The following is a 72,089-nucleotide window of genomic DNA, read 5'->3' as shown; positions in this document are numbered from 1 at the left end:
TCAAAATTTATCTCATTTAGCACGGTGGTAGTGCCACACAACACGATGGAGGGTATCCTCAATGTGAAGCCAGGACTTCGTCTCCACAACGACTGTGTGGTAGTCGCTCCTACTGATACTGTCATGGACAGATGCATCTGTGGCAGGTAGGTTGGTGAGGATGAGGTCAAGTATGTTTTTCCCTCTTGTTGGTATCCTCACCACTTGCCGCAGACCCAGTCGAGCAGTTATACCTTTAGGACTCAGCCAGCTTGGTCAGTAGTGGTGCTACCAAGCCACTCCTGGTGGTGGACATTGAAGTCCCCCACCCAGAGTACACTCTGCGTCCTTACCACCCTCAGTGCTTCCTCCAAGCAGTGTTTAACGTGAAAGAGCACTGATTCATCAGCTGAAGGAGGGCGGTATGTGGTAATCAGCAGGTTTCCTTGCCCATGTTTGGCCTGATGCCATGAGACTTCATGGGGTCCAGAGTCAATCGAGGACTCCCAGAGCAACTCCCACCCGACTATATACCACTGTGCCGCCACCTCTGCTGCGCCTGTCCTGCCGGTGGGACAGGACATACTCAGGGATGGTGATGGTGGTGTCTTATCTGTAAGATATGATTCTGTGAGGATGACTATGTCAGGCTGTTGCTTAACTGGTCTGTGAGACAACTCTCCCAATTTTGGCACTAGCCCCCAGGTGTTAGTAAGCAGGGTCAACAGGACTAAGATTGCCATTGTGGTTTCTGGTGCCTAGGTCGATGCCAGGTGGTCTGTCCAGTTTCATTTCTCTTTTGTTACAACTAAGTGGCTTTTAGAGGGCCTTTATGAGTCAACCACATTGCTGTGGGTCTGCAGTCACATCGACAATGGTTTCATGGTCATCATTAGACTTTTAATTCCAGATTTTTATTGAATTCAAATTCAATTTTTTTTAAATCTGCCATGGCAGGTCCCCAGAGCATTACCCTGGGTCTCTGGTCCAGCAACAAAACCACTACATCATTGCCTCCCCTTATTCGAAAACCACTGTTAGATATTCCTACATCTTGCAGATAATGAAACCCCTTGAACTTACCTTTGCATTTAATGGATTAATAATGAACATGATACACTAATCCATTTCAATGGGTTGTCTTACTTAAACAAATAACGCCTCTCCATTCTGTCCTTCGTCCAAGGAGAACATCCCCTTCCAACAGTCTCCAATTTCACAAGATCACAAGCTAGTTACAGTTAAAGAGCACCATAAGGTCATCTTAATCCACCAATCCATAAAGATTCAAAATGTTTTCCCAATGTTACATCTAATTGTTTTCTAAATTAATCTAGGGTTGCTGCCTCTACTGCTCTTAGCAGGATGTTTATTCCACATATTTATCATTCTTTGTGTGAAGAACCATTTCTAGATATAAGTCCTAAAATTACCTTTTACTAATTTGAACCTGCGTCTCCTGTTCTACTGCTACAGATTAATTTAGAATGATATTCTGAATTAACTTTTTCTATACCCTTAATCCAACATACAATTGTAAGATCACATTTCCAATGCTGCTTTTCCAAGCTGAAAAGCTCTAGGCTATCCTAATGACTCAGAGCCCTGACTCTGGCTCAAACTTGTGGCTCTACTCTGCACTGCCTCCAAGGCTTATCTGTCTTCGCACTATGTCTCCCTTGTTCCTTTGGTAATTAGAACTGGAATCAATATTCAAGGTGCTGTCTCACTACACACTTTGTTGTTTTCATTTACTAATTTATATTCTACAATTTCTCAGTTCAATATCTCAATTGGTTTGTTAATTGTTGGTCTGCATTGGCTGGAAATATTTAGCATCAAGGTCTACCACGACTCTCCATTCCATCAACTTTATTCTTATCTATTTTTCATTACTATGTGTAACACTGTAATCTTGTCAGCATTAAACTTTATCTTATAGATTATAAGATGTTATAGATAACTACAGTCCTGTTAGTGGTACTTCCATTCTATGCAAATAATAAAATACATTGGAAGCAAGTTTGAGTGTTTTCTGTACAACAATAATTAACAGCAGCTGGATTAGCCTCTTCAACATCTTTGAGGAAGTGACAATGTGATGTATCTTAGCTTTCAGAACGTTTGTGATAAAGTTCCACATGAAAGATTAGTAGTAAAACTGAAACTCTTGGAATATATAAGAAACTAGCTAATGGAAGAAAACAACGAAGTTTGTGTTAGGAGAGTTGTAGCAGAGTGGGTGAAGAATTGAGTGGGATATGTCAGTGTTTGGTGCTGGGACCCATGACTAATTCTTTACATAAGTGACCTAGATTTAGGAAGTTAAAGCAATGTGCTTAGATTTGGAGATGTTATCAAACCAGTGGTTGCAGTTGAGGCAGCTTAAAGTATATAATGAGCCTGACAGAATATGCCTAGGCAGATAAAGTTTAAAACAAAAACAGAATTACCTGGAAAAACTCAGCAGGTCTGGCAGCATCGGCGGAGAAGAAAAGAGTTGACGTTTCGAGTCCTCATGACCCTTCAACAGAACTTCCAGAGGACCCGAAGCGTCAACTCTTTTCTTCTCCGCCGATGCTGCCAGACCTGTTGAGTTTTTCCAGGTAATTCTGTTTTTGTTTTGGATTTCCAGCATCCTCAGTTTTTTGTTTTTATTTGTAGTTATCTATGGCTATTTTGCCATCTATTTTGAATATGGGCATCGTATTTTCCCACTTCCATTCTACTATAATCTCTCCAGAGTCCATTGGCTTCCTCATAAAAATGCCTTTAAAAAATCCTCCCCAGTCTCTCTCACTCTGAGTTAAACGCAACCTAAATTCATGAGGGTTTATTTGTTTTGAGCACATTTAGTCTTCCTAGAACCTCCAACTCTATAGTGAAACCACTTTGGTAATACTTGGGATATGTTTTACAGCAATTTAGCATATTAACCACTTTTCCTCGGTGAACATACACATTGCCTTTAGAAACGCAGCATTAAAAATACCGTTAAATGCCAACAAAATTACTGCTCTGAAGAGTCATATGGACTCGAAACATTAACTCTGTTTCTCTGTCTAGAGATGCTGCCAGACCTGCTGAGTTTTTCCAACACTTTCTGTTTTTATTTCAGATGCTCAGTATCTGCAGTATTTTGCTTTTATTAAAAATACCTTTCTTCAAATCCTTTCAGGGGAAAATGATTTTAAAAAATGCTCCATAAAAGTATGGGAAGGGAAATTAGTACTGCTGCTGAAGATAAATGATAAAGTGTGCAAGTGCATTCCTAAAATTTCGATAAGGAGTTTTTGATCCCATTTTGTAATAATTGACACAAGTACGTCCAGATATATTTGACCAAGTTTCCTAACATCTCCACTCTCAGCTTTTTCTTTGGCTCCACATGTCCATATTTTGCTCAAGTTCTGTGAGGCAACCAGGGATGTTTTCAGCATTGAAAGTAAAATAGACTATTCACAACTCCTCAGATACTGGATCAATCCATGTCCAAATGCAGCAAGACCTGGACAATATCCAGGCTTGGACCGACATGTGGCAAGTAACATTTGTGCCATACAAGTGTCAGGCAATAACCATCTCCAACAAGAGAGAATCCAGCCATCACCCCTTGATGTTCAATGGCATTATCATCAATGAATCCACCACTATCAACATTCTGGGGGTTACCATTGTCCAGAAACTGAACTGGACCAGCCATATAAATACTGTGGCTACAAGAGCAGGTCAGAGGCTAGGAATTGTGCGATGAGTAACTCACCTCCTGACTCTGCAAAGCCCGACCACCATCTACAAGGCACAAATCAGGAGTATGATGGAATACTCCCCACTGACTGTATCGGTGCCTGTTATGACACAGCCGATGGTAAATGCTGAGTTGTTCAAATCCCAAAGGGAAACTTGAATATTTAAATTCTTCCAAAAGAATTGGAGCTGGTTGGTTAGTCTAGGGGTATGATTTTTGCTTTGGGATTGTCATCAAATTAATATGTGGGAGATCCTGGGTTCAATTCCCAGATAAGCCCATCAAGCATTTCAATTTAGCGCATGGGGGAAAGAGGAACTTTAGGTAAGGTTTACTGCAATAAGTGCAACTTAGAATCGAGTGCTGGGAGTTGGGTAATTAAGGGAGATAGGAAAGAGATGCTTGTTTTATTCCTGTATTCTAACTTTCTCAGCCTTTAGGAAGTGGTCATACTCTGCTACAGGAGAAGAAGCTAGTTATTTGGTGAGCATCTGTTTAAAACAGCAAGAGGAGAGCCGGGACTTTTACAGTTTAAAACAGCAAGAGGACAGCCGGGAGTTTTACTGTTTAAAACAGCGAGAGGAGAGCTGCGATTTTTACAGTTTAAAAGAGTGGGAGAGCTGGGATTTTCACAATTTAAAGCAGTGAGAGGAAAGCCAGGATTTTCACAGTTTACAACAGTGAGAAAGGAGCTGCGATTTTTACAGTTTAAAACAGCAAAGGGAGAGCCGGGATTTTTACTGCTTAAAACAGCGGGAGAAGTGCCGGAATTTTTGCTGTTTAAAACAGCGAGAGAAGTGCCGGGATTTTCACAGTTTAAAACGGCGAGAGGAGTGCTGGGGTTTTCACAGATTAAAACAGCAAGAGGAGAGCCAGGAGTTTTACCGTTTAAAACAGCGAGAGGAGAGCGGGGATTTTCACTGATTCAAACAGCGAGAGGAAAGCCAGGAGATTTATAGTTTAAAAACTGGAATTCGGACATGGAGTGCGTGAGAAGGGCAGCGGTGGTGGGAGATAAAAACCGGCGGCAGAGAGAGAGGCCCAGCACACGGGGAGCAGACCTGTGTGAGAAGCACACCAGCAGCAGGAGATAAAAACCAGCAGCAGAGAACCCCTTCAACCTGTTTCTACCTGTCAGAGCCAGAGTATGATGTCACAGGAAAACAGGTAGTTGATTGGTGGACATCTCTTCCCTGTCTCGATTGGCCAAGTGGTTTAAATCTACAACTGTACAGTACAGTTAAGAAATTCACTTTTAAAATATTTAACATCTAAATTAATTAATTAAATGGAATAGAGATGGCTGGGCAGGCGATGTGTTGCAGCTGTGGTATACGGGAGCTGGTGGACGCCGGTGCGATCCACGGTGACCACAGCTGCAGCAAGTGTTGGCTGCTCGAGGAACTTCGGCTCAGAGTTGATGAGCTGGAGTCCGAGCTGCAGACACTGCGACCAATCAGGGAGGGGGAGAGTTACCGGGACACTGGTTCTCGGGAGGCTGTCACAACCCTTAGATTAATTGCATCAAATTTGGTCTGTGGTCAGGAAAAAGAGCGTGTGACTGTGAGTAAGGCAGGTATGGGGATCCGAATTTAGCTTTGGAGGAGCCTTGTCCAATAGGTACGAGGTTCTTGCACCCGGTGTGGATGAGGGCACTGACTGCAGGGAGGAAGAGCGAACAGATGACAGTGCTATTCAAGTGGGGGAAGAAAAGAGAAATGTAGTAGTACTAGGGGATAGCATAGTTAGGGGAATAGATACTGTTCTCTGCAGCAAAGGCAGAGTCCTGAAGACTGTGTTGCCTACCTGGTGCCAAGGTTAAGGACGTTTCTTCTGGGCTGAATGGGAACTTGGAGTGTGAGGGGAAGGATCCAGTTGTCGTGGTCCAGGTAGGTACCAACAGCATAGGTAGGACTAGGGAAGAGGTTCTGCTGAGGGACTACGAGCAGCTCTGAGCTAAATTAAAAAGCAGAACCACAAAGGTAATACTCTCTGGATCACTATCTGAGCCATGAGCAAATTGGTAGACAGTAAATAAGATTAGAGAGTTAAATGCGTAGCTCAAAGACTGGGTGTGGGAGAAATGGTTCCGATTCATGAGGCACTGGCACCAGTACTGGGGAAGGAGAGAGCTGTTCTGTTGGGACGGGCTTCATTTGAACCATGCTGGGACCAGTGTCCTGGTGAATTGTACAACTAGGGTCGTAGATAGGGCTTTAAACCAATAAGTGGGGAGGGGTTCAATTGAAGGGAAGTTTAGAAAACCAAAAATAAACGGGAGAGCAGAAGTGCAGGGTAGTGAAGCAGCGAACGATAATCAAAGTGTGAGAGGAAGGGGCAGAAAATATTAGCAGAAGGGTGCAGCAGAAATTAGAGCCAGAATGTGTAATAATGGTAAAAAGTGAAAGCTTAAGACTCTATCTGAATGCACGCAGCATTTGTAACAAGGTAGGTGAGTTGACGGCACAAATAGAAATAAATGGATATGACTTGATAGCTATTACAGAGAGGTGATTGCAGGGTGACCAAGACTGGGCACTCAATATTCAATGTTCTGGAAAAATAGACAAAAAGGAAAAGGAGGTGGGGTAGCTTTGTTAATAAAGGAAGGTATCATTGCGGAGGTGAGTAGTGATATATGTGCAAAAGATCGTGATATGGAATCAGTTTGGGTGGAAATAAGGAATAACAAGCAAAAGAAATTATGGGTGGGAGTTGTCTATAGGCCCCCGAAGAGTTGCCTCACTGTAGGATAAAGTATAAATCGGGAAATAATGGAGGCGTGTAAGAAGGGCGCTACAATTGTCATGGGTGGTTTTAATCTGCATACTGACTGGACAAATCAGATTGGCAGGGGTAACATGGAAGACGAATTTGTAGACCGCATCAAGGATTGTTTCTTAAGAGCAATACGTTGCAGAACCTAGCCGGGAACAGGCTATTTTAGATCTAGTAATGTGTAATGAGGTAGAAGTAATAACAGATCTTGTAGTTAAGGATCCTCTTGGGGGTAGCGATCACAACATGGTAAAATTTGAAATTCAGTTTGAGGGCGATCAACTTGGATTTCAAACCAGTGTCCTCAACTTAAACAAGGGCAATTACAGAGGTACGAAGAAAGAATTGTCTAAAGCGGGCTGGCAAAATAGACTAAGGGGAAGGTCAGTGAATGAGCAGTGGCAGACAGTTAAGCAGATATTTCATAATGTTCAACAAAAATTTATCCCGGTCAAAAAGAAGAACTCAGTGAGAAGGATGAACCACCCATGGTTAACAATGGCGGTCAAGGAGATTTCCAATCAAAAACTAAGGCATACAAAGCGGCAAAAACTAGTGGTAGGTCAGAGGATTGGGAATTTTTTAGGAACCAGCAGTGGACAACTAAAAAGTTAATAAAGAGGGAAAAAATTGATTCTGAAAGTAAATTGGCAAGAAATATAAAAACAAACAGTAAGAGCTTCTACGGGTATACAAAAAGAGAGTAGCTGAAGTGAGTGTGGGACCCTTGGAGCTTGCGACTGGAGAATTGATAATGGGCAACAGGGAAATGGCAGATAATTTAAGCCAATATCTTGCATCAGTCTTCACGGTGGAGGACACGATAAACATTCCAAAGATATCAGATAAGAAGCTAATGGGAGGAAAGATCATGTAACAGTCTCTATCACGAGGGACAAAGTAATTTGAGAAGCTAATGGGACTAAAGGCAGACAAGTCACCAGGGCCTCTGGCCTGCATCCAAGGGTTTTAAAGGAAGTGGCTGCAGAGATAGTGGAGGCATTGATCGAAATATTCCAGAACTCACTGGGTTCCAGAGGGTCTCAGCGGATTGGAAAACTGCTAATGTGATGCCCCTGGTTCAAGAAGGGAGGGAGACAAAAAGCAGGAAACTATAGGCCAGTCAGGCTATTATCTGCTGTTGGGAAAATGCTAGAGTCCATCATTAAGGAAAAAATAGCAGGGCATTTAGAAAAGCTTCATGCAATCAAACAGGGTCAGCATGGTTTTGTGAAAGGGAAATCATGTTTGACAAATTTGCTAGAGTTCTTTGAGGATATAACAAGCAGAGTTGATAAAGGGGAACCGGGAGATGTAGTGTTTTGGATTTCCAGAAGGCATTCAGTAAGGTGCCACATAAAAGATTATTGCACAAGCTAAGAGCTCACGGTATCGGGGCTAATATATTAGCACGGATTGAGGATTGGTTAACACACAGAAGGCAGAGTCGGGATTAATGGGTCTTTTTCAGGTTGGAAAGACGTAGCTAGTGGAATGCCACAAGGATCAGTCCGAGGGCCTCAATTATTTGCTATATATATTGTCTTGGAGGAGGGGGCAGAGTGTAATGTATCTAAATTTGCTGACAATAAAAAAATATGTGGGAGGGCATGTTGTGATGAGGAAATAAGGAATCTGGACAGGTAGGGTGAGTGGGCAAAAAATTGGCAGATGAAGTTTAATGTAGGAAAGTGTGAGGTCATGCACTTTGTTCGGAAAAATCAAAAAGGCAGACTATTAGTTAAATGGAGAGAGACTACAAACAAGTGCAGCACAAAAGGATCTGGGTGTTGTTGTGCATGAAACACAAAAAGTTTGCATGCAGATGCAGCAAGTAATTAAGGAGGCAAATGTAATTTTGTCCTGTATTGCAAGGGGTTTGGAGTTTGAAAATAGGGACGTCTTGTTACAACTGTACAGGGTATTGGTGAGGCCGCACCTGGAGTGCTGTGTACAGTTTTGGTCCCCGTATTTAAGAAAGGATATACTGGCATTGGAGGCAATTCAAAAGAGATTCACTCAGCTGATTCCTGGGATGAAGAGGTTGACTTATCAAGAACAGCTAAACAGGTTAGGCTTCTATCCATTAGAGTTTAGAAGAATGAGGGGTGATCTTATTGAAACGTACAAGATTCTGAGGGGGCTTGACAGGGTAGGTGTTGAGATGTTTCCACTACTGGGGAAATCTCGAACTAGGAGACATAGTTACAGAATAAGGGGACACTCATTTAAAACTGAGATGTGAAGGAATTTCTTCTCCCAGAGGGTAGTGAATGTCTGGAATTCTCTACCTCAGATATTTATGGAGGCTAGATCACTGAAAGTATTTAAAGAGGAGGTAGATAGATTTTTGAAATATCATGGAGTTGAGAGCTATGAGGAACTAGCACGAAAGAGGAGTTGAGGCCTGGGGCAGATCAGCCATGATCTTATTGAATGGCGAGGCAGGCTGGAGGGGCCGAATGGCCTACTCTTGCTCCTACTTCTTATGTTCATTACCTCTCTAAGAGCTGCATATGTCATCCCTATCTTTAATGCCTTTATCCACTGGTCAAAATTACTGTTTTATTCTTTCAAACTCAAAATAAGTTTGCCCTTGCTATTTTCTCATATTCCTAAATTTCTGCCTGTATGCCTCATGAGCCAACTCATATGCACTCAAAATAGCCTTTTTTACCACAGCATAGTTCACTTCTTCTGACAGCGAAGCATAAACCTCATGTGCTCTACCCAACAATCTGGATTATAACAACAATGTCCAGTTTTCCTGTAGCCATTTCATCTGTTTAGCTATCTTCTCAAATGAAATAAAGAATGCTTCAACGTCTCTTTACTTAAACTTTGGAAGAGCTTGTACAAATTTAAACATCTCCCCACTGGGTTCTGATCTGGAAATAAGTCCTTCCTCACCTACTGGCATCTCTTTTTTAACTGCTTGCATTTTAAGCTAGAATTCTCTTTTTTTCTTTCCTCCTTTTCTAACCTTGCCATTTCTAATTCCCTTTCTTGTTTTCTTTTTCTCTTCTGCCTTTCCCCTTTGAAATGGCCGTTCTTTTTCTGCTGCTTCTAGTTCCATTTTTTGCATTTACAACTGAATTTGAGTCCATTCCAATGAACCACCCCTTGGAGAACTCGGTCTCTCAGTTCTGTTGAAGGGTCATGAGGACTCGAAACGTCAACTCTTTTCTTCTCCGCTGACGCTGCAAGACCTGCTGAGTTTTTCCAGGTAATTCTGTTTTTGTCAAGTGAATATCTAAATGTTTCTTAAATGTTATGAGAGTTTTTGACCCAACCACCCTTTCAGGCAGTGAGTTCTAGACTCCCACCACCCTCTGGGTGAAAACATTTCTCCTCAACTCCCCTCTTAGCCTTCTACCTCTTACCTTAAACTTACGCCCCCTGGTTATTGACCCCTAATGAAAAAGGTGCCTTCCTATCCACCCTATCTATGCCCCTCATAATCTTATACACCTCTATCAGGTCCCCTCTCAACCTTTGTTGATCCAAGGAAAACAACCCCAGATGTGTGTCTTGAATTCAGTAGTAATAAGACCGCCAAGTCTTATAGGTTTTACAAAACTAGATTAAACATTTATTAATAACAGAAATTATTTTTAAATACATAACTGTATCTACAAATTACTATAACTTCCAAATTCCCTAATCAATCTAACTCCCAGTTATACTTCCGTTAAGGCAACAGTAAAACAGATATTAAAAGACCCAGGCAAAGAAACACTGACCAAGTTGAATTCAAAGTGAGTTTTCTTAACTTCAGTCCTTTGAAGGCAGCAGATTGAGGCATAGATGCTGAAGGCTTTTTCATATTTGGAAGATCTTAAAAAATGCCTACCCTTACACACAGCTTTCACACCTATATACATAATTTCTCCTTTGAATGCAAATACCTATTGTTTCACTTTGTCTTTGGATTTTATCTTCCTGATAATAAAGCCCTCTTATAGCACTAAGTTTTACCAGTATTCTTTGGGGAAAAATAAACACAGTTTCTAAACTTCACCTGACTGGGTGACACATTTCACCCCCTCCTTTGAAAATAATCTAGTTTATTTAAAAATGCAAATGTTCCCTTGACACCTGTTTCTAAATTTCCCCATGTTTTCTTAATTAACAATTCAAACCTAACTTATCTTCTTATATCAAAGCGTCCAGACTAGCTGCCTCTAATTCAATTAAGTCTTACACACACAAACACATATGGACACATCCCACTATTACTCTATTTTACAATATATTCCAATAATATTATGAGAATTATTATATCTTCCTGACAGTGCCGCTTCATGCTCTTATCTGGATCTGGAAAAATTTAACAATTTTGCTTCCTATTTCCACCGCTCTCTCATTCACATGGCCCATCTCCAACACTTCCCTTCATTGCCCTGTCTCCATTTCTGGTAATAGACCGTCTACCAATATTCATTGCAAGCCCAGTGACTCCCACAGCTACAGGTCTTCACACCCTGCTTCCTGTAAGGATTCCATGTCATTCTCCCAGTTCCTCCACCTCATCTGTTCAGATGATGCTACCTTCCAAAATGGCACTTCTGACATGTCTTCCTTTTTTGTTAAACGAGGGTACTTACCCAACTGTGGTTGACAGGGACCTCAACTGTGTCTGGCTCATGTCCCCGCACCTCTGCCCTCACCCCATCCCCTCCCTCCAGAACCATAATAGAGTCTCCCTTGTCCTCACTTTTCACCCCACCAGCCTCTGCATTCGAAGGATCATCTTCTGCCATTTCTGCCAACACCAACATGATACCACCACCAAACACATGTTCCCCTCAACCTCAACCACCACCACCCCCCCCCCCCCCGCCTCCCCAAACCCCCCATCAGCATTCCAAAGGGACTGTTCCCTACATGACACCCTGGTCCAATCTTCCATCATCCCCAACTCCTCATCCCCTTCCCATGCAATCGCAGAAGATGCAACACCTGCCCCTTTACCTCCTACCTTCTCACAGTCCAAGGCCCCAAACACTCCTTTCAGGTGAAGCAGTGCTTCACTTGCACCTCCTTCAATTTTGTCTACTGTATTTGAAGGTCTCCTCTTCACTGGGGAGACCGCTTTGAGGAACACCTTCGCTCAGTCCGCAAGCATGACCCAGACCTTCCTGTCGCTTGCCATTTCAGCTCACCATCTTCCTCTCATTCCCATGTGTCTGCGCTTGGCCAGCTGCAACGTTCTAGCGAAGCCCAATGCAAACAGGAAGTCGTCTTCCGGTTAGGCACTTGACAGCCTTCCGGGCTTAACATGGAGTTCAACAACTTCAGACCATGAGCTCTCTCCACCATCTTTTACTCCTTTTTTAATCCAATATTTTTATTTTTATTATTTGCTTGTTATTTTTAAAAAAATGTTTTTATCCTTTTCCCCTCCAATCCGTCCCCTGACCCCAACGGGGCCATCTATCGCTTGTTTCTATGTCATGCCTTCACAGAGTGCTGACCTTTGTTCTATTAACACATGCTACTATCTTACCTGGATGCCACCATCAGCACCTTCTTTAGTCTTTAACACTACCACGAACACACCCCCTTTGTCTTACGTCCATGACATCTCTGTCAAATTCCCCTGAGCTCCCACCTATCCCTGGCCCACTACTTTGCTCCACCCTCCCCTTAAACGGGAACAAATCCTTTACGTTTCCACAGAAAATGCTGGAAAAACTCAGCAGGTCTGGCGGTCACTCTGGAGCATCTCCACAGACGCTGCTGAGCTGGTCCAGCGTTTTCTGTTTTTCTGTTTTGATTTCTGGCTTTCTAAAGGCCCGGGCGGCTCGAAGGGCAGCTTTGTTATGTCAGATCATCTCATCGCACCCTGTCGGCCTGGCATAAATGACTCTCCCAACGTCGAGGCCTATTTTGCCTGCAACGGTTAAGTCGGAGCGACCGTTGACAACCGTGCCAAGGCCGGGCTTTCCACCTGCGCAGGCGCCATGCCGACGACGGGTTTGCACCTGCGCAGTTCCCCACCCCCGTTGCGGTGCGGCGTCGGCGCAGGGGCTGGGTTCGCATCTGCGCAGTCCCCCCACCCCCCCGCCCGCATATGCAGCCGGCGCAGGCGCATTTCTGTTCCTGACTCCATCCCGCATCAGAGGCGCTGCATAATAACCGCTTCTTTTATTCTGCTGAATACTTCCCAAACTTTCATAAACGGTAACAGAGCGCCCCCGATTTGCGTGGTGCTGGTCTTGTTTTGTTGTATTCGAGGACGAAATGCCGCCATTAGGTAATTTAGCGAGATGTGAAGGGCTCCATTTTATTAAAGCTGCGCGTGCCCCCAGTTTCATTTTATCCTTCGGCTCATCCGACGCCTCAACAAGAAACTTTTTCTCTTTCTTTCAAGTGCTAAGGAACGCAAGCTCCAACAACATCCATCTAGGACCCTCCACCCCTGCCTGTCCCTCCGTCCCCACCCTTTCTTCCAGTCCCAACCCCAGCCGTGTATTCACTATACCCCCTGACCTTCCCCACTCCGATGCTGAACGTTCAGTGCTCAGCAAAGGACTTAGTTTCATACCCTTACGCCCTCACCTCAATGAATTTTGGGCTCGGCGTGATACTGAACTCTTCTTCCGCCGTCTTCGTCTCCGGGCTCACTTCTTTGGGCAGGAGTCCTCTCCCAGTTCAACGGATCCTTTTACCCATCTCCAATATTCTCCCTCCACCTGGACCCCTCCCTCTGGATTCTTACCTTCTCTCGATCTTTTCATTGAGAACTGTCGGCGCGACATTAGTCGTCTCAATTTCTCTGCTCCTCCCACCCATTCTAACCTGTCTCTCTCTGAACTTACTGCACTCCATTCTCTCAGGTCCAACCCTGACATTTTCATCAAACCCGCTGACAAGGGTGGTGCTGTTGTTGTCTGGCGCACTGACCTCTACCTCGCGGAGGCTGAGCGTCAACTCGCAGACACTTCCTCCATCTCTCCCTGGACCATGACCCCACCACTGAACATCAAGCCATTGTTTCCAGGACTGTCACTGACCTCATCTCCTCTGGGGATCTCCCTCCCACAGCTTCCAACCTGATAGTCGCCCAACCTCGGACGGCCCGCTTCTATCTCCTACCCAAAATCCACAAACAGAACTGCCCCGGTAGACCGATCGTCTCAGCTTGCTCCAGCCCCACAGAACTCATTTCTCGTTATCTTGACTCCCTTCTCTCTCCCCTTGTCCAGTCCCTTCCCACCTACATCCGTGATTCCTCTGACACCTTACGTCACATCAACAATTTCCAATTCCCTGGCCCCTACCGCTTCCTCTTCACCATGGACGTCCAATCCCTCTACACCTCCATCCCCCACCAGGATGGTCTGAGGGCCCTTAGCTTCTTCCTCGAACAGAGGCCTGAACAATCCCCATCCACAACTACTCTCCTCCGTCTGGCTGAACTTGTTCTCACGCTGAACAATTTCTCCTTCAACTCCTCTCACTTCCTCCAAATTAAAGGTATGGCTATGGGTACCCGCATGGGCCCCAGCTATGCCTGTCTCTTTATGGGATATGTGGAACATTCCTTGTTGCAGTCCTACTCCGGCCCCCTTCCAGAACTCTTTCTCCGGTACATCGATGATTACTTCGGTGCCGCTTCCTGCTCTCGTCAGGACTTGGAAAAATTTATTAATTTTGCTTCCAATCTCCACCCTTCCATCATTTTCACGTGGTCCATCTCTGACACTTCCCTTCCCTTCCTTGACCTCTCTGTCTCAATCTCTGGTGATAGACTGTCCACCAATATCCATTACAAACCCACCGATTCCCACAGCTATCTCGACTACAGCTCCTCACACCCCGCTTCCTGTAAGGACTCCATCCCATTCTCTCAGTTCCTTCGCCTCCGTCGCATCTGTTCCGATGATGCTACATTCAAAAACAGTTCCTCTGACATGTCCTCCTTCCTTAACCGAGGTTTTCCACCCACGGTCGTTGACAGGGCCCTCAACCGTGTCCGGCCCATCTCCCGCGCATCCGCCCTCACGCCTTCTCCTCCCTCCCAGAAACATGATAGGGTCCCCCTTGTCCTCACTTATCACCCCACCAGCCTCCGCATTCAAAGGATCATCCTCCGCCATTTCCGCCAACTCCAGCATGATGCCACCACCAAACACATCTTCCCTTCACCCCCCATATCGGCATTCCGTAGGGATCGCTCCCTCCGGGACACCCTGGTCCACTCCTCCATCACCCCCTACTCCTCAACCCCCTCCTATGGCACAACCCCATGCCCACGCAAAAGATGCAACACCTGCCCCTTCACTTCCTCTCTCCTCACCATCCAAGGACCCAAACACTCCTTTCAAGTGAAGCAGCATTTCACTTGCATTTCCCCCAACTTAGTCTACTGCATTCGTTGCTCCCAATGTGGTCTCCTCTACATTGGAGAGACCAAACGTAAACTGGGCGACCGCTTTGCAGAACACCTGCGGTCTGTCCGCAAGAATGACCCAAACCTCCCTGTCGCTTGCCATTTTAACACTCCACCCTGCTCTCTTGCCCACATGTCTGTCCTTGGCTTGCTGCATTGTTCCAGTGAAGCCCAACGCAAACTGGAGGAACAACACCTCATCTTCCGACTAGGGACTTTACAGCCTTCCGGACTGAATATTGAATTCAACAACTTTAGGTCGTGAGCTCCCTCCCCCATCCCCACCCCCTTTCTGTTTCCCCCTTCCTTTTTTTTCCAATAAATTATAAAGATTTTCCTTTTCCCACCTATTTCCATTATAAAAAAAACCCCACTAGAGCTATACCTTGAGTGCCCTACCATCCATTCTTAATTAGCACATTCGTTTAGATAATATCACCAACTTTAACACCAATGTGTTCTATTGTACTATTGTCGTTGACATCTTTTGGTGATCTGCTTCTATCACTGCTTGTTTGTCCCTACAACCACACCAACCCCCTCCACCTCTCTGTCTCTCTATCTCTCCGCCCCCCACACACACACCGTAAACCAGCTTATATTTCAGCTCTTTCCTGGACTCGAACTCAAGTTCTGTTGAAGGGTCATGAGGACTCGAAACGTCAACTCTTTTCTTCTCCGCCGATGCTGCCAGACCTGCTGAGTTTTTCCAGGTAATTGTTTTTGTTTTCCATTTTATTATCTCACTAAGATAAAAGCAAAATACTGCAGCTGCTGGAAATCTGAAACAAAAACAGGAACAGAAATACCTGGAAAAACTCAGCAGGTCTGGCAGCATCGGCGGAGAAGAGCACAGTTAACATTTCGAGTCCTCATGACCCTTCAACAGAACTAAGTACAAATAGCAGAGGGGTGGTGAAATATAAGCTGGTTATATTTCACCCCTCTCCTATTTATACTTAGTTCTGTTGAAGGGTCATGAGGACTCAAAATGTCAACTATGTTCCTCTCCGCCGATGCTGCCAGACCTGCTGAGTTTATCCGGGTATTTTTTTATTTTTTGTTTTGAAATTTAAGCTGGTTGAGGGGGAGTGGGACAGCTGGAGCTGGATAGAGGGCCAGAGATAGGTGGAGGCAAAGAGATTGCCAAAGACGTCATAGACAAAAGGACAAAGGAGCGTTGGTGGTGGTGATACTAGCTAAAGGCATGTGCTAATGGTGGCATTAGGAGTAGAAAGCAGGACGAGTAAGTGACAGATGGCCCTAGTGGGGGTGGGGATCAAAATAGGCTAAAAGGAGATAAGACAATGGATAGAAATAAATTAAAAATAATAGAAATAGATGGGAAAAGAAAATATTTAAAAATATAAATTATTAGAAAAATGGGGGATCGGAAAGGGGGTGGGGCTGGAGGAGAGTTCATGATCTGAAGTTGTTTAACTAATTGTTAAGTCCAGAAGGCTGTAAAGTGCCTAATCGGAAGATGAGGTGCTGTTCCTCCAATTTGCGTTGAGCTTCACTGGAACATTGCAACAGGCCAAGGACGGACATGTGGGCATGAGAGCAGGGTGGTGTGTTAAAATGGCAAGCGACAGGGAAGTCTGGGTCAGGTTTGTTAATGGCTGCCAAACTCAACAGCAGTCACCCCAGCAGTGGACAGCCTCGAGTTTCCTACCACCTAAAACCTCACTCTTAACAATATCACTATATTAAAACAAAGACAAAGATTATTTCCCCCCATCCACCCCATTGCTAAATTATCAAACTACTTATCCAAGATCCCTTGTTTATGTCCCACTTAAAACTCCATCCCTCTCCCTGGCTATAGTTTATCTGCTCCCAACGTCGCTGTCATTTAGCCCAGAGATGAGATACCAACCATAGATGCACCATCACTAAGACCACTTGTTTCTAACTCCGTAACATTACCCAACTTCGTCCCGTCTCAGGTCATCTGCTGAAACCTGCATTCATGCAATACACTCCTGGCTGGTCGCCTATATTCCACCCTCTATATTCAGATTATCCCAAACTCTGCTCCCTGTGGCTCATCTCCTCTCCACCTATCATTCTGCGCTTGCTGACCTACATAGATTCCCCATGAAGCAATGTACTGATTTTGAAAATCTCAATTTTATTTCAAATCCCTCCGTGACCTCACCGCTCCTTCTCTCAGAATTGCCTGCAAGATGTCTGTAGTAATCTAATTCTGGCCTATTGAGCATCCCCAATTTTAACCACTTCAAAATTGGTGGTTGTGCCTTCAGTTACCTCAATACAACTCGGAAATTCCCTGCTACTTCACTTTCTTCCTTTAAGACACACCTTTAAACCTGCCTCTTTGACCAAGCTTTTAGTGGTTTGACCTAATATCTCATGTATCTGTCACTTTGTTTTATAATCCTGTGAAGCATCTTGAACGGTTTTATGTTAAGGTAATATAAACAAGGTGTTCCACTGTAGTATACTTCTCTAGGCAGTAACTGCCCCCCATCACCCAATATCATCACAAAAACAAGATCAAAGAAACATTTACATGTGGAGTACCATTGGTCTCCTACACACACACAAACCATTTCCCTGCCAAAATCCGAAACATAAGCTCAAATAAGGCATGATCCAGAACCTTACAGACAGCTTGTGTAATACTTTAAAATATTAAATCAGTACTTTGTTTTAATTTTCCATGTTGCAGTTAAGCATATTTTAGTGTTTTTAAATAATTGTGCCCAGATAATGTTTTAATTAGGAGATAGCAAAATTAAGTCCAAGTGAGAATACAGAACAGGGAAAGCAGCTTGTTTACAAGAATCTACCTAATTTGGTTTGCCACAAGATACCCTTCTACACAGCTACATGAACATATTGTTCATAATTGGCTATGGTCATGTGACTTGACCCATCAGCAGAAAAAGCCTTTTAGACATTTAGCACATTAAATCAATAATCAGACCAGCACCCACCTGGTGCAGTAGCAGCATAGGCACCAGTTTCCTATGCCACTTTTAGATTCCAAGTGAAAATATACATTTGTTGTTGCATCTCCATCTCCCAAGTTCACTTTCCACACTACCATTTTAAAAAGCCATTAAAATCCTACATTGTTGTACACAATACAAATGATCAGATCTGTCCCTCAACATCAGAAATAGCTTTAACAGTTATTTTATCTGCAAAAGTTGACATTGAAAATTCCTTTCTTCAAAAACAGAAAAAAATTTGTAACATTAAACACCTCCATATCCAATTGTTTCTTCACAAAACATGTCGCAATAGGATCTCCATTACTGATTAAATAAACCCATTACTGCCTTGGTAACTCCAATGCATATCCTCTGTATAATGATCAAACCACAGCACCTGAAAGTTTTTGTTCATAAGTAAAATAGAAAGGGACTTCCATTTATATAGTGTCTTTCACAAACACAGGAAGTCCCACTGAGCTTTATTTTTTAAAAGTAGTCACTATTGTAATTTAAGAGATGCGGCAGCAAAGCTGCACACAACAAGCTCTCATAAACAGCAATGAATAACAAAGCCAGATCATGTTTTAGGCGTTGGCTGCAGGATAATTGTTGGCCAGGACACCAGGAGAACTGAAAACACTTTATATAAGAAATGTTACAGTCACGAGCAGTAGCTTATGTCTCAACTGAGCTCCTACCAGAACTTTTCATGTAAGACTGCATATATCCCTGACCAATTAACCACCACACTAAGCTCCATACATTGGGCAGGATATAAAAAGTGTGTGTAACTTCAAAGTCTAGATTCAAAGAAATAGTATTGTGCACCAGCTCCTGAGAGTGTGTACTCTGGACTAACTACACAAGACTGGCAAGTCTCAAATTATATAAAATACACTACAATTTATGTTCACCGTAAAGACTGAAACAGTTTACACAAAATAAAACTACTCCTGTCTCAGCTGCTGCATCACATCATCTCTATAAATTCTAGGTTTCCATTTTTAATGGATTACTTATGTGGTAAGAGATTCCTTGACCTCATGTTCTGAAAATTATATCCTTGTAAAGAGCAAGCTGACTACAAAGAAAAATGCTTAGATTCTTTTCAAAATTTATTCTGCAAAAGAAAACAGTAGATACATTATTATACACTTGATGGACAATACAAAATGTACATTGTACATTTAACATAAATAAGATTTAACCAAAGCATCAAAAAAATTACATTTCCTACAGACAAATTGCACTGTTTACTCAAGTACATATCCAGTAGCAAAAATTAGGAAAAAGTATTTACATATTTACAATCACTCTCAAATTACTCCAATTCATTAAATCTTGTAAACATAGCTTTTTTAACAGCATCTTTATAGGAATCTGAAGTAGTAACACCATATGAACTTCCTCGTGCTCCCAAACCAGCACCCTTCATCCTTGTTTGAGCCTGAAATTAAAAATCAGTTGTTACCACATTGATCTGTGTACATTGAATTGTCACCATATTGAAATGTGTAGAAGTCATGCTTAAATGCTCCCTAAAATAAGAGTACAAGCTCCAAACACTCAGATTGTTATGGAATTAATGATCAGTGCAGCTCTGGGTTCATTCATCCAGTGACAGTTCATTGTAATAGGAAGAACTACTGCCTCTCATAACTCCCCAATTAGAATGGATGAGTGCTGCTCATAGAAAAGTCGACCTGTTAAGACTGCTTTCCGCTTATACCAGACCATATAGCCAGAGGATTCGAGTACAGGAACATGGATGTCTTGCTGCAATTGTACAGGGCCTTGGTGAGCCCACACCTGGAATAGTGTGTGCAGTTTTGGTCTCCTTTTCTGAGGAAGGGTGTACTTGCTATAAAGGTTTACCCAGCTGATTCTTGGGATGGCGGGACTGACATATGAGGAGAGATTGAGTCGATCAGGATTATATTCGCTGGAGTTCAGAAGAATGAGGGGGGGGAATCTCATAGAAGCGTATAAAATTCTAACAGGACTAGACAGGGTAGATGCAGGAAGGATGGAAGGATGTTCCCGATGGTGGGAGAGTCCAGAATCAGGGGTCGCAGTCTGAGGATATGGGGTAGACCATTTAGGACTGAAATAAGGAGAAATTTCTTCACCCAGAGAGTGGTGAGCCTGTGGAATTTGTTACCACAGAAAGTAATTGAGACCAAAACATTGTATGCTTTCAAGGAGGAGTTAAATATAGCTCTTGGGGCGAAAGGGATCAAAGGGTATGGGGAGAAAGCAGGAGCAGGCTATTGAGTTGGATGATCAGCCATGATCATAATGAATGGCAGAGCAGGCTTGAAGGGCCGAATGGCTTACTCCTGATCCTCGTTCCTATATCTTGATTACAATTTTATACTTGCACCATGGAAACAAGTTTAAACAAACATCCACTGAAACTACTTGCAGAATCCTTCCTCGTTGTGAACCAAACTGAATTGATACAGGTCTGTCAGGTCCCGAATTACATTCAAAATGAATTAAATAAACTGTTATAAATAAAAAGGGATGAAACTACTTGATGTTTGATAAAATTCAGAATGCTGTTGTGATAAGTAACCCCCTTTTGTGAAATTGTACATTTGATTTTACTTCACAATGTTAGAGTAGGAAGTCAAGAGTAACATTTCCAGAATATACTTCAAAATTGGCTGAACAAACCCATTCACTTGTACCCATGGATTAACATTTTTTAAGTATTTAAAAAAAATCTTAGTTCTTTTTCTATTCCCCTCCCACCCCCCTGCTCCAATCTTGAAAGTTTTTTTTGTAAGTTATGCTCAGAACATCTTGGGTTACCCAGGCTGATTGGGCATTCAGACTACTGATCTCTTCAAATGATGCTTTAATTGGCAATCACACACCACCAGAGTAATCCTGCCTAACATTTTCCCTAAGTAAATATGGTGAGTCTCCACTAAACACCTCTCCTCAATAAGGGTCCCAAGTACACCCATTCCATAACACAGTATATTTTGGAGTGTCAGTTCAGCAAGATGCAGGAGAAACCATAAATAAGTACTAGTATTTAAGTTATGGTCAGATAATCCCATGCTCAATGCCTAACTCTACACAAAAAGTAACAATTAATGTTCATTTTACTTTGAAGTGGGACTTTGGTTCTGGCAACAGCACCATGGTGGGAGGAAACTTTACGCCTATTCTCAAATCACGACAATTCCAATAAACAAAATCTTTTCAAATTTCCCCCTTTACTCCTTTCTTGATGGTGGTGATTTACAGGTGACACCATACCCATTTTGCGCTGCCCCGTGCTGAACAATGATCCACCTAGTGACTCAATAGCGAGGGTATCACAATTAACCTCTACCCTACCCTCTTCAGAATAAGTTTCAAAGCATGTAGCATCCCAAAATCCTCCCTCGATTCTAGAACTTTGTTGGCTTCCATTGCTTAAAATGGTGAATCTATTCTATGAGGAATTGACGAAACATTTCATTGACAACGAGGCATTAAAACCCTGAGCAAAAAATCCCACATAAAAGCATGAATGCATCAACAAATAACAGTTGAAAATGGAAAATATAAATCATACCTGTATAGGCGCTGTAATACCTTGCTGATTTCGACCTAACCCAGAGCCTTCTTTCCAACCCATAGCCTGTAGCATCCTGCTCCCAATGTTGTCACTGTTAATACCATTTTTTGTTGGCTGCTCAAAGTCACTGTCGTAACAAAAACATCTATTTTGATTTCTGATTGTCGTAAGCATTCAAAGAACTCAATGACAACGAAAGTAAGTTCAATATGCCAATAAGAAAATGTTCATCATGTATTTGGATTTCCACTCCAATTTTTATATCCTTTTTAAGAAAGGCAATTTGATCCACATGTCACCATAAAACTCCGTTATTTGAAATGCTTCAAGCACCAAATCCAGAGAATTCCACAGAAATAAATCAACTTCATCTTAACCTGATCTAGTCTGGTGCCAGTCTGAAGTGAGTCATAAGAACATAAGAAAAAAGAGCAGGGCAATTTTGCCCCTCAAGCTTCCTCTACCATTTAATAGGATCATGGTCAATTCCTAACCTGATCATCGCTTTCTCACCCAATCCACATATCCATCAATTCCATTAGAAACCAAGAATCTGATCAACTTCAGCCTTGAATATACCTAATGGGCATGCACAACTCCTCGCCCCCTCCCCAGATAGAGAATTCCGAGATTTGCAATCCTTCAAGTGGAGAAATTTGTCCTCAACTCCATCTTAATGGCTGATCTCTTAATTTGAGACCACATCCCCTAGTTCTAGACTCTCCAGGCTAGGAACACAAGGCTCAAAAGCAAAGAGTCAGCAGGCACAATGAGAAAATTCACACTGCTAACTTTTGTCAAGAAGCAAACACCTATAGAAAAGCAGAAAACTGGCAACATAAAAAATGGGAAGCGTGATGTGTAGGTCAGGGACCAAGTTATTAATTTTACAGGTATTTAACCATTGAGTGCATTCCTCCATGAACATGATAACTTCCCTTGTTGCATCAGCAAGAGTGAGAATCACATCCATTGAGTTAAAAAATTAAGTACACTTAGCTTCAGCTATATGATCTGGAGAAATCTGCTGTCATGAATATGGTTCCCCTCCAGGTTTATCCTCATATTAAAAGTGAGCTTTTGGCCTATTTTTTTTTAATGAAAACTTACTCCTGATAATTTTCTTTTCTAGCAATAAAAGATTCAAATGGGCAACTAGAACAAAACTAGGCTTTTTCTTAATTAGAATTACAGGATAGTTTGAATTTTGTTTCAGTAACTCAATTATAAAGAAGCACATAAACATGGTTTTCCCTTCCAATACGATTCACAGATTTGGTGACTGCATGTGGCTCCTCACTTAATTCTGCCTTACTGCATTTTTTTCATGCCACAGTACATTCAAAGCAGACTTACAACATATCAGATGTTTGGACATGAAGCTAGGAAGAATTCAGTTCACAAAAGAGAAACTGACAGCAGCAATTTGGAATTAAAATCCCAATGTCAGAAAATGTTCTAAAACATAACAGCTAGAAGAGCAAATGAGGGAAACATAGTTCAGACTCAGATCAGAAGTTCTTTTCTAGCTTTGATCAGGATCTCTATCAGTTTATTTATTTTAAGACAACTGACACAGCTCTTTTGAGGATACTAACTAAACTTACATTATGGCAGCATTATTAAACCTCTTCCTCTTGGGCTCTGGAGGCTCTGGGATTCCATACTTTTCTCTTCTTTCTGCTGCCCTGTCTCTGTACTTCATCTGTGACGGGAATTAATGTAAAACAAAATGGTTAAAATCCCTCATGCATTTGCAGTATTCTCTCACAAAAAATGGATTCTATCCTTTTCAGCTTCAAGATGTTTCAAATAACATGCAACATCGATCCAGTTACTGCAAATGACAACTTGTATTCATATAACATCTTTGCAGGAACATAGCAAATAACTGAGCCAGAGATATTGTTACCAGCTGGTCAGAGAGACAGGTTTTAAGTAGCACCTTAAAAGCACGGAGAGGGGGGGGGTGGTGTTTCAAGGAGGCACTTCCAGAGCTTAGGGCCTAGGCAGCTGAAGGCATGATCACTGATGAAAATTAGAGATACGCAAGAGACCTGGATATGAGAACTGCATGGATTTAAGTGGTGTAGGGCTGGAAGAGGTTACAGGAGGTTAAGGGGCCAGCCAAAGGATCACTGGAATAGGCAAATTTGGAGGTAAAAAAAGGCACAGATGAGAATTTCAGCAGCCAATGGGCTGAGGCAGGGGCTGAGACAGCCACATTGAGTGGGTGGTAACTGAAGTTCAGTTCAATTCAATCAAAAATGACAGAGGATGCAAAGATTTTTGGTTCAACTTCAAGTCACCAAGGAGGGTCTGTAGCCAGGAAATGAAGCATGTGGCAGGGACTAAAGACAAAATAACTTTGTTCTTCCATATATTTAATCTGATGAAATTTCCTCCTCACTCAATACTGGATGTCAGAAAACCAGCATGACAATCAAGAGGTAGTGTAGGGACGAGACATGATGGTGAGGTAGAGCTGTGTGAGGGACTAAGACCTTACATTGTATATTTTTATAAAACATAAAGGAGCTGCCTAGTAGTATGGGGGAAACTCGCACATTGTTATCTCTGGGGAGCTGCATAGGCCAAATTCAAAGGGGGCTATACAAGGGCCATCTGCATTTCATAATCCAGGCTAGCCAACAGTAGTCTGCCTGTCTGCTAAGACAAGTCCCACGACTTTCCTTTCAATTCTTAATGGCTGAGACATTTATTCTTGGGGACCCAGACGAGGGATACACATCCTTGTCAAAAACAGTGTGGAGAGGTGGAAGTCATGTGACATGGACCTCTAGCTTATGGGACCAGTAATATTGCCTTGCTGAACTACAAAGCTCAGTCTATTTACCGTGTAACTGGCAGCTTCGCAGAAAAGGGAGTTCTGCCCAGGTTAACAGCTGGCCCCATCTACACTGCTTCTGCTGGAAATTCTGTACCATCACCGACAAGACTCATCTCTGCATGCCTATCTCGTCGTGTGACGTCAACACCACCGGAAAAAGTGAATTATACAGCATCAGTTTTCAACCCACTGACCACAATGAAGGAATATCTCATTGGACTTTGATTCTGGACTCTGGAACCCATATAAAACAATATTTATTTTCTGTGGTCTCTGCACTGTAAATCTTTTTCTCTATCCCTCTCTTTAGTGTCTGAGTGTGACTGCAACTCTCCTTTTGTGTTTTGAGTGTATGCAAATAAACTAACCCTTTGAGTTCATCCTATCTTTAGTTTGCTGTGGGGCTATTAAAAGAAAATTGGATCACGCCAAAACCGATGGACTGGGAAATAAACTGCAGCTTACAAAGAGGTAAACAAATTAAAAACACCTTTCTGTTTACACTGGGTGGTGAGAGGAAAAAGTGTTGTTTAAATTATCACCCTTCCTGCTCACGTCATTTAGATTTTCACGTCGAACCTAACGTGTCGCTGAAGAGGACCGTAGATGAGAAATAGAAGGCACCTGCATCATCTATCACAAGCTCTTTGCACTTGTTGCTTTGATTACAGGTGAACTTACTTCGTTTTCTGTTTTTTCTAATGCTTCGAGTTCTCGATCAGACATTCTTGACCTTCGACGGATCTCTAAATTTTGCTGTAAATATAAAAAGCATAGTTATGGCTAAGCCATTTAATAATTGGCTGCAATATGAAGACCATTGTTCTCCTTTAAGACCTTACACACCATTCTCACCAGATGTGACAAGCAAGTCTAAAGTCAATTATATTTGCTAGAACTAGCAGCAAAAAACAGACCTCCCAGCAGCGTGAACTGGATTTGATTTCAAAAGCTTTGTAAATTTACTAATGGCTGCAGGGTACATACAGGAGCAAGTGGTTTCGTCAGCAGCTGTCATTCTATGTAGAGTTTAAGTCTATGGGTTTGTACCATTGCAAAATTTAAAATTGAAGACAAACTATTCATTCCAGGATTCTCTCAAAAAATATAATAGTTTTCCTTTACCCTTTGGTCTCAGATTCATTTTGGTGCATCTTTTCACATATGTGTCAGAGTGGTGCATGTTTTCTCATCATAGACCAAAGGGCCATAACAGGCTAACTCTCATGTAAAATTATTGTAATAGACTCAATATCAAGGTGGCACAACATAGACTGAGATGACAATTCAGCCAACTGAAGTATTATTGCTTTATGTTTTGTAGCATGGACACACATTTACACATGATTTTACAAATATTATGGGCAGGATCTTTCCCCCGTCTGAGGGGGTTGTGCAGGAGCAGGTGGGTTCCCGATCGGCGCCCCCGATTGGGGGTGTGTTGCCATTTTACATGGGCAGGCCTTAGACATCTGCCAGGAAGTGCTGTGCTCCCTGTGAAGGTGGGGGCGGGATTCCCTGAGCCGGGAGTGCACTCTTTCGCGTGAAAGAGCCCACAGATCTCCCTGAGGCAAAGGCTGCCTCAGGGAGATCGGCTCAGGTTTGAAAATTTCAATAAAGACGGGGGAAAAAATTACCGACATGTTCGCTCATGTGTCACTGTCAGATGAGCTGGGACATGTCAATTTCTTTTACTTAAACATTTTATAAAACTTTTAATACCTTCATCCCACCCGTGGATGAGGTTTTAAGCCCGCCTGGGCTCCCGGCCTGCCCGCCAACCTTAAGGTTGGATGGGCAGGTCAATTAATCATGTTAATTACTTCTTTAATGGCCTTAATAGGCCTTTGACAGTTCAGCAGGCGCGCAGCCGATTCAGCTGCGTGCCTGCTGAACTGAAAATCTAAATGACGCGAGGTAACATCAGGACCCATGACCGACGTCACCCCGCATCAGCGAGCCGGCCCCACCCACTCTCCACTCGCCAAACAGAAGATTCTGCCCTATTAGTTCTTCCCACATTACCCTGTGCAGGTCAGAGAGTTGTTGATGCCGGGTAAGTGCCTCTTTGTTGGGAAATTGCCTTCTGCACAGCAGACAAGCTATTTTGTTCCAATCTGTCAGCCTTTCTTCCAGGTCTTGAACTGTCTCTTGCTCTTCTTCATCACTCTCTCCACTGTATGATGCTACAAGTCCCTGCAGTGGACTTGACTTTCTCTACAAAATAGATACCAAGGTTCAGTTTAAAAGATGTATATTTCACACTGTGACCTTTTCAGTGAAACCTTAATTATTCAGTGGATAGTGAAAACTGTCAAGATGATCAAGTGCCCCCAAATGACGGTCTTGTGTATTAGTGAAGTATACCAGAAATAGAAATGAAGACAAGAACATTACAGAGGTATTGATAATTTGCATCAAGAGAAGGGCAATGAAATATAAACAATGATAAGAAACAATATTCAATTTCTCACTCAAAGCTTTAAGAAAATGTCTGTCGAATAATTGAAGCATCAGTTTCAATTCCAGTGTCCACTAAATCTGATACAACAGAAGCTGCTCCAAAGATCACTCAAAGCTCTCAACTGCATAAACCAGAGTGATCATTTTTTAATCAAATCCACCTGGACTTAAAAAAAAATAGCTCTTGAATCCTTTGTCATCTAATTTCATTATGCTTTCGAATACTCTCACATGCAACCTGAGAAAGCGCAATCGGTTTTGACAGCTCATGTGGAGGTTACGGGATAGGGAAATCTCAGCACTCAGCAAAATGGCAGATATTACTGCGGCATGCTGCAGTATACAAAGGAAAAATAATGTTCTTTCAAGCTGCTGCTTTATACAATTTCATTTCCATTTCTACCTCCTGGCTCAAATTCAAATTTCAGCTGACTTCAAATGCATCAGACTGGTGCATGGTTGGCCCTCAAATGCTGTTTGGATTTCTGGTACCTTTCCATGACCACTATCACAGAAAGAATTAAAAAATCAAGAGGCATTACCCTGTCCTAAAGGTATGTATAACTTGCAACAGTGAAGGGCTGTGAAATGGACTTCAGCCAGTCACCTCAGGTAGCTGAGATAAATGGAAACTCGATGGATTAAAAAGGAGAAAACAACAAAACTGAGACATGAAAGAAAGACATTCAGACCTTTAATGGACTTTCGTCATCATCGCGTAGGTGTTCCACTAAACCACTGAAAGGTTCTAGTACCATTGGCTGCCGTTCCATCATCCCCTGTAACAGACGAGTATAATGCCCATTAACCTATTGCAGCTTTGAAGGATATTTGATGAGAGAGAGGGGATTGAAGACAGGAGCAACGGAAATTCTAAAACAGAATCAGGCTATGCAACAAAGTTTCAGGCACTTTGCAGCAAGTTCTATAGCAATGAAGTGCATCACATCAGCCACTAGGGGCCCTCAGTGGACTAAGAATTACACAGCAATAACATCACAAATGGAGTGTTTCTCCCACTCTGTCCTGAATCTTTCACATTTAATCTTACATTTATGTTCCCTCATCCTAGGTCCCTCAACCACAGACAGCGTGGTTCTATCTGGTCACATATCTTTATAATTTTAATCCATCAAATCATGTAAGGTCTTCTGCTCTAGCAAAGACAGCCCATTGCAAGTTTTTTCTTTACAAGCTCTCAGGACAGGCAGCATCTTAGTGAATCCGTATTGCTTCCTCTCCATTGTCTCAACATCCTTCCTATAGTATGAAGTCCAAAAGAGTGTATGGTATTCAAAACTGTGGCTGCAGAAAAATTTTATAGATTCACTATTGTATCTTGAATTTTATATGCCTTGCCGTAAAGCAAGAATTCTATTACCTTATTGTAATACCTACATGAAGTACTGCTTCCAATGATTTGTAAATCTGAAGCCCCAAAACCCTCTGCCTTTCCTCATCATCCAGTCTTGCCAATAAAAAATGGGAACAGTACCATCTCACATTTAGTGCACTGAACAACATGTATCACTCCTTTGTCCATTCCAACATCTTATCAATGTCTCCTTAATGCTTCTTTAGTCCTCAGTATTAGTAATTATGCCTCCTATTTATCATCCACAAATCTGATGCACACAGTGAACAGCAGAACCAGACAAGAGCAATGGGACTGCTACCCACCTGCACACTGTAAACCTTGCCACCCTTAATTTCATAACACATTCTCCTGTGTTACCTTGTTAAAGACTTTCTGAAAGTCAATGTAGACACCTACTGATTACCCCCATCCACCATGTCTATTAGCTCTTCAAAGAACTATCAAGGCTTCTCGAGCACAACCACCCTTTCTGAAATGAGTGTTGGCTGCTGCTTCCTTTCATCTGCTTATACAGCAACTTCATCTTTAACATCTATGGTTGGGGAAATGTAATCTTTAAACTAATTGGCCTGTAATTACCCAGGTTAGCAGAGTGTCTTTGAAAATACAGCCCCGAAATACAATTTCCAGTGCCTCCGCTATTTCTTCCCCATTTTCATATACATCCCATTAGACCAGAGCACTTTGTCTTCTTTCATTTCATATCATCTTTCTATTTGTGACATTTTTCATCTCAATTTTAACAAATTCAGGATTTACCCCCAGAATAGGTTTTCCTTTTGTAAACACAGATGCAAGTACTGAGGTTTCAGTTTATCCTCTGACTCTTCTCTCAGGGGTCCCACCTCTTAATTTTCTTTTTTTTATTACATTTGTAGAAAGCTTGTTTTTTTTTTAAGAATCCATGCTCATTCACCCTCTTTACTTTCCTTATCTATCTTCAGCTCTTCCCACATTCCCTTTTAGTTCAGTATTAAATTACTCTAGCACTCAATTTGCAGCACATCCCACAAGTTATCCAGGCAACCTCCCTCACTCCATCCCTGCAGCAAAAGAAAATGCTTTCAACTTTTAAATTCCACTATCTTACCCTTTTCTCAAACAAAGCAAACCCTGCATCGGCTGCTGCAGATTCTCTCCTCTCCTCTTCTTTAGATGCAATCATCTGCAAGGCAGTTTTGACATTATCTTTCTGTTTGTTCAGACTCTTAGCCCATCGCTCCATGTCTTTGGCAATCTATAGGTGAAAGGAAAAAAAAAACTGTTCACTAACGTGCCGTGCCATCTTTAGCTTCCACACACCTGTCAAAGGGTAGCACACTATCACTGCCAAAGGGCAGGTTTTTAAAATGTTGAACTAGCATGCACAGAATTTCTCAACGAATTTTAACACTAGGTAGAGGACAAGGAATTCCCCACAAGGAGGCAACCAAAGTGAATTCTGATAATTACTCATTTATTTTCCAATAGATTCCAGTAACATTCCCGTTGTCCAACAGCAAATATGTGTTGCAGCGACAATGATTAATAATCAGGGGAGAGGGAAGCAAATCCACTGGAGTTCATAAGTTGACCACAAAATTCTCACCTGTTGCGCTGTCCTGCTCTTTGGCTTTTCCTTCTTCTCTTTTCCCTCTTTGCTTTTAGTCCCAGTGGTTTTATTTTGCTGTGCAGCTTGATCTGGAGCAGGCAAATAGGTTTGTTTCTCTCCATCCCAATACATGTACTGCTGAGTCTGTGGATTGTAATAGTACTGGAACAAAAATATTTTAGGAATACATTACTGCCCTACAATGACTGTGTAACATTTATCATTTAACTTGCTTTTTAAAAAAACTTGTTCACCAACTTATTTAAATCCAAACATGTAACCAAGATCTGTGGCTCAAGTATACATAGAATCAGTTTGAGCTGAACACTTACCAATTCAGAGAGGTAGTGTCACTCAACATGGATTTTATATAAGGGGGAAAGTTTACACCAGCTGAATGGCCCCAGTAGTCAATTCATTTTTAGCTTGCTTCTCCCATCTTAGCCTAGATTCTCAGCTTTGTCCCAATGCATCCATAAGTTGTATCCCCGAGTGGTGCATGGCTTTTCATTAGACACCAAGGTTTTGGCAATGTTATTTATTTTAAATTGAAGATATCCCCTTTGAAACTGTTTCCCTCCACCATAAAACAACCATGTGCAACAGCAAGGGCCAACTACTTTGCAGACCTCAGAAACAGCACCAGAATGTATCCAAGGGACATCAACAGTTCCTTGGATTCACTCTCTTTCCTGGAGGTCCATGTCTGGCATTTGGATGGCATCTCAGTTGAAGTAAACAAATTATAATTGCTTACTATTTACTATCCATTCGTGGAGCACGCGTTTGTGTGCCATGCACTTAGCAAAAAGAAACGTTTTTAAAGTCCTTACACCTGTTGATTGTGCCCACATGCAGCAAGACCCGGAGAACATTCAGACTTAGGCTGATAAGCGGCAAGAAACATGTACACCAAACAAGTGCCAGGCAATGACCATCACCTACAAGAGAATCTAACCACCTATCCTTGAAATCAATGACACTGCTGAACCTTCCAGCATCAAGATCCTAGGGGTTATCATTGACCAGAAACTGAACTGGACCAGCCATACAAATACTGTGAATACAAGAACAGGTCACAGGCTGGGAATTCTGCAGTGAGGAACTCACCATCTGATTTCCCAAAGCCTGTCCGCCATCTACAAGGCACAAGTCAGGTGTGTGATGGGATACTCTCCAATTGCCTGGATGAGTGCAGCTCCAACAACACACTCAAAGCTGGTTGGGTTTTAGAGGCAAGGGGGAGGCGGGTACCATTTGGCACAATGGGCACAGGGAACACCCAAAGGAAGTATCCCCCCTTCCTGTCTGCCTTTAGCCAACATTGTTTCATAGTTTGCTATTGTGAGATTTGAACTCTTGATCTTGGGGTTACAAACCCAGTACCATAACCACTTGGCTATTTAGGCCAAGCCCACTCAAAGCTGGTTATCACTCAGGACAAAGCAACCCACTAATTGGCACCCATCCACCACAGACTTACTGTGGCAGTGTGCACCATCTACAGGATGCACTGCAGCAACTCATCAAGTCTCCTCCAACAGCACTTCCGAGGTCGAGAGCAGTAGATGCATGGGAACACCACCACAAGCAGGATCCCCTCCAAGCTACACACCATCCTGACTTGGAACTATAATTGCTGTTTGTTCAATTCCCTGGAACTCCCTAACAGCATTGTGGGTGTAACTTATACCAAATGGGCTGCAGCAATTCAAGGGCAACAACTGGAGTACTGCGTGCAGTTCTTTCACTACATTATAGGAAGGATGTGATTGCACTGGAGAGAGTGCAGAGGAGATTTACCAGGATGTTGCCTGGGCTGGAGGGTCTGAGCTATGAGGAAAGATTGGATAGGCTGGGGCAGTTTTCCTTGGAGCAGCAAAGGTTGAGAGGGGACCTGATTTTGGTGGGAGGGGATGGGGTGGGGGAGGAGATAAGATTACGAGGGGCACAGATAGAGTGGACAGGAAGGCACTTTTTCCATTAGTAGAGGGGTCAATAACCGGGGGCATAGCCTCTTACCTTAAATTTAAGAGGGGAGTTGAGGAGAAATGTTTTCACCCAGAGGGTGGTGGGAGTCTGGAACCCACTGTCTGAAAGGGTGGTTGAGTCATAAACTCTCGTAGCATTTAAGGAGAATTTAGATATTCACTTGCGTTGCCATAGCCTCCAGGGCTATGGGCCAAGTGCTGGAAAATGGGATTAGTTAGCCAGATCTTCGTTGGCCGGCGCAGACATGATGGACCGACGCAGACATGATGGGCCGAATGGCCTCCTTCTGTGCTGTAACCGTCCACGACCCTATAAATTCTGACCTTCCCAGCAACTCACATTCCAAAAAAGAATGAATAAAAAGCAGCTTAACATCACATGACTGAAATCTCAAATATTTTATAATTCAGCTATTGAACCTATTGTCTCAACATTCAAAATATCAAACCCATATTTTAGATACCAAAATGTTCCACTGATTACCAAACTTTATTCTAAACAAACTAGTTGTAAGTGCTGTTTAAATAATGCTAAAGTTGACATAATTACATGTGACATAACTATCAATTAGCTCAAACTGGAAAATAACCTGTAAACCTAACCAGCGGGTCTTACTTTGAGGACTTCATCTGAAGAATGCATCTGGGGACCAAAGGGACAAACAAGCAAATTACAAGATTAGGCTTGTGGAGGAAAAGCTATGGAAGTTAGAGTAAGTTATGTCAAAAGCTTAAAAAGAATGAGGAAAAATGTCCAGACAAACAACATTATGTTAGTGTGTGGTATTGCTGATAATAAGCACTATTGTAACTAAGACTTGTTTCACTGTCATAGTTTGAGCTGATTATGGCTAGTTATGGGACCCTAAAATTCTTAAGCCCCACAAAATCAAAATGTTTGCTTCATTGAGATGAAGTTGTCAATTTATTGGAAGCAAAGCAAAGATTTTTTAAAAATCTCAACATTCAGAAGCATGCCACTGTTAATTTATTTAAATGTTTGGTTTCACCCATTGAGCCTTTGTGGCACTCAAGACAGTCCAATCTTTAGAAGTTGTCTCAATGCTGTAGTGAATCAAAACAGTTCTTGCATTGATTGCTGCTTTGCGAAAATAGGTGTATGTACCTGGGAATTTGGATCATAGTAGAATCCAGTCTGGGCATCATAGTAAAATCCAGATGATTCATCATATTGATAAGTGGACACATCTGGTACAGCTGGAATGGATAAATAATATGACTCAGCAGCTAAATAAGAGTACTTCAATAAACCTAAAGTCCTTAATAAAAGGCATCAATCTGGGCAAAGTACTCACGATAACTTGAATCCTTAGAATCTGAAGAACCATTTGGTGGAGTGGTATCTGTACTCTGAGGCTGGCTTGCTTGCAGTGCCTGAAAAACATTTAACCTTGTTTTAAAAGTATTAAGAAAATTACAGAATCAATACTATTAACACTGTCCACAATGTGAACAGTTAGTACAACAGCCAAATTTCCATCCATGCTATCATGCATAAAAAGTAGTAACCAGGTAACATTTGGCCAAGGAAGTCTGGAGAGAAGGAAAATTGAAAGCACACACATTAAAAACAAGTATATTTTCTGGACAGTCCAAATGAAATCAGTAAATCACTTTTGGGATTGCAGGAAACTGAAGAGTACTTTTCTATTAACTGATGTACAGTGACTTTAAAAATCCATTAAACATGAGAATACAGAAAACTTCCAACAGACCTCAGGTTGATTCTGCGGCTGGTAGGGCTGACCATCCTGGGAAATTGTTGCAGGTTTAGCAACTGTAGGAGGGGCTGGCAAGAAGGAAAAAATGAACTCATCACCTAGCTCCTCAATTTGTTTCTAAGTATTGTCCATATGCATCAACAATGGGTCAAACACTTATTAGCATATTGAATCAGAAATGCTTAATCTAGTCAACGTCCCACATGACCAAATTTATTTTAGTGGTGCAAGGCCCCCTTCCCTAACCAGGATAAGACAACTTAATTCTAATGGAGGTAGAGTTTACCCATAGGCTCAGTGAGCAGCAAACAGCTTTGTAACTTATTATAGAAGCACTCTGTCCTGAAGCAGGGTCTCTGTTAGCCAGAAACAAAACTTTCCAGTGGGAGAGAAAGATAATGGAATTGAATGAATGGCAATCCGATAATTAAAAAAATAAAGTCAGCAAGAAATACTGCATGCAGACAGAAGGTGGAACAAAAAAATTGATAATGCATTGAACGAAGAATAAATTGCAAGATGGTCTAGTGAGAAAAAGGGCAAGAGGAATAGTAAATGTGAAACAAAGTGTTTCAAAGGCTGGACAACAACATTTATTCCACTCTGTAACAATAACTTTTGTGGATGGGACAGTACATTGTAGGAGGAACATCGGTGCTCCAAAGTGGTAAGCTTCAAAGTCATATCCATATCACACCAAACTGTTGCCCAATTTCAGTGTGGAGAAACATTAGGTGGAGGCCAGGCAATTTCTCAAAAGGAACAAAGGAAATTGGGAGCAAGAGTTGCTCCATGCTTCTCTGGCATTGGTCAGCACAGTTCGAGACCACAGGGTAAACCAAAAGGTATTAATAAAATATCCTACAGATAAACAGAAGTTCCACCTGAGATTACTGCTGGAGCCTGGTAGACTGCCAATCCTGGTTGGGTAGAATCTGTAGAGCCACTTTGCTGTCCATAATCTTGTGCATATGACATCTGAAACAGATACAAAAGTAAAAACGTCACAGCTTTTGCTTTGAACAATATTAATCTCACCTAGTAGTGCGGCAACTTGCATTTACAGTGCACCTTTTTCGCAGAAAAACATCCAGTGGCTGGGGTTCACTGAAATTTCAACTCTCTTGGTACTTCTCAATTTGTCCCATTCAATAACAAACTATGTTTAGAAATGTCAAACCGTTAAATCAAATGTTTTTGCAACGTGATAAATGTGCAGCGACAAAGATTATGTAGAATCAGGAAAATCTATACAAAGAACATGTATATTTTCACAGAATTCTTGTAATTTACTCAAACAATTGGTAGTTTTCATCATGATCCTCGAACATGACTGCAGTCCTCAGTACCAGTGTGGTCACACCAAGGGAAAATGAAAATCGTGCCACCCCAAAATATTTGTCCATTGCACATGAAGCATTTTGAAATACAAGATCTAAAATTCTGCACAAATAGGCATGGAACCTAAATAATCAAAAGTGATATCTTTCACTGTCAAAGGGATATAATTATTATGCCTTTTTGATAGTGTCTCACTACTGAAGGCATACATAAATTTTACATTAGTCACAAAATGCCTAGAATTAGACACTTCAATACTTCCTCCTTTCTGGCACATACTTGATCATATTGATTATAGCCATCCTGTCCAGGTTGGAAGTAGCTGTAGTCAATGTTTCCATCTTCTGACCCTTGCTGCACCTGCAACAATTAAAAATGTTTGGGTGAAAAAAAAGGATCAATAATTCGCTCCCACCATCCAGTCATTTATAGGTATTCAGATGACAAGTGGATTAAGTGAAGCTGAAGCAAACCACAAACGAATGGCCTGATGGTATCCAATGGTGATGGTCACACATGGAGAACCACGTGAGCAAGAAGGGCACTGTGCCCTTGGAACTACAAGTCTATTTGGGGTCAAAACTCAGGAAAAAAGCAGGTGAAGCTGGAAAAGATAGTGGTCTGAGCAGCCTATAGTTCTTTACACCAGTCCACACTTATGACAAACGAAGGAAAATTCAATCCACATTACGTAAGGCATAAATATTATGATCAGATCAAGGGCGCAGACTTAAATGAGCTAGTGTAGATCAAACTAAAAATACGAGCTGCTGTCGCCATACTAAATTACTAAACAAGCAGTACAGATACACACAGGGGAACCACATAAAAAGGAGTTGTTACCTGGCTTGACGACCATTGGGCTGCAGCTATAGCTGTGATTGCAACAGTTGACGAACTGATCTTATTACCATCAGAAAGGATATGGTCCCTAAAATAAAGTTAATTGTGGATTGTTGAAGGTTTCAGAATGAATACAGCAGCAATTAATTCACATTTAACTTAAAAAGATAGAAAAGCCTGTGCGACAATGCTCACAGCTAATTTCTCAAGGTGCAACAGTGACGCTTACATCCTTCTACATTCTAAAACTCATTAGCCTGGAAATTTGTAGCTCTCAGTCAAAAATCTTTACTATATCATGAATTGAAAAAATGACACAATCATCGCCACGGAGGAAATAACTGTTAATACTAGGGTAGTGGATAGATGTAATCAAAGCAAGGAAGACAGCACACTGCAGCATTCTGTGGCATCACTAAATGGGGATGTAATATTCGCCCGTTGGCTGAGTCTCCACTGTAGCCACACTGTTTTGGCCTGGTGCCAACGAGAATTGATCCATTATAAACGTTGTACTTGCTATGTAACGTACATAGAGTAACAATTCAATCATTGATTACAAAACAACATGGGAAAGGGAAAAATAAAATTAAGAGTTGTCCTTGCGTCACTTTAATGCAACCAGTCAGTTCAAAGTGGCATTGTTGTGGATTGGAGTAGCCCATCACATACCAATCAACTAGGTATGATGCCTAGGACTGCATGATTTTAAAAGAAGCATCAAAATGCAAGATTATGTTTTAAAGCCCAGCAGGTATATTGATCACAGTAGTCCAGCCAAATTTAAAACGTGTTTACATTTGGAGAAAACCTACTTCTTTAAAGATTTGGCAAAATCAACATTAATGGTCCGACCATCAATGTTTAATGGAGGCTGTAACGCAAGCAGTATCTGAATAAGATGAGAAGCTTCCTGTAAAGGGAAAAAAAGTTACAGTTTTAAAGAATGCATACTGTGGCAGCCTTTTAAAATATTTCCAGGCTCATCATTAGAGAGTATATGGCTCCTGAAAAACAGCTCACAAGAATTGAGGGAGTGACAGACAACTCGCCCATTAAGCAGGGTGGAGCATGTTAACCTACTAAATATTCTACCGTAATATTTTGATTCACTCCAATAGTAAACTCAATGGTTCTTGTCAATGCTGAGGCAAGATTCCAAAGAAAAGGTAGATAACAGATGAAGTATTGCATTTTGCACTTAATCAGGGAACATGTCTGTTACACACAAACCCTGAAGGGGGCTCGAATTTCCAAGGAACCTATCAAAAAAAAACTTACTGCATTCTCAATGAGCACATCATCCACAAACATGTTCCCAAAGCCTTTCAGAAGCCTTGTGCTCTCCAAAACTCCCCTACTCAACTAGTTACAGCAACACCATATTTATAGGTCAGTCATAAATGATCATGATCATCTCAAAGATAACTTATAGCGCCATTAATGCATTAAAATGTCCCATCATGCATCACAGGAGTATTATAAAATATGACACTGAACCACATTAGGTCAGATAACTAAAAGCTTGGTCAGAGGTAGGTATATCATAAAGCAGAGTTGATTACAGTGCTTTTTAAGAGCATTAATTGCCGCAATTTAAAATTATCCCATGGAAACAGAATCACATTAGGCTATTAATCATCACATAAAAGGAAAAACAAAAACTTACAAAAGACGAATCCAGCTGAACAAAGGCAAATCCCCTGTTTAATTGTGTCTGTTTGTCCTTGATCAACCTGACATTTGCAGCAGACAGCACAGCATATGGAGCCAATGCACTCAGGATAGACTCCATTGGTGTATGTGGACCTATGTTCCTTAAAATAATGGCTGTTGACAAATAAAATGATTTTAATTAGAATACAGTGGCAGCTTTTAAATGCAAAGTCAATGTTGCAACATGCCTATAATTTAAGTTTAAAATTGATTTTCGGCAGCATAATGGTGAACAAATAAAACCAACAAAGGGCTCTAAACATGATGAAAAAACAGGGTGGCAGCCAGTTAAGAATAGGCCCAGAACCCAAAACTTCCCATTACTTGACATTGAGGCTCAAATGGCAGAAGGAGAAATGAAAATGTCAATCTAGCGCAGTAAAAGATATTCTGCCAAGGATGGAGTGAAGTTACAAGATTTCCACAGTGCAGCAACAACTCTACTCTCTCTAACATCAGGAGCCATTGTTCAATAGAGACAGCAGATGGCTGAAGTGGAAAACATCACACACACCTCAGCTTGAGCAAACAAAACTAAAAGGTTAATGTTTTCATTTTAAAAAAAGTACTCAACTGTACAAGGTTTTAATATTTATTGCTTCTAATTTGTTCTATATCATAGCTTTCATTTGATTCTCTAACTGCAGTCCATAGTTGATGCATAATTCAATGTTGAGATGCACTCAATGCCAAGCACATTTAAATCTTGGTTTTAACAGCAGCAACCTGCATTTACATTGTATCTTTAACAGAGAAATGTCCCAAGGCCAATTCACAGAAACAAGAGCTCCGTTCATAGTTCTAATTGACTTACATGTTTTTTGACTGGGGCTGATATTCATTTTCATTAAAAATGAAAATTTACAATTTCTGAGCAAAGTCCTGGTGTGAATTGACCAAATATATAGAACATACTCCAAAGACTAGAGTTTGAAATCTTGCACAATTCAACATGCACACTCAAAATGATACTGGGATTTAAAACCCTTTTCCAAACTACCAAACCAAAGCTGGATCAGATACTATCAGATCAATGAGACGTGTTAGGTACATCTCAGGGAGAAATAAAGTTTTTCAAATAATAAAAGATAACTACAAAGTACTAACACAAAGGAATCAATGGGTTTTCAGAACTCAGAAAAACTTACTGTCATTTGCGTAGTCAGACATAAATGGTTCACCTTGCACACGAACTTGATCTTCTTCAGTTTCTGGAAGAAATTGAGAAATACAACTCATCACAAAACTTATGAAACTGAGGGGTGGAGGGAGAATACAAGATCCAATAGCAAACACTAGCCCATTTGAGGACTGAGGTACCCTTTCATGTGCAAAAAGGGATAGTTAATTTTTTTGTTTGCCTGCAATTAAATGATCTACAATTCCAAAAATTGTAACTGAAATGGTAACAAATACTCAAATTTCAGTGGATGGCCAGAGAATCTTGCAGCATTCATCAAATTGAGAAAACTAGACTCTGATCATTTGTTCTCTTCATTTTTGCTGACCAAAACTATGGCCTGGACACCTAATTCCCAGCACTGATCAACATCAATTCACAACCATAAGTGAGAAATATGCGAATAAGTGATTCTGCCCTCTGATTTCCCCACCCCAGCTGAGATGGGAACTGTAATGAAAATGTAGACCTTCAGCCTAGCACCATGTGACACAGCAAGCTTCCGAGCTAAACTCTCACTGTACAGTCCATAAAACCCTCCACGTGACTTACCAGGCTTCTGAGCATCACATTTAAAGCATCTCTCTCGTCGCTTGAAGTTAGTTACTCCACACTACAAAAAAAGGGCAAGGTTTATAGCACTGGAATATACAAATAACACTATTACCTCTCAAATAATTTTGTGCACAAGCTGTCTTTAAAAATAGCACAATGTTTAAGAGAGTGGCACATCGATTTCAAATTTGTGAAATAGAGAATGGATTATTTTAATAGGTTAAAACATGGCCTGTTTTTAAATCTGTGGCCTGGATTTGCATCTGGCCTTAAACAAGCTTAAAGTCTAACTTCTGGCTACAAAGGACAGGGGTTTCTCAACTCACATTCTGGTGGGCATAAATTATAAAATCACTCAAGACATAGCCTGAAGTGTTATACTGATGGCAAGAACAAAAAATCTTTAAACTGGAATTAATGTTTATTGCCATGGCACTGAATATGCTGCACTGTGGAAATCATGTAACTTCAATTACATCCCTGTATACAACCCTGGATTGAGTGTTTAATCCAGGTGCTGGGATAGAATGTGGAAAATGCTATATTCCCAATATCAATATCCCTCAACTCCACAAGCACAAGATCCATCATAATTCAATTACAAGTGCCATGCAGTAGCAGTAAACTTTTGAGTTCCAGACAACAGCATTTGTCTTCCACCAATCTCAGAACAGATGATCTCTTGAAACTCTCCCTAATTAACGCTCTGGTCCTCCGAGAAACAGAGTAAACAACAGTTCAATGGCGCACCTCTCTGCAATCTTCCCACAGGGAAATCATGCGAAGGTGTAAACATTTAGCCAAGGTTAATCACTAAAATGCTCCTGTGGCTTAAAAAAAATCCAGTCACTTTCCAATCTCAACTGGACCATTTGATAAGGCACATTCCAAATCCAAGAAAGGAACTAATCTTGTGCATACATCTGTGGGCTGTTCAGAAATAACAAAAGCCTAGAAATAAATTAGAAAGATTAGGCCATACAGACCCTCAAGCTGCACGGCTATCCCATTAACTCAACGTAGAAATGTACCAACACAATTTAAATGTCCTGGGTCCATATCGTCCAATACCCATACAATCAAAAATCTCGGTCTTAAAAGTTCCAGTCGTCCCAACATCCACAGCCTTTACGATAGAGAATTCCAGCTTTCTACTAGCTTTTGTGCAAAAAAAAAAGCTTCCTGATTTTCCTCCTAAATGGGCTAGCTCTAATGTTCATTCCTTCATTCTCAATTTCCCCACCAAAGGAAATAGTTTCTCGATTAAACCCTTTAAACATCTCGATCCAATCTCCTCTTAGCCTTCTACACTCAAGGGAATACAAAATGGGAAGATGGCTAAAAATAAGGCCCCCATAGAAACTCAAACCTCATTATAATCAACCAACACTTTTCCCCCCTGCCATCCCCACCACCCCCAAGTAAAATCTATTCTTCTTCACAGACTATGCACCACCTGAAACCCTGGGGGACAGGAAGGAAGGAAAATAAGCAACTTTTCTCCTCCAATGATGCTCACTGGCTGACAATGTGTGTTTAGAAATTGTATTATGAGACACAATATTCTCCAGATAATAGGCAAACTTTGTCAAATTGTTCAGAGCCTATGGGAATGACTCTGGTCTCCCAAGACAAGTGCTGAAATCAAGATCTCAAACCAGTGCCCCATTAACCTATGTGTGGTGCACTATAATCAAACGACATCCTAACGGTTTTGAATGTTTCAGAGTCTTGGCTCCAAAAAACCAGTGTCACTATGAAATACAGATTTTCCATGTATTAACCAAGGAGATAAAAAAATTCAAGGCAAGCATAAGAGATTTCTATTTTTACTACCTTGTTGCAACTCCAGTCTTCAAAAGGCTTTGTGCTGTAATGCATCGAAACGGACTTTCCAAGAATGGTGAGACAACGCTGCTGGAAACAAGGGGTAAGTCAGAACCTACACAATGTAGCACAAATTTGTCAACACAGATCACACTGGCTCCAAACAAGGGATGAAAACTACTCTCAAATACATAAAAAGTCTCCCGGATGCAGACGATCTAGTCACCTAGGTATCAAGTCATGATTTAACTCAAAGATGAAAGTGGGTCTCAACTCTTGGAAGATGAAGGATACAGATGATTTTTTTTCTACCTAGATGCAAATCTAAGCAAGTCTGGATTAACTGATAAACAGTTGATTCTTCTTTGCTATATGAAACATTACTTGGTGGCTTTTGCTTGCTTCCTATATTTTCTTCCCACCTAATCTGCAAGGATAAACTTTATCCTGAGATTATTACCTCATAAAATATCATGAAGTTTGAGTTAGCAATCTCAAAATATTGGGCATGTTTTACAATCTTCCTTCCAAAGGGACAAGTTTTTAAACATACATCAGTTTACTACGTAAGGAAATCAAGGATGTGCACATTTCCACAAAAACCTTCAGCTTCTCACTTAAAAGATAGAACTTAGACATTTCACTTGACAAAGATACTGTACCTGCAAATAAGTTGCCGATTACAGTGCATCTTTCAAGTCAAGTGATAAGCTAGAATATTTATAGCCTAATCCTAAAATATTAGCGCATGCATAAAGCTCCATTTCAGTAGCAGCCAACAAATCTTCACTGCATCCACTCAACTAACGATGGGTAAACTGATAAAACATCCTAGCTAATAAGATCTGTTTAACTAAGCTGAGGTTCTTTTAAGATACCTTAGACAACCATTAACAATGCATGTACAGCAATCGTGCAGCCCACCTGGCTCTAGTGGAATTTGTAAATAAGTTTATAGTTGTTAAATATTTACATGACACAGTAGCAATGTCTAGCAACAGTTAAATCGATATCTTGTTAAATACAATAACTGTCTTGAACCATAGGAATTATCATCATGACTCAGCTTCCTCCTCCTGCTCAAGATAGAAATCTGAGAAACTAGAAGTCACATCCCTGAAAATTAGGCCTGCTAAGTCAGCACATACTGCGAATTACTGGACATTTCATTGGAAGCTATGCACCACTCAAGTTATTTTGCAGATGGAAGAGGGAAAGGCCCAAGAAACAGGCGTCCATCAACAACTTTTTCCACATGTAAAAGGGCCTCTCCACAACAAATTAAATGGTACAGTGTTGCATTTCACAGACATGTACTTGGGGGTAGGTGCCACATGACACAGGCCATTAAAATGAGCACCAAGTAACCACTATTAGTTTTTTTTTACTGCAAGCAGTTATCAGGTTCATGGCCACAAAAGCACATAAAAGCACAAACACCCATATAATAACTCGTGTTTGTTTTACAAATGTAATTGAGAAGTACTGGTATTTGAGGGAAAGGATAGGGTAATATTTGGTCCCTCTGGGTCTTTTTGTGCAGCAGAAAACACTTGATCCTTGCCCCCCCCTCCAATAAATCTAGACTTGTGATGAAGCAACCTGGTTGGCTTCCATCCATCTTGTTGCGTCCTGCAAGTGATTAAACTCCACGAAGGCGAAACCACGGCTTTGACCTAGAGACAGCATTCAGATATAGACGGGATTGTGTTAGTCAGCGTGTTTAAAGCAGCCATTCATTCTGTCGCCACGTGTTATGTACAAATGTCTATTTGTGTGGCATGATAGAGGCCTTATTGTTTTTTTTATTTTAAAAACCATGGGAGGGAACAGAATAATTTGAACTCAGTTTTCAAAAATGCACTTAAACTTTTACACATTCTTTGTAGCATTTGTCACAGGTATCAGTATCACCTATCATCTTCCAAGTTTACAGCAGAAATCATTGCAATGATTTATACAGCTAAGGTTGCCAATTTTTTGCATTATTTGTAACGTACCTGTATTAAAACATTTGAACCCTTCAAATATTGTAGATGGCTTCCAATGCTACGTTGGCCCCCAGTATATTCTAATACTGCTCTCCTCCAGATAACAGTTAGGGCACGTGGTAATGTTCACTATTTCATGGTTGAAAGAATCACCAATGGGAGATATGCAGCAGTAGTCAGGGGATTAGTTACAAATTCCCATAACTGCTGAGGGATACCTAAAGTCATGGCCCCGTCTCTCAATACTGTATCAGGAGCTCCCCAGGAGCAATGAGTCCATGCTGTACCATTACATATTTTGTGAAGCAGAATTAATTTTAAGTCAAACAAATCTAGTATCAGAACTGTTAGACCATCTCATGCAGCATCTTTGCACGAGGGTTGTCAGTAGTACACGAATGGAGGCAGAATACTAAAAATCAGTGTTTAATTTTAGCAGCCTGATAGCCTGGTTTCGTTATCAGTGAAGAACATGTGCATTCATTCTACACAAATGATTTCTCTAAAATGCTATTCCAACTATTCCATATTCCAAATGCTATCATCGGTTCCGACTTAAAAACTTTCTTTCACCAAACTGTCTCAGAAGCTAAAATATTGGGAATAAAATACCAGTACGATTAAAAGTAACAAGTGACTGTCTTAAACAGTCTAAACTCAAGATATTTTATATTGTATTCTTCGTAATACTCCATTAACTGGATCATGTAGGCTCAATCTAGTTACATAAATGGGAATAACTTTTCACATCCCACCTTTCCTATTTATGAAATCACAATGATAATCCTGTCCCAACTACCTCTGGTTCACAGTTTTAGAATGTGACATATAACAAGGCAGAATATGACACTACAGCCCCATAACTATTAAACGGATGGTTTGTTTCCATGCATTCAGGACTGTGCAGTATTACTGAGGAATATAATCCTCACAGTCACTGCCATATTATAGAAAACGCTTGTTATGTTCAAGCTTACATGTAAATGCAGTGCTAATAGGGGCAACATCTTCCCTTGGCTCAAATGGCAACAAATTCTGGGATTCTCTAACTGTCAAAGTCAAGAGTCAGAGGCTACACTGCCCATGACAAAATCCCTTAAGCAAAAGCATTTCAGCAAGCACATCTCACTGACTACAAGAGAGGAAGATTTGGTTGTTTTTTTAAATTCCAAAGAAGCGTGTAAAGGATAGTGGGTCTGGCATTTGAACAACAAACCACACGAGAGATTCTGGAAAACCGACTTTCACTGGCTAATGCAATTACGGAATAATTTCAAGTATCAATACAGTTATCTCAGTGTACTCATCTGAAGCCTTATAAATATTCCGAATATTTCTTCTTGCGTGAATATCCATAAACCAATGATATCTGCACAAAAGTTCTGCATTTATCTGTAATTTTAAGCATATAGATTCCAACCGAAAAAGGGATAGGAAGATAATAAATTGCTTTTTAATTTGTCTATGCTGTCCATAATTTTAGCTACTGATATAACCAGAAACCTGAGATCATTTTGAAAAGTTATATCCATTATACTAAATTATTAGCTTCATTCTGGATGGGAATCATTTTTTTAGTAATTTAAAAAAACTCTGCTGATGCAAGTTGCCGCTTAGAATGTGAAAATTCTGGAATTTGCACCTTTTCCTTGACCCCTGCCTACTGACATTTAAGATGGTATATGGAGTGCAAATAATACAATTTTTATAATTAGAATTAATTCCCTTCTTATTCAAATCCAAATAAAACTAATGAAAAGAATTTGCAGACTCTCCAGTTTCAAGCTGTTTTTAAATAGTCCAATCAAGCAGCAAGTAAGGAGACCATAACAAACTAGCTTAAAAATGATCCAGCTCTATTCCTATTGGATGTTAAAAGATGGTAGCTGCTTCAATTCTTATTCCAAGAGAAATGGAACTTTACAATCCCAAGTAACCCCAGTGGCAAGCAACTGCGTTGCTTCACTTTTGAAGGGAAAACTCTAGGCTGCAACACTACATTTAATATTTCCCTATATCTGGGTCCCATTAAAAAATGTACACAGTAAAAACAAGTTTCAGAGAGTTTCTTCTACATAAATCAAGGTAATTAACTGCTTTAGGTCATCAGGCCTTTGTGACCCTTTCTTGGCCAACATACATGACACAAATTGTCACCATCAGCTTAAGTTGGTTTCTCTCGGAAGAAAACAAAAACTCAACATCGTCCCAAGTTAATATTCCTTTTTTTCCCCATGTATGTTGGCAAGTTGCATTATTAACACTGGATAAATGATTGAATACTACTCTCACTATATACTAAAACTATTTAGTCAAGACCCACCAGTAAGTGGAAAGACAGGCTTCAAAATTCTTGATGTTGAATTATAGATTGTGTGTGGGTAGTAAACAGCACAGGTATTGCTTTATCATAAGCAATAGTAAGAATACCTGCTTTAAAAGCTCTCCTTACCTCTAGACTTGACTATTCCAGCACTCCCCTTGGCCAGCCTGTCCACAGTAAACTTTAGGTCATCCAAAACTCTCCTGCCCACTCACCTGTCACTCTTGCACTACCATGGCTTCCAGTTAAGCAACACACCGATTTTAAATTTCTCATCAGAGTTTTAAAACTACTCCAGGGCTTTGCCCTTGCCCAACTCAAATCTCCTCTAGCCATATAAACTGAAATATCTGTGTTCAGCTAATTCCGGTCTCTTGAGCACCCCTGTAATTTAATTGATCCACTATTGGTGGCTGTGCCTTCAATTGCCTAGGCCCTAAGTTCTGGAATTCCCTCCCTAAGCTTCTGTCTCTCTCTTTCTTCTTTTAAGAAACTCTTTAAAACCTTCCTCTTACACCAAGCTTTTAGCCATCTGCCCGACAATCACCTTATGTGGCTCAGTGTCAAATTTTGCTTTGTAGCACTCCTGTGAAGGGCCTTGGGATGTTTTATTATGTTAAAAGGTGCGACATAAACACAAGTAGTTATTGCTGGAATAAAAACAATCCTGATGCTAACTAAAAAAGGCACTGCAGAGAAATAACAAACACCCTGCCTAAGAGCCTTTTACTATGCTCATGGGATTATAGAGCACAAACTAATAACAAAAGTTTTGTTTACTTTGGAGTAGCTCACATTCCCTTCAAAGTGTAATATGAAACTATGTTTTGGAAGTGAAATGCTACGGTCAACATGTTTTAAAGGTTGAAAAGATAAATTATATTAAAAGGGCTCAAATCACACTACAAAAAAGATTAAATCCCTTTGAACGATTTAAGTTCTCAAGGAAAAAAATCTTTTGGCAACCAAAAGTTACTAGGAGTAACCAAATCTCAGAACTCAAGCAGCTAATAAAAACTCCCTAAAATTTTCAAAAAGTTTGCCTCATCCAAATGCTGCAATCCTATCGGTGCTTGTGAGGAAGGGGTTCTGGCAATTTGAGTGCTTCAAGGGGCTGCATGTAGTGCATGGAATAACTTAGCAAATCTGTTTTAGGAATACAAATGTAACTTTCAAAACAGTGTGTTATGGACTAGTTTTGTTCAAGAGTGCCCTTGTTGGGCAATCTCTAATACCATGCAAATCTCTGCAATTTGCCCATCGTAGATTAAAGCAAGTTCACTTTTAACTGGCTAATGGTCACATCTACCTCAGCCATGGCAGAGGTCAGTGGTCTTTCCTGAGTTGGAAAGAGGAAATGGGGTATCTTTCTCTCCGAAAATACCTGCAAGAGCAGCCAAAATCTCACCTGATACTTTACATTTCATCACTCGCACGTCTTTGGGCTGAAATTCATCACTGTCCTGAAATATTTCAAGAATCTGAAAGGAAATTTTAAAATCCATTGCTTTATTTTCCTGGAGACTTTAAGAGGTGTGCAATTGAAAATATTTATTCTTTTATTAGTTATTATAAAGTAGCTCTAACATACAAATATAAAGCACCAGATTCAATTGCTGCACTGTTTCCGGGTGGTAAGTGAGGACATTAACATGGCTGGACATCAGAAGATGGGATCAACTATGCCTCCTGAGGCTAAATCATCTGCCGGCACTCGCTGTTAACAGTTTACAGTACTTTGGAACAAACACTGGAATGCAACTGGTTAACTCAACAAGCAATCAGTGCCTTTGAAATACAAAAAAATTTGAGGAGAAAAAGGCACGTAGGACTGTAGCAGTGAGTTGCAACATATGCTCCAACTTGCAAGGCAGTCTGAACCTACCCACCTCCATAGCATGCAAATCCACTACACAAAACTGCATACAGCTCAGCAATCTCAAAGATCCCAAGAACAGCTTCTGTTAATGAAAATGCCACACTGGTGCAGTAAAAAGCAGCTTGTTCAGTTTGAGGTAAGGGAGAGCTTTCTTCATCTTGCTCACACTATACCTGAACTAGAAGCACTTGATATTTAAAGGTTCAATTTCCCCACCGAATCTAGTAATAGTAAAGTCTGTGCTCAGGAGTCTAGGAATTAGATGTGATTAAGAAAAACTTCCAACTTGTTTTGTAATTTTACAAATAGAAGGAAATTGCCAATGATGAATGCATACCATCTCTGGTAACATGTAAATGTTCCATAATGCCAGTTATATACACCGTGTCGCTGCTTTTGTATTGAGTATAGTGAGATGTTAGTACAAATGGGAAGAACAAAAGACAGTATGGAAGAATACAGGCCGAGAGAGTTCAAAAGGAGCAAGCCGGATTTTTCTTGGTTCCTTCAAAAGTAATCAATTCAAAGGACTGCAGTTTGTTAATACAACAAAAATTGACTTAGGACAATGACTTATTTGGCCAGAAAAGACTGGTCTTTTTAGGAAGCTACAGGTCTGCAGAACTGAACTTCACTGAGCCTTCCCACACAAGTCCTGTAAAATATCACACCTTGCAGGAGAGCAAGGCTGTTTGCCAAGCACCGGAACTTTGCAACAAATGTGATATCTTGTTATGCTCGCTTCCTCCATGGCTTAAAACAGGAGACTGCCTGCTGCCATGTACTCCAGTAAAGCAAAAATAAATTAATAATTCTTGCAGTGATGGATATAGCAGTGAATCACTTTTAATTCTACCTTTGTTTTCCAAATTAAGCTGCTTGCCAGATGACCAAAGTTGCAACTCAATGCTTAGTAACTCCAAGCACATGGATTACACATTTTGTTTCCCCCATCTCCTCTCTAAAAAGTTTTATTTTACATTCTCCTCCAGGACCACACGCACCAGGCACTTTAACCCACAACTACACTGAAAAAAGCTGCTCAGAATCTTTCCCTTCAATTCCAATAAACTCAAACATTAGGAAGATGGTCATTAAACATATACCCACATCCTCCCTGGTTGTTGACGGCAGAAGGCCTCTTAACATAATTGTTTTGTTTTCCCTCTCTTCAGTTCCATCATTTCTGTAATCATGGTCCTTGTAGTCACCATCATAGTACTGGCTTCCCTCAGATCTTTCATATCTGCTGTCATCTTCACAATTCTGGAAGCAGAAATATTTTTGTTCATTGTATAAAGTTTCCATTCCCACTTCAAATAAGGATACTTAACTCTGTATTGATACTAGAATTCTAGTAAAGCATAAAGGTGAGCATGTGAAATTTTATTGTAATTCTTATTTGAATGTTGAAAAACATTAAGCAGCATAGTTATCAATGTTTCCCCCCCCACCCCCCCCCTCAAAAAACTTGGTTTATGGCTGGTAAAACACGTGCAGCGCATAACACTCAGATGAAGCATGGCCAGTGATAAGGCAATAAACAATCTGAGATGGAGATGTCTAAACCACCATAAGCATATTGTACTAATTAGATTTAAAATCATAGCATAATGGTGCCAATACACTAAGCTTACTTACAACATTAAGCAATTAAAGCTAGAGTTAAACTTGAAGCTAAGCAGGTGATGCACCCGAGTGTGATTAACAGAGAGGAATCTCAGGAGTTTAGCTGATGCTGTAAACTAGCGTATTAAAACACAAACTATTTATAACTGCCACCTGAACCCAATTAGATCATTGCCTTGAAATCTCTGGCAGGGTTAAAGGTGTGGAATTCCAGAGCCAGACTTATTTCATTTACCAACCTGTTATGACAAGTGTTGACACTCGTGGCCAATGCACTCTGTAAATGAGACATTCCGCCAACTGCAATGCAGCGTTAACACTGCATACAAATCTGATTACTATGAAGTATCAGTTTTTAAACTAAGTATACTCAAATCACAAAAAAAGTTTTTAAAAACTTGATTTAAAAAATCTTTAGCATGTTACAATGACATCAGATTGAACACCATATCTCTGGATCCAGAGTGCAGCCAACCAACCAAGAATCAACTGCAAAATAAAGGAATAAAATAATTTACACAGCAACTAGTAAACAGGATGAGAGGAATAAATAAGACAACCCCCATATGCGCTTTCACCCAGGACTGATACATAAGCAAGCCAGATTTCTACTGAAAACTTAAATACTTAAAAACTCTAGATACTATATTGGTGATTCAGTAATACTTCACAAAGTAACAGGTTGCTTTGAATTCCTGTCACTGGGAGGCACCGGGTAAAATCCACACCTTTACCTACGGTATAGCTGGTCCAAAAAGAACTGAAGATATTAAGGCCACCATCAATTACTGTCTAAACAGCCTCCTCTGAATCAAAGTGACTGGAGGTGTCATCAATAGTATCAAACAAAATCTATTCACCAATAACTGCTCACACTCAATTTATGTTCCAGCAAGAAACACTCAGATGTGGATGCAAGAATGAAACACCAACACAAAAGTGACCTTAAGTTAATGACAGCATTCAGCACAACACAGGATTCCCAGCAAAACTGATGTCAATGTGGATCAAAGGAAAAATCTTCCAGTGGTCAATGTAAAATAACACACATAGATGGTTGGCTGCCAGGGGCCAAATAAATTGGAATTTAAATTAATAAATCTGGAATATAAAGCTAGCCTTAGTAATGGTAACCATGAAAATATCATTGATCATCACTTAGGGAAGGAAATCTGCCATCTTTGCTTGATCTGGTCTGCATGTGACTATAGGCTTTTGGCAATGTGGTTGACTCTTAAATGTCCTAGCAAACCACTCAGTCCAAGGGCAATTAGGGATGGGCAACAGATGCTGGCCCTGCCAGATTTCATCCACATTCCATGGAATAATAAAAAATTTGCTGGTGACTCCAATGTTCAGTTCCACAATCCCTCTTACAATAAAGCTGTCCATGTTAGATTACAGCAGGGCAACAAGAGTTATTCTGACAAGCTTACTCGAGGCAAAATTCAGATAATGACGACCTCAAACAAGAGAAGGCTCAACACTCTCCATCTTCAACATCACCCCCCACATCCCAAGAACACAAGTTATTTATTTTCTTCTTTCTATTCATTTACAGAATCTGGGCTTTGCTAAAATTACAGGGTATGGTCATTGAAGGCCTGACGCCAACCCACAGCAGTGGTATCAAACGCTGCATTGACAAGCGAGTGGGAACAGGCCTTCCACTTTCCCTTTGGACACCACACAATCTAAAACAGCAGCAGCATTGACCATATCCAAGAAAGATACATGAAGTAACACCAATTGCTACTGCAAGAGACATAGGACTGCATACCTCAGAGTTCTCATAGTTCCTGTAGTCTTGATAGCGGTCATTATTCCGATAATCACTGCGGCGCCTTTCACGTTCGTAGTCCCGACTGTGATTTGGTGGAGCACGATAATCAACATCCTTATAGTCATAGTCACGTCTACCTCGTGACTCTCTATGCTCATCTCTGTTCCATTCAGAGCCATAACGGCCACTCCGCTCACTTCGACTGGTTTCACTGCAAGAATTAGCATTCAAGAAAAAACAGCAGTTTGCCAGAAAATTTTAATTGGAGCAGAAGTTTCTAGATAGAGCCGTGATGAAATTCTAGGTCCCATATTATCCTCCTAATTCCCCATAAATCAACTGTCTAAAACACTGCAAAAATAGTTCAAGGAAAATGCAACTGTACATTTCTAAGATCAGGCACTTTCCCAATGGCTCAGCTAGCGTAATCAGCAAGAAATTGAACCAAACTGGTAAGAAAAACCCACAGTTCAAACTGCACTCTGTGCTGTTGGCTGATTTCAATTGTAGTGGAGGTGAATGATTTTGTTGCAGCCTAGATCTGCTAGGACCAATGTTGAGCAGGGTGAAAATTAGTTTCGAGTTCCATATTGCAACAAATGACCTGCTACTAGAAACAGTGTAGACACCTATGGTCTGGTCATCATGACTTAGTGCTACATCAAGTGGTGCACTGGTTGCCACTAGAGGAAACTTAATTTCAATGTGACTTCTAATATTAGCAATTCCAGCCATCTGCAAGATACTTTTTTTTAAAAATAGGATTTTTAATTTTGATTGCTTCAAGCATACATGCACCCACCTCCAGGGGTAATTTAGTTGAGAAACACAAACTTACCTTAAAATTAATTTAATTGTTAATTATTCTGACATCTTACTGATGAAAAAAATAACAACCAGCTAACATAATAACTAAATGAAAAATGTAGAAGAATCATTTAAAATTTAAGTTGCACCATTTTTTTTAAAAAATGGGACTTAATCTCTAAAAAAGGTTGTTCAATTAAATACCTGCCAAACATACACTTCTCAATTTTGTCTGAAAGTGCTTGGACTAAATTAACAAAGTAGCTCAGCACTAAGTAGCAAAATAACCAGAACAGGATAATTATGAACTATGCCAAAACTCTAGATGAATTACAAATGAGGCCTGTAAGGGAAAGCATTGTGATAACATCTGCACCTACCCCCCTCCCAATTCAGGACAGATTAGCAAGCATAAAGACACAATAACCATAGAACAGTAAACTAAAGAGTATGATTTTCCTCTTCCATAAATGCTCACAGTCTACAATGATTCATGATATTTTCCAAATGGAGGGATAAATGTTTTAAAGATGGGTTACTAATAGATGTTTTAACAGCTTTGTTAATAGGGTAAGCAAGTCCTTTCTCTTACAAAATTATGCAACACCTTTAAACCAACAGCTTCAAAACAAGCCCCGTCACCCATTCAGGACCAAGGGTTGGGGCAGGAGACATGAAACAGGAGATGGAAATGAGTGAATACAATTAAGAAATTCTTACCGTTTATCATATTTATCATAGCCCATTGTTACTGATGATTGCGAATTCAGCTCTTCCAAAGCTTTTGAGAGGAACAATCTGTAGTCAAAAAGAAAAATATTCTGAACACATGAGCATGGAAATGAAATAAGCAGAAAAACTGAATTTCCTTGCAACGTACAGCCACCCAGCTCCTTCCTCCCATTTCCAAAAAGTAGCTGAAACACCTTTCACAACATCTTATATCACAATATTGGCAAAAACCCTTTGTCCATTGTTGCAGAATGCCTCAATCGCCAAAAAATTCAGCAAACCTCTACACAAAAAAACCTCAAGCCCCATATGACAGGAAGAGGCACAACACAAGTTACAAATGCCAATGGAAATGCCAGGCAACAGTCAAATTCTAGGCCCTGGGTTAATTCTCTCTCAGTACAGTGCCAGTAGAATCATGATTTGATTACTGCACTAAACATAATACAGGGTGTGCCAATTAGTCTCTTTTAGCTATGTCCTTCTGCAGAAAATGTCTGTGGTCCATAATCATTAACAGTGTCTAACAACCTGGGCCCACTTTTTAACAGCTAATCAGGATCACCATGTAAAAACATTGGAGTGTCTGAGTGTTATCTGACATAAAAATGAAGAATAAATGCTAGAGGTCAGACCTCAGTGGGCACAGGCCTCAGGCAGGTATGGGGTGAGTTGGGCCCGCAAGGTCTGGTGGGGCTGGTCTGGTTCTTTACAGTTGTTACCCAGAAATTAGAAGAGGTTTTAAATCTTATCACTTTTTTTGAGTAACACAGTCGGAACTATCTGAAGGTTGTGATTTAATTTGCATTTCGCATGGTTCTTGGCACATAGCAATTGCCCAGAGGAAGGTTGCGCTTCTGGCTAATCGCCATGCAAACATTACCTTTGGGGTATCCCACCCACCCCACCAATCCATCACTGTGGAGCTCGGAAGTTACGGCCCATTATATTCAAAAGAATACCAACTCTAGAGCATGGAGTTAACTCGAATGAGGTAATGCAGGCTTAGCCATGCCACCTGCCCCCTCACTTCCCACATTAAATGTCTAACCTGTGCCACTGTACAGAAGCAAAGGATTGAGAGACTGGATAGTCAACACCCAAGTAACCACTTAAATAGAGCTGCATACCCATAAGATCTCCAGCATATGTTGACTATGCAACAGGGAAGGAGCAAAAATTGACTATTTTCAACAAACCCACAGCAGTGCTTTTGTTAATACTTTGCTCAGTAAATCCCCACACACTCATGTTCAGAGACCAGCAACTTCAGTTTCTCAGCTAAAGCTCCAACAGCTACATGACTTTATCCAGCAATTCAAAACAAATCCCTATGTACTGAAGTAAAAATTATTTCACAGCACATCCAATAATAAGCTACGCATGTTTGCAAAAGTTTTGTTCTTTAATCCCCATTATTTAATATTGAAAACTAACTTTATCGAATACAATGTGTACCAGTCAGGCTCCCTGGGCTTTGCATTTGGAGTCAGAAGCACATGTCTTCTGGCAAAGCAAGTTTAGAAGCCAAAGAATAGCTGGACAAGATCACAGATACATAATTCAGATCCCATTTAGTCCTTACTTTTATACTTTCATTACAGTTCCAACATTTACACAGTGGAAACTTTCTGCACTGCAATTACAACCTCCCTACAGAAGCAGCACTGCTTTGACTAAAATGGTGTTATTACAGCTCAACAACCTTTCATAATGAGTTTCTATTATCAGCGTGAATGCAGGAATTTACACAGCAGGAAGTATATGCAGGCATATAAAGTGTCAGTAATTTCCTTCAATCCCGATTTCACCTTTATCCCAGGCACAATCACGATAAGCAGTGAACTAATCCCGATGAACTAGATTTCCTTGTACATATTTACTTCCCAAACTGTTTCCAGGCCATTCACAGCCTTGAAGATATTTGTTTCAAACATCCTGCAAATGGCTTATTTACCATGCTTTTGCAAATAACCCACAGAAATAATTAAACAATACCCTAGCTTGTTGTTAACTAACATGTTCATCAAGGACTCTCAGTATTTAAACAACTATTTGTGCAATTACTAAAGAACAAAAAATACATGTACCCATATTGTAGGTATTGTTTTGTCTAAGCATTCTGAGTTTAATAATAATAATTCAAAGTTTTGTGAAATTAGTGCTAGAGGTGTGAAGTGCGTTTGTGGTGGAAAATGGAGCACTTGCATTTCAGACATCATAGACACCAAGATCGGATGTTGAACTCATTATATTATAGCCCAACAATGTGCTTGCCTCAAAGGTGCATCTAAAGCATTATCATAACATTATCTGTGAAGAGAATGTTCCTGCCTTCATATTCTTCAGGATTAAAACATGAACAGAATCAAAGGAGGGAAAAAATACAGAAGTGCAAGCAAAATGACTGTGGGATTAACAGGTCAACTCAGTCAAATGATGGAAGGAAGCACTAAAGAAATAAAGAATGAGTGAATAGCAATGGTGGTGGGACACCCAAGGCAAGGTGACAAAGTTGAACTGGGAAACAGATTCACTAGCTCCAAACACCACTGCGTATATATACAGAAACACAATAGAAAAAGGAGTGTGCCAGAGGATTGATGAACAGCAAAAGTAATTCTCATTTTCAAACAAGAGTTAGAACTAATTAAGGAAACCCTACAACAGTTACTTAGTGTTGGTGATAGGAAAGACACTAGAACATTTGGCAAAAGATTACAGAATAGGCCATTTAGAGTCAAAATTTAAAAAGTTAGTGTGGATAGTTAAATGAAAGCCTTTGTCTAAATATTTCTTCAAATAATTCAGTCAGGTTAGAAAGTAAACAAAGCCTGGACCAGCAGAACAAAAACAAAATGCTGGAAACATTCAGCAGGTCAGGCACCATCTATAGGGAGAAACAGAGTTAACATTGTAGGCTGATAACCCTTCAACACAACCAAGGAAACACAAATGTAATAGGTTTTGAGCAAATGGAGGGAGGGGTGGGGCGAGGAGAAGGGAAGGAGGTCAAAGGGGAAGGTGTGTGATCAAGTGGAGGACAGGAGAGATTAAATGATAAAATGTATCATGGTACAAAAGCAGTAATGGGTAAAGAAAAAGACATGGCCAAATGAGGTGCAAATAGGGGGAATCCATCCTCTGTTGAGGAAAAAGGAAGAAATCAAAAGCAATAGTATGGAAGGTTCATTGTCAAAAACAGATGCAAGCGGTCTTACATAAAGTGAGGTGTGAGGACATGTAGTCAAGGCATGTCATGCACCCATGGGCTTGTAGTGAATATTGTTTGAAGCCTATCCTCAGAAACAGAAACAGAGAAGTTGTGGAACAGAAGAGCCATAGATGAATCAGGTGAAGGTGATAAGGGTACAAACTGGAAACAAAGTCAATGAAATTTTCTAGTTCATGGCGCGGGCAGAAGGCAGGACCAATATTTTTTCCTATTCTTTCATGGGATGTGGGCATTACTGGCAAGGCCAGCATTTGTTGCCCATCCCATAGTCATCAATCTACCAGAAGAAATGAGGAGGAGCCTCAAGTAGGAGTAAGGAGTGATCCAAATACCCCTCAAAAGAGCAGGTATACCTATGTGGTTACCCATAGCAATGCCTTTTATTTGGAGGAAGTGGAGTCGAAGGAGAAGTTGTTCAATTTGAGAACAAGTTCAGCCAGGTGAAGGAGTGTAGTAGTGGGGCGGGTTGGACCTCCATTCAAGGAAGACACAGAATGCTCTCAAGACCATCCTGGTGGGGGGAATTGAGGTGTTGACAAATTGGATGTCCATGGTGAAGAGATGACAGTTCGGGCCAGCAAACTGGAAACTGTTGAACTGATGTAGGGCATTGAAGAGTCAGGGATGTAGGAAGGAAGAGACTGGGGAGAAGAAATGCAACCAAGCACGAAATAAGTTCAAAGAAATTGTCAGGAAGATATAATAATTTTCATGTTATTGGAATTTATTGTAGACAAACAGTGGGGCCTGTGTCTGTGTGGGGGACTTAACTGAATTAAAGGCAGCTGGTTTGAAGGCTTTGATGTATAAGATGAGCCAGGTTTGAAATGTTAAATAGGTAAACATGGGATAAGTTTCAGAATGTGAAGTGAGAAGGGAACATTTGCATTTTTAAATAAATCAGACTAAATTGAATTCAAAAGGGGGGATGAAATGTTACACCTAGCCAGGAGAAATTAAGAAACAACGTGTTTATTTTTCCCAAAAATTACTTGTAAAACCGATGCTATGATAGAATTTTTATTATTAGAGGGGTAAAGTCCAAAGACATAGTGAAACAATGGGAATTTGCATTCAGAGGGGAAAATCTGAATAAAGGAGATGAGGCTGGTGTAAGGGCAGGCATTCTAAGATCTAACACAAGTGTGAAAAGCCTCCAGCATGTAAGCCTCAAGCTGCTGTCTACAAGGAACCGAAGCTGAGAAAAACTCACTTTGCATTTGACTGCTCAGGGTATTGTGTTACTTTGATAAAAACAAAAAAACTGCGGATGCTGGAAATCCAAAACAAAAACAGAATTACCTGGAAAAACTCAGCAGGTCTGGCAGCATCGGCGGAGAAGAAAAGAGTTGACGTTTCGAGTCCTCATGACCCTTCGACAGAACTTGAGTTCGAGTCCAGGAAAGAGCTGAAATATAAGCTGGTTTAAGGTGTGTGTGTGGGGGGCGGAGAGATAGAGAGACAGAGAGGTGGAGGGGGTTGGTGTGGTTGCAGGGACAAACAAGTATCACTGCTTGTTTGTCCCTACAACCACACCAACCCCCTCCACCTCTCTGTCTCTCTATCTCTCCGCCCCCCACACACACACCTTAAACCAGCTTATATTTCAGCTCTTTCCTGGACTCGAACTCAAGTTCTGTCGAAGGGTCATGAGGACTCGAAACGTCAACTCTTTTCTTCTCCGCCGATGCTGCCAGACCTGCTGAGTTTTTCCAGGTAATTCTGTTTTTGTATTGTGTTACTTTGCCTGGGTCTTTTAAAATCTGTGTATTTTACTGTTGCCTTAACAGAGGTGTAACTGGGGTTTAGATTAGGGGATTTGGAAGTTATCATAGTGGTAATTGTAGATATAGGTATGTGCTTAAAATCATTTCTTCTATTAATAAAGGTTTAATTTAGTTTTGCAAGAAACCTATAAGGCTTTGTGGCCTTTTTACTGAATTCAAAGCCCCCCATCTCGAAATAAGTACAAACTGCAAATAGTTGTGGCAGCTGCTTCAAGTTTCCCTCTGGGATTTGGGCAGCTTGGCATTTACCATCCGCCTGCCATAACAAAATAAGTTCAGTGGGGCAGAAACAGCACAGTCTTGTTTAAGGATTTCGGGAAAAAGGCAGAAGCAGGCTGTTTAGGGCTGGGGAAAAATGAGGTTGGAGGCTGTGGAGGGAAAATCTCCAGAAGAATGATGTCAGTGACAGTTCTAGATAGAATGGCTTGCTGCTCGATAGTGGAGTTGTGGCCCAGGGAGGAACTGTCAGAGAGCTGGCGTTTGGCCTCTGCTAGGTAGAGCTCAGTACACCAGGCAAGAAAAGTACTACCCCTTGTCTGCAAACCTGATGACAATGTTAAAGATTGGACTTGAGAAAATGGAGCGCTGCAAGTGTAGAGGGAGACAGATTTGAGTGAGGCGAGCAGGGAAATTGAGATGTCGCTCCAGCAGTTCTCAATGAAAACATCTAAAGGGATATCAGGCCAGAGGACGGGGTCCAGGTGGAGGGAAAATTTGGGAGATGGGGAAAAGGTTGCACTAAGTAGGAGGGAGGACTCCTGGCCCAAGAAGTGGACACCAAGATGGAGGCAACAGAAGATGCAAAGGCTAATGGTGCTGCAGAAGGTACTTGAGAAAAGGTCATACGCAATCAGGGGTCAGGTAGCAGAATGGAAAGAAAGTGCCTAAAAAAGATGGAAGCCTCAAATTTAAGGTATGGTGGCATAATTTGCAGAAGTTACCAATTTGAAAGGAATAGCAAATAGAGGATTGCACCATAATATAGGAAAACAGTCTTTGAGCAGGCGGTGAAATGGCAATTAAAGTTCAATATAGGTAGGAGGAATTAAGGAGCTATACTTCTTGGAAAGACAGCTAAATGAGGCACCTGCCAAAGATCTGGGATTACAGATACATAAATTGCTAAAAGTAGTTACAGAAGTTGATAAGGCTAATGAATGCAAAGTTAGAGGGATCATTTCTAGAGGAATAGTGTAAAAAAGTAATGGGAGGGGGGAGATTTCAAATATGCAGAGTTTTGGTTCAGCTACACCTGATGTATTGTGCCAACCTCCACACTACAAAAGGATACTGAAGTACTGGAGAAAGTGCAGAAAGATTGGGCAGGATTTTGCCAAAATTGAAGCGGCAACTACCAGGAAAGTCGAGGGAAACTGGATTGCTTTCTCTGGAAAAAGAAACTAAAAGGAGACCAGATAGAGCTGGGTAAAATTACGAAGAGGTTCAATGGGGTGGATGAGGAGCCTGTTGCCACTTGTGGGCAAATCCAGAGTAAGGGGACATAAATATAAGATATGCACTAAGAAAATATTGAATAATTCAGAAAGTTGAAAGGATATTGAACTTCGTGCCAGTGTGGCACTTATACACAGATGAAGGAGACCAGAATAGAAATACCTAGACAAAAATTGGCAGAGATAATTAAGAGTGAGGAGGAGGCCACCCATGGAGTATAAATTCTGGTGTAAACCAGTTCGTCTGATTCCGTACTACAGATTCCATATAATTCCAAGTTTTGCAGTGACCCAGGGTTTGAAGATATAAATATATATTAAAAGACGGAAGGAAGACAGTTCTCGGTCATATTCGCGCTCGAGAAAATTTAGCAAAGCAGAACATATGAAGGTAAAATATCCAGCGTCGGACAGCTTTTAAAAGGAAAAATGTCATATATAAAAAGAACATGCAGCTGCCAGCCATCTCAAGGCATTGAAGGCCGAATTTGGAAAGAAGAGATTGCAAAATAATAAATTTGAGTATTCTAAAAAGGTACACAATGTAAAAGTGCAGTTTTACACAATCCCCTCGCAATTAATAAAAGTAGACTTGAATCCAAGCTATCTGGTTGAGATGCCACTGCGCTACGATACGCTGCAAGATGGTGTGTGTGGCAGTGCCCAGTGGCTGAGGCTTTATGTCTTGGCCGGGATTTCAATCCTCCCAACATTACAGCCCCGATGTACTGGCGAGCTCCCGGTCCCGCTGAACACTCGCTTTTTTTTCCGCGAAACTCTAAACCACAGACGCTGGGGGACGCAATCGGTGGCTATAAGTCTTCGAAGCGGCGCCACAACGGTCGAGACTTACCCAATTACCTAGAAAGCGCCTCTACCTCCCCCTTCGCCTCCTTTCGCAGCTAACACCGACAAAATGGCGCCGGCTCCCCGTCCGATCGGAACCAAAGCCGCCGCGCTGCACGCCGGGAGAAAGGAGGTCCGCCCATTTTTCTCCGGCGCGCTGAGGGCGCCGGGAGAAGGAAGGTCCGCCCATTCCCGTTAACGCGCTGCAGGCCGGGAGGAGGGGGAAGCCTGCCTCTCTGAGGGTCACAAATAAGAAAATGGCTTCCGGGGAGTGGTGGGAGTTGTAGTTCTGTATTTGAGGGTCCTAATTCTGCTCCTTCAGAGCAGCTAGACTCAGCTAATTTAATATGCACACATTTATTGCAGCGCCCAATCTAAGTATTTACGTGGCTCGTCCACATTGTGACTTAACTCCAGAAGTGATCACAACCAAGAGAAATGACTCAGGTGAAAGCAGAGCTCGGGAATAACTGACCATGATCCTCAATATCAACCAAGTGTGAATGTTCAAAACAAAGACAGAAACAGAAATACCTGGAAAAACTCAGCAGGTCTGGCAGCATCAGCAGAGAAGAGCACAGTTGACGTTTCGAGTCCTCATGACCCTTCAACAGAATTGAAGGGAACGTGTTGAAGGGTCATGAGGACTCGAAACGTCAACTCTTTTCTTCTCTGCCGATGCTGCCAGACCTGCTGAGTTTTTCCAGGTATTTCTGTTTCTGTTTTTGTTTTGGATTTCCAGCATCCGCAGTTTTTTGTTTTTATCATAAGTGTGAATGTTCATTACATTGGTACTGATGATGACTAGGTAGCCAATCACATAGTTAGTGGTCAGAAGACCTACCCTGAATTACTTCAAATGGTCGTGTTGCCATCTTTATTAATTAATTACATTAACATAGGAAAAGCTGCTTTTGTTAACATATTTATAATATCACGCACCTACCACCCAAAATAATGACCAAGGTAGCTGCCAAAACCATTATGCTAGACTAACATGATCATTGCACATATATAAACAAATTACCCACCCTACCCGCCCACCAAGGATCAGCAGCTGGACTTCTCACTCTGTTGATATACAATACCCTCTTTGTAGCACCTTCCCATCCTTCACCTTGGTCTTATGATATCGAATCAGGTGAGCTCTGTTAAACAACTCTCTGATTACTGGTCTCCAAATATTTACAAAAGTTCCAAGGTCAGAGAGATCATCAGTCTCAAGATAATTTGGGCGAAGGACATGTATTTCTGGATCTCGAGGAATCACATGAGGCTGTTGTTCAAATCGAGCTACTTTCCTCTTGCTCCTATGACGAATTCGAAGAAGTTAATGGACGTGCCCCCGGTCAGCTCTCATATTTCGTCCTTTAGGTGTTGATGTTTCCATTCTTTCTCTGCCCAAGCTTTCTCCAAAGAATTGTTATTGTCTTCAAACTGCACTGTGACGTTGACAACCTGTACTACTCCATCCTTGATGAGTACCAGGTCTGACTTCCAGAGGGTCCCGTCTGGTTCCAAGTAGGATGCCCAGCCGTACTTCGAGATAACTGTTGCAAGTGGTCCAGGATTTTATTGTGGCTTTTGATTCGGGCGTTTTTAACGAATAGTTACCGGAGATGTGAGCCAGTGATTCAAAAGGGGCCTCACATCATCTGCAAGACTTGTTTGCGTGGTGGCTTCCCCTGTTTAGGTGGATCTCGTTGGATAGAGATTATACCGTAATAAAATACTGTTAATGAGTCTAGATTGTTTGAGATTAAAACAAGTTCTGAGCCAGGAATTTGAAGTATAGTCATTGCCGTAGTACTTGATGCCCATTCCTTGGCATTGGAGTTCAGTCCACTTTAAATATTCAACGTCCCTCCAAGCTACATAACTGTTGACAGGTTTTGGTCTGGACGTTTGGGTAATATCTGTCCATCCCAACTTGATGATTTCATCAATGCCATTTTCTTCATGCATCCCTCTTGGACCACCCTTCTCCTTGAGGGATTTTTCAATTTCCCTGAGCACTTTAAGATTCCTCAGGGAATCGATTATCTCTTTGTTCTTGATACCACTGAATTCAAACGAGGCCTGAATTACTACGTCTCGTGAGCTCTCCAACACCTCTAACTTCCGGATAATGGCCAAAGGAATTTGGACTTCAAGTCTCGGCATAGCTAGACCACCAATGCGGTTACTGCTGTAGAGTATTCCATCTGTTATGTGCAGTGGAAGATGGAAGATTTCTTTTGTTGCGTTTCTAACGGAGTGATTGAATTTCACCAATGTTTTGTGATACCTCTGCGAGGATTAAATGAAAGTAGATTCTTGGAAACATGTGGGTTTTAAGGATTTCGATCCTCTGGATAAGTCGAAGTGCTGCCTTCTTCAAACTTGCTATCCATCCATCGATTTTGGATCCCCATTGATCCTCAGTTACCCCTGCCCAGGGGTCGATTCTGGCTCCCAGATATTTCTCCACCTCTCCTGGTGGTATGGGATCAAACCTCCTCTCAACTGCCAGTTTGACTATTGTACAGAAACGTCTTCCTCTTGTGGATGAATTGGAAGCCCTTGGTCTTCCCGGCATTCACTTCCAACCCCGTGTTCTGGCTGAAGTCTTGTACGATGGCTAAGTTCTTGTCATGCCGGCATGGGAGTCACTGAGTAAAGCAATGTCGTCAGCGAACACCAGAGCTGAGCAATTAAACTGCGTTCCCCTGAAGGGCAAGTGGATGCCCAACTCTGCCTCCTGTAGGGAACAGATCAGAGGGTCCATCGCAATGTTAAACAGGATTGGTGATAACGGGTCACCTTGCTTGACCCCTCTCATGATATTAATAGGTTCGGTTTGTCCGTCTTTACATTCGAAACGTGCTAGTTTCCGATACTGTGATCATTGTTATGAATGTTTTTGGCAGCCCCACCCTTTGAAGCGCCTTGAGGAGCACTTTATGCCCTACGGAATCGAATGCCTTAGCCAGATCCACAAAGACAATGGCCAGCTCTTTCCTGTTGTGTTTGGCCCCTTTCATGGTGTTACTTAGAACTGTGATGTTCTCATTACAACCAGGAGTCGCCACCAGAAATCTTTTCTGCCTGGGGTTGATCTGGACTGCTTCACTTAAGCGTTTGGTGATGATCTTAGTGAAGAGCCGTAATAAAATTGGGCCGATCAATAATGGTCACCAGTTGTCTTTGTTTTTTAGTTTCTCGGCATCGTCTGTCTTAGGAATGAGAACTGTGCGACTCTTTTTCAAGACCCTTGGGATGGAACTTGACTTGAGCCAGAGGGAGAAGAGACGTGGGAGCCTGTCTTCGTACTCTGCCTGGATGTCCATGATGTCTTCCAACTTCATCCCATCAGGTCCCACTGCCGTGCTATTATCAATGCCTTTAACTGACTCCTCAACCTCTTCCTTCTGTATGGGTTCTTTCAAAGAGTCGTAATCTCTCCTTCCATTATATAATGCGAACTTTTGGAGGTTTGATTTGTTATTTGGTTTTGAGAGTTTATCGGTAAAACTCTCTTTGAGTTCAGTGTGGCTGAGTGGACATTGTAGGGTGGACGGTGCACCCATGATTTGCCGCGCTATCTTTCTCCTGTCTGTTTTATAAGCCAACTGAGTTGCTATGAAATTTGCTTTTTTAGCTGCCCACTTTTTCTTGGATTTTTTGTTCCAACTTCCGTCCTTGGGGCGAGATTCTGTTTTCCTGGACCTCCTGCCAGTTTCCTCTCCCTTTCCTTCAGTTAATATAGCATCGGTGATGCTTTCAACAAGGCCAATGGCCATGGCTCTCGTTTCTGGGTCATTCCGTACCGCCATTAGTTCTTCAGCTGAGTTCAGCTGATCATCCAGATCCATGTGCCTAGGGATACTGGCCAGGGGTCGCACATTCCTCGCCCTTTGGGGACTGTTCCCCCTCACCACATCTGAGCCATCCCCTTCTTGTGGAGTTCCTGTTTCCCAAGCACCTTAAGTCTGGCTGCTTTGCGGTGATGATATGCTCGTTATGCTCTGCTCTGCTTTCAGGAGTGACCTTTTCTTGGATGCAATCTGTCTGCTGGTTTTAGATGCTAGATGGACTGCTATCTGTTTGTTGATGTCTGCATGGCCTTCGTACCGCTTCATTAGTTCTCTGATGAGGTCCGTTTCCTCTTTTGTCCAGACAGAATTTAGAATCCCTCCAGAAAGGCTTTGCTTGTGGTAGGTGAGCTGCTAATCTTTTCGCATTGCGTACTTCGGCGTGTCTATGACGCTCGTTTTGGCTGAGCCCAGTTTGCGATGTGAACTGCATTTCACAGTGTTTACATGCATAGATCGTACCAGTGAGAGGTGGCCTTATCCTTTCCATTTGCTATAATCTAGTACTCACCAGATTTTCTACATTTGGAGCAAATCGTATGTACGCGTTTAATCTGATGTCTCACGGCCATGTGCTTGCAGAACTCACCCATATTGAAGCATTCAAAAGAAACCTCCCAGTTTGCCATTGCTGCAGCTAATTTCTTCCTCAAATAATGGTAGGGTTTTTACCTCCATCACTATCTAGCAGTCATAGAAACAAAGAAAATAGGAGCAGGAGTAGGTAGTTCAGCCCTTTGAGCCTGCTCCGCCATTCAATATGATCATGGCTGATTCTCCACCTCAACACCATACTCCTGCTCTCTCCCCATACCCCTTGATGCCTTTGGAGTCTCGAAATCTTGTCCATTTCAATTCTAAAAATAGTCAGTAGCTTGGCCTCCACAGCCCTCTGTGGTAGAGAATTCCACAGGTTCACCGCTCTCTGTGAAGAAATTTCTCCTCATCTCAGTCCTAAATGGCCTACCCTGTATCCTGAGTCTGTGGCCCCTTATTCGAGACATCCCCCCCCGCCCCGCCTGCCAGCCAGAGGAAACATCACTGCATCCTGTCTGTCCAGCCCTGTCAGAATTTTATACGTTTCAATGAGATCCCCTCTCGTTCTTCTAACTCCTGCGAATACAGGCCTAGTCAACCCAATCTCTCCTCATATGACAACTGCCATCCCAGGAATCGGTCTGGTGAAATAAATGCAGAAAATGCTGGAAAAACTCTGCAGGTCCGGCAGCATCTGTGAAGAGAGAAACAGAATTAACATTTCGAGTTCATATGACTTCTTCAGAGCTAAAGCAAAGTAGAAATATGATGTGATAGATTTTATACTGTTTAGGAGGGGGTGCAGCAGGTGGAGCAAGATAGAAGGTCAGGGGTAGGTGACAGCCAAGGAGTGATTGACAAAGATGTCATGGACACAAGACAAAGGGAATGTTAATAGTAGTGGTAAAAAGTAAAGAAGGTGCTGATAGTGGCATAAAAGTAAGATAGCAGAAAGTGCTCATAGCAGAACAAGGGTTAGCACTCTGTGAAAGTACAACATAGAAACAAGTGATTGATGGCCCTGTGCGGAGAGGGAGGGGGGGGGGGTGTTTAGGGGAAAAGGATTCTTTTAAAATGAACAAATAAATAAAATCATAAATAAATAAATAAAAATTGGATTTTAAAGGGGGTCAAGATGGAGGACAGTTCATGGTCTGAAGTTGCTGAACTCAATGTTAAGTCTGGAAGGCTGTAAGGTGCCTAATTGGAAGATGAAGTGCTATACCTCCAGTTTGCTTCAGAACTGAGAGAATAGGATAGATTCCTTACAGGAAGCAGGGTGTGAGGAGCTATAGTCAGGATAGCTATGGGAGTCAGTGTAATGAATATTGATGGACAGTCTATCACCAGAAATGGAGACAGAGAGGTGAAGGGAGGGGAGGGAAGTGTCGGAGATGAACCACATGAAGGTGAGAGAGGGATGGACATTTGAAGCAAAATCAATAAATTTTTCTAGAGTCTCACGGAGGGACTATTCCTTTTGTGACACCCTAGTCCACTCCTCCTTCACCTCCAGCTCTCCACTGGTTAGAGTCATACCTAGCACAAAGGAAAATAGTTGTGGTTGTTGAAGGTCAATCATCTCAGCTCCAGGACATCATTGCAGGAGTTCCTCGGGGTAGTGAGTGAGGAGGATAGCCTTAGATTACGGGAGGGCTGGTCAGATGGGCTGATCGGGGCAAATGGAATTTAATCCGGATAAGAGTGAGGTGATGCACTTGGGCAGGACAAACAAGGCATGGGAATACACAATGAATGGTAAGACCCTGGGAAGTACCGAGGATCAGAGGGACCTTGGTGTGCATGTCCAACAGTCCCTTAAGGTAGCGGGACAGGTAGATAAGGCGATTAAGAAGGCATATGGGATACTTGCCTTTATTAGCCGAGGCATAGAATATAAGAGCAGGGAGGTTATGTTGGAACTGTATAAAACATTGGTTAGTTCACAGCTGGAGTACTGTGTGCAGTTCTGGAATCCATATTATAGGAAGGATGTGATTGCACTAGAGAGAGTGCCGAGGAGATTTACCAGGATGTTGCCTGGGCTGGAGAGATTTAGGTGTGAGGAGAGATTGGATAGACTAGGGTTATTTTCCCTGGAGTAGAGGAGATTGAGGGGGGACATGGTTGAGGCATATAAAATTATGAGGGGATAGATATGGTAGACAGGAAGGAACTTTTCCCCTTGGTGGAGGGATCAGTAACCAGAGGGCATAGATTTAAGGTAAGGGGCAGGAGGTTTAGAGGAAGAATTTTTTCACCCAGAGGGTAGTGGGAATCTGGAACTCACTGCCTGAAAGGATGGTAGAGGCAGAAACCCTCATAACATTTAAGAAGTATTTGGATGTGCACTTGCGATGCCATGGCATACAAGGCTATGGGCCTAGTGCTGGAAAATGGGATTAGAATAGTTAGGTACTTGTTTGATCGGCGCAGACTTGATGGGCTAAAAGGCCTTTATCGGTGCTGTAGACTTCTCTGACTCTAGTGTCCTTGGCCCAACCATCTTCAGCTCCTTCATCAATGACTTTCCTTCCGTCATAAGGTCAGAAGTGGGGATGTTCACTGATGGTTGCACAATGTTCAGCACTATTTGCGACTCCTCAGGTACTGAAGCAGTCCATGTCCAAATGCAGCAAGACCTGGATATTATCCAGGCTTGAGCGGGCAAGTGGCAAGTAACATTCGTACCACACAAGCCCCAGGCAATGACCATCTCCAACAAGAGAGAATCTAATCATCGCCACTTGCCATTCAATGGCATTACTATCACTGAATCCCCCATTATCAACATCCTGGGGGTGACCAGAAACTGACTAGCCATATAAATACTGTGGCTACAAGAGCAGGTCAGAGGCTGAGAATCCTGCGACAAGTACCTTACCTCCTGACTCCCCAAAACCTGTCCACAAGGCACAAGTCAGGAGTGTGATGGAATACTCCCCACTTGCCTGGATGAGTGCAGCTCCCACAACATTCAAGAAGCTTGACACCGTCCAGGACAAAGCAGCCCGCCTGGTTGGCACTTCATCCACAAACATTCACTCCCTCCACCACTGACGCACAGTAGCAGCCGTGTGTACCATCTAAAAGATGCACCGCAGGAATTCACCAAGGCTCCTTAGGCAGCATCTTCCAAACCCACAACCACTACCATCTGGAAGGTCAAGGGCTGCAAATGGATGGGAACACCACTACCTGAAAGTTCCCCTCCAAGTCAATCACCATACTGACTTGGAAAAATATCCACATTCCTACACTGTCACTGGGTCAAAATCCTGGAACTCCCTTCCTAACTGCACTGTAGGTGTACCTACACCACATGGACTGCCATGGTTCAAGAAGGCAGCTCACCACCACCTTCTCAAGAGCAACTAGGGATGGGCAATAAGTGCTGGCCCAGCTGGGGAAGCCCACATCCTGGGAATGAACACAAACAAGCTCCTCATCCCCTTCCCTCCAGATTTTCCAAAGTCAAAACAGGAACATGTGAAAAGCATTGGGAAGGCAGGGCTCCGTGATGAATTATTTGTTTGGCAGCCAGTAGCAGGAGTCAGGGGGATGGGCAGTTGAAGGTAGATGTTATCCAATGATAGCATCTCCCAGAATAAGTCGAGCTAGATTATGCAATCCTAAAAGCTCCCAATTCTTGAAGGCATCAGTTGTGAACAAACTTTTGTTTCAGTGATATTTCTGCCTCATTTTCTTAAACAAAACTTAACCAAGGTTTCATTTGTCACAAGATCCCTGAATCCACTATTCCACTCTAACATTTACTGTGCCAATGCACAATTGTAGTTAATATCACCACCATCAACACCTCTTTGTTCTTATGTCTATGACATCTTTTGGCAATCTTCACCTATCACTGACCCTCTATCCAGCTCTACCTGTCCCACCCCACCTGAAACCAGCTTATATTTCACTTCTTTTCTATTTTTCCTTAGTTCTGGTGAAGAGTCTTACGGACTTGAAACATTAACTGTATTCCTCTCCGCAGATGCTGTCAGACCTGCTGAGTTTTTCCAGGTATTTTTGTTTTTGTGTAGGAATAATTTCCATTTAAAAGCCTCATTTATTTTCATTTGCATACTGGCTTCTAACAATAGACCTTTTCAGCCAGTAGCTGGATCTCAAATTAGCGAATATACCTCAAGTGTGGGAGATTTTGTTTGCACCCAAAGCTGCAAGCAGGAAAGCAAGCAATCTTACAATGAGAAATTTGGTTGAATGTGCCACAGCTCAACCAAAATTGCCTCCCACCTTTGTCAGCGCTGATTGGTGGTTTACCGATGAGTGCTGTCCGACTAACTTTTCAAATGAGCCTTGCGATTGGCGGACACCGCTGTCAATCTTTCTGTCACCACACAGAGGCTGATACCTTCCCAGGTCCCAGGTGGTCATTGGGTTAATTTATAGGAGGTTATTGTTCAAGTACCCCCAGTACTCCTATAAATTAACCGCAGCAAATTAACGCAGCAAAACTGTGACATCTGGTCACCATATCCCGACAACGTTTCTCAATGTGTTCGGTGCCTTCCTGAACATTCTTTGTTTTAACAGTCGGTCACAATTAGCCAGGGAATCCCATGAGTTGACGAGGGTATTTGATCTCTTCCGGGATGTTTTTGATGACATCCCTAAACGTTCCTGCTGTCTTGGGGCTCTCCTGCCGTGACCAAGTTCCGAGTAGAACAGTTATTGCTTCAGTTGTGTGGTGTTAGGTATATGAATGACATGTCATGTTCAATAGGTCATATGTCTTAGAGATATTCCTTATACAGAAATATCTTACCATTCAACCATATCCAAGAAAACAAAAGCTGTTGGATAGGCCCTTTAGCAGCCTTAAAAAGAAAAATGCTTATTACATACCCCAGTAATACCCTGCACTGCCTCACAAATCAAAAGTCAAATTCTGAAAAATCAAGAGATACAAATATAAGTCATGAGTTGCTTTTTATCAAAAATAAACCAATAAGCTCATTTGGCAGCAGCTTCAAAACACGCAACCATTACCACCCAGCTGAACAAAGGCAGCAGGTGCATGGGAACACCACCATTTGCATGTTCCCCATCAAATCACACCGTCCTGCGTGGGAAATATACACCGGTCCTTCACCGTTGTTGGGTCAAAATCCTGGAACTCACTCCTCTCAGCACTGTGGGTGCACCAGCAGAACTCAGGCTTCACAGCTGCTGGATGCCAGGCAAGGAGAGAAGAGGGTCATCATATTAATGTATTTATATATATCAATCTATTAGATTGATGGATCTCATTTAGTCTTTAATGAATTGGGCTGTAACTATTAATTTTTAATGTCTATGTAAAGATTTACATGATAATAATCAATGTACTTACATCTGTGTGTTATTTATAAATTCAATTGCATATATCTACCTATTAGTTTATAAGGATTTGATTTCATCTGTGTGTTATTGTTAGTGCATTTGTGTATCTGTCAGTTCTAAATGTTATGTTCATCTTTCATTAGTTAGCAATGTATCTGTCAGTATCACTAATATTTTTGAATTTATTTGTGTGTATCTCTGTCTTGTTTTTGAAGATTATTTGCTTGTTTCTCTTTGTTATTTCAAATCCCAGCTCACTCATTCCGGCTGTCACAAAATCACAGAATTGTAACAGCACAGAAAGAGGCAATTCGGCCTTTTGTGTCTGCACCGGCTCTCCAAATAAGCAATTCACTTAGTGCCATTCTTCCACCTTCTCCTCATAACCCTGCACATTCTTCCTTTTCAGATAACATTCTGATTCCCTTTTGAACTTGCCTCCACCACAGTCTCGGACAGTGCATTCCAGATCATAACAACTTGCTGCGTGAAAAAGTATTTTCTGATATCACTTTGGCTTCTTTTGCCAATTACTTTAAATCTGTGCCCTCTTGTTCTTGATCCTTCCGCAAGTGGGAACAGTTTCTCCCTATCTCCTCTGTCCAGACCCCTCATGATTTTGAATACCTCTATCAAGTCTCCTCTCAGCCTTCTTTTCTCCAAGGAAAACAGACCTAACTTCTCCAGTCTACCCTCATAACTGAAGTTCCTCATCCCTGGAACCACTCCCGTGAATCTTCTCTGCACTCTCTCCAATGCCTTCACATCCTTCCTAAAGTGTGGTGCCCAGAACTGGACACAATACTCCAGCTGAGGCCAAACTAGTGTCTTATACAAATTCAACATAACCTTCTTGCTCTTGTACTCTATGCCCCTATTAATAAAGCCTAGGATACAGTATGTTTTATTAACTGCTCTCTCAACCTGTACTGCCACTTTTAATGGCTTATGCTGATATACACCCTTTGCTCCTGCACCCACTTTGGATTATACCCTTTATTTTATACTGTCTCTTCACGTTCTTCCTACCATTGAACTTCATTTGACACCTGTTCACCCATTCCACCAACTTGTCTATGTTCCTTTGAAGTTCTACACTATGCTCCTCACAGTTCACAAATGCTTCCAAGTTTCATATCATCTGCAAATTTTGAAATTGGGCCCTGCACACCAAGGTCTAGATCATTAATATATATCAGGAAAAGCAAGGATCCCAACTGTGACCCATGGGAAACTCCGCTATAAATCTTCCCCCCAAAAAATCATCCATTAACCCTCTGCTTCCTGTCACTCAGTCAATTTTGTATCCATGTTGTTAATGTCCCTTTTATTCCATGAGCTGAAACAACAATAGTAACAACTTGCACTTGCAACATCAGTCATCAGCAGCAGCATTCACCAGCAGTATAGTGTTTGCTGTTACCAGGGAGGTAACAGAGGCAAAAACCAAATATTGTGGTTGGTGGGAATCTGGAACAAAAACAGAAATTCTGGAAAAACTCAGGAGGTCTGACAGCATCTGTGGAGAGACACTCTGAAGAAGAGTCATACGGACTCGAAACGTTAACTCTGTCTTGCTCTTCACAGATGCTGTCAGGCCTGCTGAGTTTTTCCAGCATTTTCTGTTTTTCATTTCAGGTAACAGAGACAGCTGGAGTTTGAGCCAGAATGTGAAAGGCTGGCATTGAGACCCAACCACAGCGCAGACCCTTGCTGGAGTGGAGGTGGGGGATGGGGTGGTCCCAGCACCCACACAGAGCCGCCCGGCCACCTCCACTCCCACCCCCACAAAGTCAAAGCCAGGGTAGGCGGAGTGAGGGTGGAGGTCAGGCATAGCTCAGGGTCAGGGCCCAGGCAGTTCTAGATTTCAGGAATGCACAGAAGGACTGATCTATTAATCAGTCAAAGATCTCTAAATAATGGAACCCTCTCACACGATCACAGGTGTGGCCCAATTTCCCTTAGAAATTGCATCCCTCGCAATAGATTCACGAGAGTCGGCATGTCTGATTTATCCTGTCTCTGATCTAAAGAAAAAACCCTATTTTAAAGTCAGCTGTTGGTATTATGGTTTTAGGCTAAAGGTGCAATGTCATTAAAATTTTCAGATGAGTGGCTCAACCAAACTGGTGACTAAAAACTAACTAAAATATTAACAAAATCAATCATACGACAGGGTTATCATCCAAACTATGATGAATCTACATGGTGATTGAGGTTCTGAATAAGGATTCAACCCGACATATTTGTAGAATGGGTTAATAGTTATGGTAATGAGGTTGTGAAGTGTATCATGATGTAACAGTGACATCAGTAGTCATGTGCAAGAGACTGAGAAGATAAATGGAATAGTTTGTATTAGGGAGATATGTACTTACCAAGAAGCCTAGAATATACTATAGTGCAAATTAAGGGGTTTTGAAGAAACCTATTGGAGTTAGACCTAAGACACTCATAAGTAGTGGGAAACCTTCCCAATCCAGGACAGGCCACAAGTTGTCTGAAGAGAGATCCAATTAATATTTAAGGTAGAAATCAAACCACAAATCAATGTTAACCCCGTCTTTAAAGATATTAGCCTCCCTGCTGTCGCTAACATGATTTCCAGATATTTTTTCATTTTTATTTCCACCCCGTTTAATTGGTTTAATATCACATCAGATTAAATCTTTTAAAAACCATTGATTCTATCAATTGTTTCATTGTTATAACTTCCCATTAGAGTAAACCTTTTAAAAACTGTAACAAGTGCAGTAAAATTAATTGACAGATAATTTTTGAAGTTGTCATACCAGCAATCTGCCTCTTTTAGAAAGTCATTTAGAATAAAATTGTCTCGGTATTATCTGAAATCAGTGTTCAGTGTATCTTTATGAGAATGGTATATGAGGCATCATATTAGTCTCCCAGTTAAGCAACATCTTGATTTTAAGATTCCAGTCCTTGTTTTCAAATC

General features: G+C 41.5%; 1 protein-coding gene and 1 long non-coding RNA gene across 6 annotated transcripts; one reads left to right on the top strand and one right to left on the bottom strand.

Annotated features, from left to right (window-relative positions):
* Positions 1 to 18,971: 18,971 nt before the first annotated feature.
* On the bottom strand, positions 18,972 to 59,488 carry LOC121280556 (RNA-binding protein 5-like). Of its 5 annotated transcripts, none has more exons than XM_041192687.1 (26): positions 59,406 to 59,488; positions 52,057 to 52,134; positions 50,527 to 50,740; positions 48,228 to 48,383; positions 46,647 to 46,719; positions 42,527 to 42,600; positions 40,934 to 41,014; positions 39,095 to 39,155; positions 38,511 to 38,573; positions 37,316 to 37,476; positions 36,462 to 36,559; positions 35,647 to 35,734; positions 35,083 to 35,163; positions 34,347 to 34,440; positions 33,457 to 33,530; positions 33,037 to 33,115; positions 32,847 to 32,938; positions 32,337 to 32,363; positions 29,727 to 29,891; positions 29,229 to 29,375; positions 27,453 to 27,539; positions 26,323 to 26,514; positions 24,979 to 25,053; positions 23,054 to 23,151; positions 21,444 to 21,573; positions 18,972 to 19,316 (listed from the first exon to the last, which is right to left on the bottom strand). In XM_041192687.1, the coding sequence occupies exons 2-26, from the start codon at positions 52,080 to 52,082 to the stop codon at positions 19,191 to 19,193; spliced, it is 2,562 nt and encodes an 853-aa protein (XP_041048621.1). In that variant the 5' UTR covers positions 52,083 to 52,134; positions 59,406 to 59,488; the 3' UTR covers positions 18,972 to 19,190. The 5 variants fall into 5 exon arrangements, with proteins under 5 accessions (XP_041048621.1, XP_041048620.1, XP_041048622.1 ...); XM_041192686.1 differs by having other exon boundaries at positions 59,398 to 59,484; XM_041192688.1 differs by having other exon boundaries at positions 40,934 to 41,011; positions 59,398 to 59,484.
* On the top strand, positions 24,689 to 42,264 carry LOC121280558. The gene is made up of 3 exons (XR_005943638.1): positions 24,689 to 24,768; positions 24,862 to 24,968; positions 41,971 to 42,264. It is a non-coding gene; the product is annotated as an uncharacterized LOC121280558 (long non-coding RNA).
* Positions 59,489 to 72,089: the final 12,601 nt, after the last annotated feature.

The sequence above is a fragment of the Carcharodon carcharias genome, chromosome 7 (genome assembly GCF_017639515.1).
Source record: "Carcharodon carcharias isolate sCarCar2 chromosome 7, sCarCar2.pri, whole genome shotgun sequence".
NCBI lineage: Eukaryota > Metazoa > Chordata > Chondrichthyes > Lamniformes > Lamnidae > Carcharodon > Carcharodon carcharias.
This window is presented reverse-complemented; position numbering and strand designations above follow the sequence as displayed.

Bases quoted from the DNA above. Each gene is read 5' to 3' on its own strand.
- LOC121280556 (XM_041192687.1), bottom strand. From the start codon at position 52,082: ATGGGCTATGATAAATATGATAAACG. The intron at 41,015-42,526 runs GTTGCTTCATCA...CCTTGTTTCCAG, and splicing joins GATGGATGGAAGCCAACCAG to CAGCGTTGTCTCACCATTCT. The intron at 36,560-37,315 runs GTAAGTTTTTGT...TTCCCTTTACAG, and splicing joins TTCAGCTGGATTCGTCTTTT to GAAGCTTCTCATCTTATTCA.